Source organism: Rhododendron vialii, chromosome 10a (genome assembly GCF_030253575.1).
Source record: "Rhododendron vialii isolate Sample 1 chromosome 10a, ASM3025357v1".
Classification (NCBI taxonomy): domain Eukaryota; kingdom Viridiplantae; phylum Streptophyta; class Magnoliopsida; order Ericales; family Ericaceae; genus Rhododendron; species Rhododendron vialii.
Window position 1 is genome coordinate 13,683,986 of NC_080566.1, and position 63,483 is coordinate 13,747,468.

General features: G+C 43.0%; 5 protein-coding genes across 7 annotated transcripts; 3 read left to right on the forward strand and 2 right to left on the reverse strand.

Moving 5' to 3' along the window:
• The first annotated feature begins 1,334 nt into the window (after nt 1-1,334).
• LOC131302908 (uncharacterized) lies at nt 1,335-2,621 on the forward strand. The gene has a single exon (XM_058329699.1). The coding sequence runs from the start codon at nt 1,335-1,337 to the stop codon at nt 2,619-2,621; it is 1,287 nt and encodes a 428-aa protein (XP_058185682.1).
• Nucleotides 2,622-16,388: 13,767 nt separating this feature from the next.
• LOC131303877 (protein ASPARTIC PROTEASE IN GUARD CELL 1-like) lies at nt 16,389-25,711 on the reverse strand. The gene is made up of 12 exons (XM_058330938.1): nt 25,262-25,711; nt 24,304-24,424; nt 23,055-23,482; nt 22,792-22,948; nt 21,518-21,600; nt 21,335-21,431; nt 21,124-21,196; nt 20,153-20,335; nt 19,020-19,144; nt 18,764-18,865; nt 18,587-18,684; nt 16,389-16,858 (listed from the first exon to the last, which is right to left on the reverse strand). The coding sequence occupies exons 1-12, from the start codon at nt 25,678-25,680 to the stop codon at nt 16,654-16,656; spliced, it is 2,091 nt and encodes a 696-aa protein (XP_058186921.1). The 5' UTR covers nt 25,681-25,711; the 3' UTR covers nt 16,389-16,653.
• A 21,257-nt stretch (nt 25,712-46,968) lies between these two features.
• Nucleotides 46,969-53,772, reverse strand: LOC131304764 (FRIGIDA-like protein 3). Its single transcript, XM_058332132.1, has 4 exons — nt 53,497-53,772; nt 48,757-49,804; nt 48,370-48,539; nt 46,969-47,680 (listed from the first exon to the last, which is right to left on the reverse strand). The coding sequence occupies exons 2-4, from the start codon at nt 49,778-49,780 to the stop codon at nt 47,150-47,152; spliced, it is 1,725 nt and encodes a 574-aa protein (XP_058188115.1). The 5' UTR covers nt 49,781-49,804; nt 53,497-53,772; the 3' UTR covers nt 46,969-47,149.
• A 1,769-nt stretch (nt 53,773-55,541) lies between these two features.
• On the forward strand, nt 55,542-58,326 carry LOC131302909 (uncharacterized). The gene is made up of 6 exons (XM_058329700.1): nt 55,542-55,719; nt 55,858-56,518; nt 57,029-57,292; nt 57,415-57,502; nt 57,587-57,797; nt 57,947-58,326. Exons 1-6 carry the CDS (start codon nt 55,542-55,544, stop codon nt 58,324-58,326), a joined length of 1,782 nt encoding a protein of 593 aa, XP_058185683.1.
• Nucleotides 58,327-60,561: 2,235 nt separating this feature from the next.
• LOC131304765 (uncharacterized) lies at nt 60,562-62,021 on the forward strand. Of its 3 annotated transcripts, none has more exons than XM_058332134.1 (3): nt 60,562-61,230; nt 61,500-61,670; nt 61,772-62,021. In XM_058332134.1, the coding sequence occupies exons 1-3, from the start codon at nt 61,219-61,221 to the stop codon at nt 61,958-61,960; spliced, it is 372 nt and encodes a 123-aa protein (XP_058188117.1). In that variant the 5' UTR covers nt 60,562-61,218; the 3' UTR covers nt 61,961-62,021. The 3 variants fall into 3 exon arrangements, 2 of the variants coding, with proteins under 2 accessions (XP_058188117.1, XP_058188116.1); XM_058332133.1 differs by having other exon boundaries at nt 60,562-60,742; XR_009192468.1 differs by lacking the exons at nt 61,500-61,670; nt 61,772-62,021 and having other exon boundaries at nt 60,562-60,742; nt 60,843-60,933.
• The last annotated feature ends 1,462 nt before the right edge of the window (nt 62,022-63,483 follow it).

Genomic DNA, 63,483 nt, shown 5'->3' on the forward strand with positions numbered 1-63,483 from the left:
CCCTTCATGAGATCATGGGTAGTTATTGGAAGTTACAAAAGATCATGGGTAAATAGTGCACTGGTCCAGATCTAGGCCAAGTTTCCCGCCTTCACCATGAGCTGCCATGTGTCCCGAGTAGGCCTCAGATGTTGCCACGTGTCCCAAGTAACTACCCATTAACATATTTAGTGGGATCATGGGTGATTATTGGAGGTTTAAAAGAAAAACCCACATGTTTTCTTTTACCATGAGAAGTTACTGAAAGTTAAACAAGAGTAATGGGCCACCATCTTTCCTCTTTTCGTGGGTATCAAAGAGTAGTGGGCCATTTGACCAAGTCAAATGGCCATGTGGCAAGTATTCTCACCAACTTGTTTCCTTTTCTTACGTGGATCAACATGAGCGACTATTTGCAAGACACTAAGCATTTACCCACCTTCCACTTTTTATGGGACTCTTGGGTAATGGCCCATTTAATTAAATTAAATGGCCTACTAACATATTTAGCCCATATCAACATTTGGGCTAGCCGAATTCTTTTATAAATTGGCCCAAAACCTCCAAACTCGAGCCCGAACCAAACTAAAATTAATTGGGCCCAGTCAACATAGGGTTGGCCCATTAATTTTAACCCGATCCATCTTTATTCTTTGGCCCAATTTAATTAAAAGATAATTAAATAACCTTCCAACGCTTGCCCAGGACTGGGTGCCAAAAACGGGTGTAAACAATGCCCCCCAATGCCTTGATCTTGTTCAAGATCTAGGCTTGTAAATTAGGACAAAGTACGGTTTTTGGCATAACCAAACGAGTCCTTATCGCTAGATTTGAAAAATAATCAGGCTTATTTAGCCTAAGAATTTTTCAAAAGTTCAAATGTTTACACTTAAAAAGATAATCAGGCCATATTTAGGCCTAACAACTTTTTAAGTTCCAAAGCACGTCTCTTAATTGGGTTTGAATTCTCCATTTTGAATCTCAACAGTTTCCGAGATAAACAACCCCTTAAGGAGTCCTGTTGATAGCAACAACTATCACCATTTTAGGCCTGAGGGACACGTGCCATCACCCCAGGCCGTGCATTGGTTGCCATGCAGCTTTTCAAACCGTCAGGACTTTTTGCGTCAATCAAGAGTCCAACCCTTGAGTTGCTTCTTCAATCTGGATCAAAGAGATAGAGATAGAAAGGAAAAAACAACGGCATCAATTGTGCCGCCATCCACAAAGCTCCATTCTTTCTTTTCATTCTCTCTCTACATCTTCTCTGCTTCCTCTCCTCTTGCACGAACGAAGTCCAGAAAAAAGCCCTAAACCGTCATTCTTTCACTCAAGTCTTCTGATCTGCACCAGAGATGGCGACCCACAAAGCTAATGCTCCTCCTCCAAATCCCAACAGCCTCGCCATCCAAATTCGCAAGATTATTGACGAAGAGCACATAGCGATTACCAACGACGTCCTGGTCATTGCAAATGTTGATCGAGTTGGGTTGGGGCCTGCGTTTCAATTAGGGTTTCCCTCCCAACTTGCCCCGATGTACCCATTGGCTCAGGAAGTCCTTCCCTTTGAATCTCCATCCCTTGACTGGAATCGTTTCAACTCTGATATTCCCAATCGCCTTTGGCACAGACCTGACGCCAAGTACGTAGAGTGGCTTGATCGAATGCTTGAGGCCAAGGGTGATCTGTGGAAGCAAATAGGGATCCGAGACGCCATTCTGCTCAGTCGATCACTTATTGATATGGACAAAAATCTCTTCCTGGCTGCTTCTCAATTCTGGTTAGTTACCACAAACTCATTCCATTTTAAGGTAGGCCTTATGAGCCCCATTCTTCAGGACTTGGCTTTCCTGACAGGCCTCCATCCCCATGGGACAGAGGCCAATTACTTTCTGTCACAAAAAACTCCTTACTTCGAATATAAAGAACCCTTGTCTCTTGCCCCTTTCATTAACCATTATGCCAAAAAGGGACCTGTTGAGAATAATGAACACGTGGCCTTCCTCTTGTATTGGCTAAACAAGTTTATCTTCTGTGTTTCTGCGAATAGAGTCACCAAGAATTTTATAGACTTGGCTTGTGCCCTAGCTTCTGGGCAGAAGCTGGCACTAGGCCCTTTGGTCTTAGCCCATCTTTACCGTGGTATGAAGGAACTGATAAGCAACAAATTTATCTTTGCCCCTGGACCTCTGTGGGTCATGACCCTATGGTTATGGTCCTATTTTCCTAAACTTGCCCCACCCATGAACAAAAAGTCAGAACACACCTGTTACGGCTTTCATTACACTGATGCTCACGGCCCTAAATACGCCTTCGGGACCTACTTCAAATTCTTCTACCATGAACTCACTGGGATGGGGAAGAACTGGCTGCCCTTTGTTAGGGACACAGTGCCCTGGTGGCTGAAACAAGAAGCCTCAAACTTGGGTGATGACTTTGATGACCACTTCGAGATCTGGAGCAGCTTTCTGATTTCCAGGGACCTCATGTATGGCATGGCCTATACTCCCACCAATTATAAGTGTGGAGTTGAATACTACAATGCAGCTCAATTTGCCAGACAGTTCGGCCTTTGTCGACTCACTCCATTGCCTCCATACCAGTCCTTGAATGAGGACTTCACTGACAGGCTGGTGGTCTAACCAAAGGACCTAGAAAGGGTCAGGAACACTCTCCCTGAGCTCAGGAAAGCCTTTGCCCTTCATCGCTATGTTGAACGCACTGACAAAGGCGCCAAATTTGATAGTTGGTGGGGAGGTTACACAAGAATGCATTTCGTCAAACCCTACCTGGAGGTCTTGGCCACACTTCTGCCGCAACCTGCTGGAGTGCCTGAGCCTGGCATTACCATGCCCTTGCAACAGATCAGTCCTTCTCCATCTTTGAACATAAAGAGAAAAGGTAAGACCCACACCTTCGCCGTTGCAAATTTCTTGAACCCTATCAACATTTGGGCTAATCTCTTCTTCGTCTCCAGGCCCGGAGAGTATCCCCGATGAGACCCCCGCTGATATTGCCCCACAGAAACCCAAAAGGACTAAAATGCTCGCACGCAAGCAGGCGCCAGAGGTAAAACTCCTTTAGCATCTCTTTATTCCTTCTGTTCATTACTTATGCCTTAAATCTTCTCACAGGCCTCTCAGACCACTGTGGCTGGTAGAACAAGGAGTAGTGCCAAAAACAGTTCTCCTGAGTCTGACCTTTTGGAGAAGGTTTGTATTCTTCTTGGCCTTGCCCTTGGCCTCATTGAAACCTTTTGCTAAATCCCCTTCCTTTTGACAGGCCACCTCCAAGATCAAGGAATGGCAAGCTGATTCTGCTCCAACTAGGAAGAGGTTGAGGAAGAAAAAACCTACTCCAATTGACTCTGAAAATACCGTGTCTGCCACAGAAGGCAATCCCATCGTAAGGATGTATTGTGACATGTCCTCTTCAGCATTCATGGCCCCTTACTATCATCTAACCCCTCTTGTTTTTAACCCCAAGGAACTTAATGATTACTTTGAAGAAGAGACAAAGATAGAAGACAAAGGGCTGGGTATGCCTCACCAGGAACCTGAACACGAAGCATCCTCTACGACTCCAGAGAAGCCCAACTCTCCAGCAATCAAACCTATTCCTTTGACTGATCCTCCTGTCGAACCTGATTTGTCATCATAACAAAGGAAGAAGAAGAAGAAGATCTGGACACTCTGTTTCAGTCCACTCAGGACTTGTTGAAAGCGGCCAATTCTGGTACTTCAGGTAGTGGTCTTGGATCAACTTCCCAATCTCAATTTACACCAGATGAAATTGCTGAGGCCAAAACAGCTCTTAGGATGGCCCTTCTACAGAACTTCAAGGCTATTGTCCATCCAGCTCGAGCCTCGAGTATCAAGAAGGCCATGGAGGTGCTGGTGAAGTCCCAGGCCTTGGGTACGGAGGAGACCTCCCTTCAGTATTTCCAGAAAGAATTTCCTACCATGATCAAATCTCATGATTCTTCCACCCACGAGCTTAACAAGGTTAATGCCAAGTTGACGGAATTGGACCTGGTTGATATGGAGCTTACCAAATTCAGTTCTGAATGGAATTAGCTCAAGGAAGATATCAATGTCAATGAAGCAAACATCACTGCCACCTCCGATGAAATTCAAGATCTCAAAACCCAATTGGCACTAGCTAAAGGCCGACTGGAAGACTTTCGGAAGAAATCCAAAATCCTGGCCCAACATCATGAAAAATTGAAGGCTGGATCAAAAAGCCAGAAAATGAAGCTGAATCTCCTGGTTGAAGAAGTCCCAGGCCTTCGTGGGCAGCGGGATACGCTGGAAGCTCGGCTTGCCAACCTTGACACCTCGTGGGCAAACCTCAAAAGCAGTCTTAAAGGCCTTCTGTAGGTCTTAACCTCAAAAACTTTACTTTTGAACTTTGGTTTGTAATAATTAGTTAATCTGCTTCTTGTCTGGCTTGGAACTTTCCTTTAATTCGCCAAGGCAATGGTTTGGTTTTAATGATAGGCGGCCTGAACTTGAGGCCTTTTTGAATTTTGCATAGTAAGTACTACGGCCTACGTTCAGGCCTTGCCATGAAATTTCTTTATGGTTTGGTAGATTGAATTTCTCCAAAGTCTCTCATCTCCCACATAGTAGGATAGTAATGCTTTAGGTACTTTCCATTTGTTAAATGCTTAAATAAACCGCCATTTAGGTCCATAAGAAGATAAACATTACCTCTAAGGACTTGGGCAATCTGGTACGGTCCTTCCCAGGTTGGAGACCACTTGCCATATCTTGGATTCTTTTCCCCTAAGGGGAAGACTGCCTTCCAAACCAAGTCACCCTCAGTAAAGCTCTTTCTCCTTACACGTTTGTCATAAGACCTAGCAACTCTTCTTTTCTGAACCAACATATGATCAAGGGCTGCAAGCCTAACCTCGTCCAAGTCCTCAAGCTCCATCAGCATGGCCTGAGTATAATCTGCAGGAGTGAGGCCATTTTGATATGTTGTCCTTGCTGACTTTACTGCTACCTCCATTGGTAGGACTGGATCATGCCCATATACCAACATATAAGGAGTTATATTGGTGGCTTCCTTCTTTGAGGTTCTGTAAGCCCATAAGGCCTCAGGGAGTAACTCGTGCCAAGCCCTTGGATTATTTTCCACCATTTTCTCTATAATATTGACCAAAGTCCTATTGGTGGACTCGGCTTGGCCGTTTCCTTGTGCGTAATAAGGAGTGGAGTTGGACATGATGATGTTTTGCTGGGCAACAAAGTTGACTACTTGTTCTCCCATAAATATTGTACCCCTATCTGCAACCAAGTGTTCGGGTAGTCCAAACCTATGGATGATTCTTTCCTTGATCACCTTGATTACTTCTTGTTGATCCAAAGACTTTAATGACACTGCTTCTGCCCACTTAGTAAAATAGTCTGTGGCTACCAAGATGTAAGTATGATTTCCTGAAGAGGGCGGATAAATTTTTCCAATTACGTCAAGGGCCCAACCTCTAAATGGCCAAGGTTTGACCACAGCATGATAATCAGCTGCAGGAACACGCTGGATTGGGCCATGAGCTTGGCATGGTTGACATCCTTTAGAAAAACGAATGCAATCCTCTAAAATGGTTGGCCAATAGTATCCATACCTTCTAATTAGCCATCTCATCTTTATTCCAGATTGATGGGCGCCACAGATTCCTTCATGGACTTCACTCATGACCCTCATGGCCTCGGGGTGCCCTAAACACCTTAAAAGTAAATCATCCTCAAAGCTTTTCTTGTATAATTCATCGCCCATGAGGATATAACTCATAGCCCTTCTCCTTACTTTCCTAGAAGTTCTGTGATGAGGCCTCTTTAGGAAGGAAATAATAGGTGTACGCCAATCGTTTTCTGGTTCATCATCTGATTCTTCACCTGTGAAGTCATAAGTAAATACCTCCAGTCCTAAACCTCTCCTTCTAACAGAAGGTAACAACCTTTTTTGGACTGTGATGATCTTGTGGATTGTTTCTGGAGCTAGCTTCAGACTTGTGGAGGCCTGAGCCAAGCTGTTGGCTTCAGTATTCATACTCCTTGCAACGTGTTTGACAGTTACATTATCAAAATCTTGAATTAATTGCACTGCTGCCATATAATAAGGAGCCAAGCCCTCACTCTAGCATTTGAACGTTCCCGCCAAGTGATTGATCACAAGGTTTGAATCCCCAATAATCTTTACTTCTCTGGCCTCTAGATCTCTTAGGATCTCAAGGCCAATAACAACTGCTTCGTATTCAGCTTGGTTATTTGTACATGGGAAATCAAATTGAAAGGACCATTCAGTCCTCAGGCCTTGAGGAGAAATAATAATTACTCCACAGCCTGAGGCTTGCTGAGTCCTTGATCCGTCAAAGAGCAGTGTTCAAAGAGTAAGTGATATCTCGAGGGCGTTAAGATTTAACTCGGACTCATCGCCGATATCCACACACGGATGATCAGCAAGGAAATCCGCTAAGGCCTGGCCCTTTACAGCCTTTTGAGGAACGTATTGAAAACTAAACTCCATTAGAGCTAAAGACCATTTGCCGATTCGGCCTCTCATGATTGGCCGAGAAAGCAAGTATTTAACTAGGTCTGTTTTACTCACAATGTAAACCAAAACAGGAAGCATGTAGTGCCTCAATTTTATTGCTGAAAAGTACAAGGCAAGATAAATCTTTTCAATAGGAGTGTATCTCCTTTCACAAGGAGTCAGCAACCTACTCAAGTAATAAACCGCCTGTTCTTTTCCTTGAGCATTATCTTGAGCCAAGAGGCCTCCAATAGAGCCCTCAGCTGCTGAGATGTAGAGCTTCAACGGCCTGTTCTTGATGGGAGGCATAAGGACTGGAGCCGTTGCTAGATAACCTTTGATCTCATCAAAGGCCTTTTGATGGTTTGCCTCCCAAACAAAAACGTCATGGTCTTTCAGCTTCAAGAGTGGAGAAAAGACCTGAACCCTTCCAGCTAGGTTTGAGATAAACCTCCTCAAAAAGTTAAACGAACCCAAGAGCTTCTGCAACTCCTTCTTGGTGGTAGGAGGCTTTGCTTCCATGATTGCTTTGGCCTTGTTCTTGTCAACCTCAACCCTCTGTTGTGGACCAAGAATCCAAGGAATTTGCCTGCGGAGACTCCGAAGGCACATTTCAAGGGGTTTACTTTCAAATCAAACTATTGCATCCTCAAAAAAGACTTCCTCAAGTGTTCCAAATGTTCATCATAGGACTGAGACTTCACCACGATATCATCAATGTAGATCTCCATGAAATGGCCAATGAAATCATGAAATATGGCGTTCATTGCTCGCTGGAACGAAGCACCAGCATTCTTTAGGCCGAAGGGCATTACGACCCACTCAAAGGTTCCTAGGGCTCCAGGACACCTAAAAGCGGTCTTAGCCGTATCGGCCTCATCGATAAAGATCTGATTGTAACCAGAATGCCCATCCATGAAGGACAAGACCTTGTGAACAGAAGCTCCATCTACCAACTGATCAACGACTGGCATTGGATACTTGTCCTTTGGGGAAGCCAAGTTCAAGTTTCTAAAGTCTACACACACTCTGACCTTGCCATTCTTCTTAAGTACTGGCACAATATTAGAAAGCCAAGTAACATACTTGGCTGTGCGTATGAATCCAGCATTGAAAAGGCGTTCAATTTCATCTTTGACCTGTAAGTAAACCTTATTGGACATCCTCCTTGGCAGTTGTTTGAAAGGTCTGAATTCTGGTTGTATAGGCAACTTGTGCTCCACTAGGTCTCTAGACAGACCTGACAGCTCTCCGTAAGTCCAAGCAAAACAGGACTTGAATTCCCTTAAGAGCTGGATGAACTTTTCCTTCACGTCCTCTGGCAGAAGTTGACTAATATATACAGGTTTGGGATTCTCTGAATCTCCCAAATTAACTTCTTCCAAAGGATTTTGCACGTCAGCCTTTAAATCATCCAACTTGGCTGGGGCTGCTTCAAGGTCTTCCAGGCTGATTTCATCAAGATCTTCAACCAGGTTTTCGTCTTTGTTGATTACTTCGGCCGCACAAGCCGAAAAATCTTCCTCAGACTCTTGACTTCCCATCAGCCTCTTCTCTAGTAAATAGGTTTCAAACTCTGACAATGTGGTTCGAAGAGCCACATGTTTCTTTGCTTCTGAAGGGCTTACTGACATTGAGAAGGGTGTTTGGATGAAGCTATAATCGGCCTACTTGACTCCGTAATCATTGGACCGATTAATTCTTGAAAAAGTGCCTTCACTTCTTCAGTTGACTTCTTGTTATGAATGGGGGCTATTTTGTGGCGGCCATACTTGTCAAGGCCTGCCACCTTCATTGGACCAACCCCTTCATCATATAGGTGGGCCTCGGCATGGTTAGTAAAGGCCTGGAATGGTCTACGGTCAGCCCATATTACCTCTACGTCGTCTTGATTCCAAAAAATAAGACATTGGTGAAGGGTTGAGGGGACCGCTAGACAAGAATAAATCCAATCTCTCCCCAGTAGAACATTGAAGGAAGAGTGTGAATTGACAACAAAGAAAGGTGTTGTTAAGGTCTTGGACCCTATCGTTAAATTCATGATCAAAATACCTTGGCATGCTGTCTCTTTTCCAGTGAAGTCAGTCAAGGTGGCGTTTGCATGAAACCAGGTCTTGATCAGTCTTCCCGAGCCTCTGCATCATGGCCTTAGGAATGAGATTGGCTACTGAACCGTTGTCTACCAGGATACGGTTCACTGGCATCCCATCAAGGCAACCAGCAATGTACAAGGGCTTGATGTGTTTGTTCATTGTAGGACTCGGCCTCTCAAAGATCACGCTAGCCGCACGATCTTCATTCTTCTCTTCGGTCTCGTCCTTCAGCACGATCACTGAAGGCCCATTCAGTCCTATAGAGAAGGACTCATTTAAGATCTCTGCTGTCTGCCCCATCTTTACAACATCTCCCTCCATGGCTGTTGGAGTGTTGTCCTTGGCTTCCAGATCTGCTGGTAAGAACACAACCATGTTGCACTGCATGTTATGCCCCTGTCCAGGCACAAACACCTTAGCCTGTGGATTCAACTTGGATTTGCCCCCCGAGTCTGGTTTTCTAGGTTCAAGGGCTGTCTTCTGGAGCAAAGTAACTTGTCTCGGTGGAGGCTGAATCCTAGCCTCCTTAAGAGTTCTTTCCCGGAGAGGTTGTTTCTTGGGTATCGTTGCCTATTTTGGAGGTGGTTTGGTAACAGCCTCTTTGTACGTCTTCTTGAACGGGATTTGCTTCTGGGGTAAAGTCCTTGGAGGAGGCTCAAAGATAACCTCTTTCATAGTCCTTTCCAAAGGCTTGTATACTCTTTTAGCCTTAGGTTTTTCGACCATAGGCTCTTCCATTAGGATCTCCATCTTCGTCTTCCCCTTTGGATCATCTCCATTCATGAGGTCATCTTTATTCATGGGATCGTCCAGTAGGTCTACTTCTTCCTTAGCCCTTCTTGCTGCCTGCCTGAATCGTTGGCGGCGCCTCTTCTGAGATCTGGACAAAGGTGGAGGTTCAAAGGGAAACTTTGGATGTTCAACCCTATGCCACTCATCTGGAGGAGTGACTGGACGTTTCATAGCCCTTGATTTATCCCTGGAAGGAACAGATATCCTCAAGTTGACGAGCTCATCTTCAATTTCAACTAACCCTGGCTGAATTCGGTTGAACACAGATTCGCGTACAACCCTTCTCCCTTTAGGCCTGCGTGGCTCCTTAGGACTTGGCTCAGCCCTTCCCACAATAATGCTTTTTAGGACTGGCTTGCTAGGACTGGCATGATGTCCACACTCTGTACACACCATGGAACAAGTTGGTTTCTCTAGTTTCTTCACTCCTGACGGTCTGGACCACCAAGAGTTCAGCTTTTCGAACCTTCTAACCCGTTCAATCCTGACATCACCCTCATCATAATAAGGATCCCAATACCTGCCCGGGCTGGACTTATAGACTGCTCTGGAAGGGGCTCCCAAACTTATCTTCTGCCTAGGAACAGTCCTAGGCATGTCCCTCATGTTGACGGAGACCATATTTGTACTCAGCCCTGAAGGAAAGGGATTGCCATCCACCCCCATGGGCTGCTTGTCTTTCTCCGGGAATTTGAACTCTCTCCGCTCAATTTTGTCCTGGTATCATTTCTAAATACTATGCAGTTATTAGTAGTATGACTCCAAGAATTGTGATACTTACAATACTCTTTGCCCGTCAATTCTTCCAGAGTTGGAATCTTGTGACCAAAGGGAAATTTGAGCAGCTTGTCGGCCATTAGTTGATCAAAGATAGCTTCAGCCCTACCCACGTCGAATGTATAGGTCCTGGCTGACTTATTGAAAAAGCTCTGGGCTGACTGCTTTGTGGGCTCCATCTTGATAAAGGCCTTGCAAACGTATGGCTTTTTGTTGATAATTTCAGCCACTGCTACGTCTGGGTCTGCCTCTGCTTCCACTGCAGCAACCTCGTAATTAGGGTAGCGGTAATACGTCCCTTTGGATGCCGTCTTCCTATCCTGCTCTTCCGCCAAGAACTTCTCATAATGCGAAGCCTTAGAAGATAATTCGAACAGGTCTCTGAACTCCGTTCCATAAAACTTCTTCTTCATTTCAAAGCCCAGGCCGTTTAATGCTATACGCACGTATTCGGCCTCAGGAAGGACTATCTTGCATTTGAATCGAGCAGTTTTGAAACGTAAGAGGTAGGACTCCACAGACTCTAGATGGGTTTGACGATAGCATGACAGGTTTGCCAACGTCACTTCTGGTTCTACCCTGTAGAACTGCTGATGGAACATCTCCTCCAACTGTGCCCAAGTCTGCACCGAGTTAGGTGGCAAGTTGATGTACCAAGTGAAGGCTGTCCCAGTAAGAGAATTGGGAAAAAGCCTCAACTTCAGTGCATCAATGGTTCCAGCTTCTCCACATTGAACTTGAAACCTGACAATGTGCTCCACCGTCGACTGCATGCTCTCACCATTGAAGGTCTGAAATTCTAGGACTCTATAACCCTTTGGGAAAGGTGTATTGTCCACCTCCTCGGTATGAGGCTTCCTATACATTGGCCTTCCCAAAGGTCTGAAACCAGGTCCTAACTGCTCCTGGAGTAGGTTCAAGACTTGATCCCTTCCCATGACTAGGTCTGGCTCATGAGGCGGCTGTGAGTGTGCCTCTTGTGCCTGCTGGTTCTGGGCTGGACTTGCCCCCCGAGTATCAGAGCTTTGAGGAGTATGTGTAACTCCTTTGTCCTTTCCAGAGCCCTGGCCTCCTTGCAAAGGCCTTCTGTCTGTCTTGTCAGACTTGTCAAACTTGTTTTGGTCCTCGACCAAAATAAACCTTTGATCGTTATTCGGAGGCGTCGAAGCTCTCCTCCAATCACGACTCCCTTCTCTTTTTGCACCCCGAGTGCAGGGCTATTAGACGAAGTGGCATGATAAAATGTCTGAGGAGGGGGAGGAACCCCCAATAAGCCAGCTTGGTCTTGACCGTTGCCAAAGACACCAAACTGTGGAAAGCCCTGCTGCTGAGGAGCGAGCGGTAGCCTTTCTGTAAGCGTAGCAACCATTTTGTTGACTGCTATGGTCAGAGGTTCCAAGGACTGAGTGAACGATTGCGACATTGACTGCGTAACGTTGTGGGAGATCTCACGTCCTGCCATGAACATATAATTTTTGACACTGTCGGTAGCGTCGCTAAGATCTTGGGCGCTGATCTGAGGACCAGCTTCCTCGAGTAATGGCACGTCGACTGCCACTCCCTCAAGACTCTGTGGTGGATTCGGGATGGGTGGATCCGGTTGTTGCTACGGCTTCCTGACCATGATAAAACCCTTAGACGATTAGGGTCCCACCGGGCGTGCCAAAAATATGTTCGCGCGCGCGAGGTGGCTCAAGGACTGAACGGGCGTGCCAAGACTTGTCGCGTCTAACGTAAAGGGCTGAGCGTCCCTGTTCTGACTTCTAGATCTGAGAGGGCGATAGTGCTGCAAACCTAAGGGCTGGATTGCAGTGAAGGTCCGTGGTTTTGCCTCTTCGTGCGAGGACTTAATAATTTCCTAACCGTGTAGGAAAGAAAGTAACAACGTAGAATTACTTTACTATATCGTAATAATAAAGTAAGGGATGAAGAGAGATATGAATAACTTTATTATGTCTCGTAATAATAAAGTTGGGATACAAGAGAGATAGAAACCTGAATTACTTGGTGAAGTAATTGAGTGAGGGTGAGAAAATAGAGATAGTTGCTTCGCTGGGAAGGCTTTGGTTTTAAGCGTTGAGCTTGATTGGTGTAGGGACCCTTTTTTTTCTTGTCTTCTAGTATTTATAGGCCAAGGGTCTTCGATTTTCTATATGTAAGGGGCTTGTTGTCCTCTTCTCATGGCGCCATGTGTCTTTTGTAACTTTCCCTTCATGAGATCATGGGGTAATGGGTAGTTATTGGAAGTTACAAAAGATCATGGGTAAATAGTGCACTGGTCCAGATCTGGGCCAAGTTTTCCGCCTTCACCATGAGCTGCCATATGTCCCGAGTAGGCCTTAGATGTTGCCATGAGTCCCAAGTAACTACCCATTAACATATTTAGTGGGATCATGGGTGGTTATTGGAGGTTTAAAAGAAAAACCCACATGTTTTCTTTTACCATGAGAAGTTACTGGAAGTTAAACAAGAGTAATGGGCCACCATCTTTCCTCTTTTCGTGGGTATCAAAGAGTAGTGGGCCATTTGACCAAGTCAAATGGCCATGTGGCAAGTATTCTCACCAACTTGTTTCCTTTTCTTCCGTGGATCAACATGAGCGACTATTTGCAAGACACTAAGCATTTACCCACCTTCCACTTTTTATGGGACTCTTGGGTAATGGCCCATTTAATTAAATTAAATGGCCTACTAACATATTTAGCCCATATCAACATTTGGGCCAGCCGAATTCTTTTATAAATTGGCCCAAAACCTCCAAACTCGAGCCCGAACCAAACTAAAATTAATTGGGCCCAGTCAACATAGGGTTGGCCCATTAATTTTAACCCGATCCATCTTTATTCTTTGGCCCAATTTAATTAAAAGATAATTAAATAACCTTCCAACACTTGCCTAGGACTGGGTGCAAAAAACGGGTGTAAACAAATATGTTCTTGTTCTTTCAAAGTTGGTAAATCATTTAGAAAGCAAGTTGTTTTGAGTTTATCAAGGTATCTTGTTTCTTTTTGGTTGTTGAATTTCTCGTGAATCGTTGTGCCATTTAAATACTTCAAAGGAGAAATCCTCTTCATTGAGGTAATTAAATCGACAACACAATCGCCTGATTAAGTTTGACTTTAAAGAAGTTAAATCTGAAAAGGATAATTACAAGCCTTTTCTGACACGTTCACACACAATTATAATTCCAAAGTAGTCAAAAATCTCAGCCAAACAGGAATAACAACGGGTAGGGTTTGAATTGGGGTGCTCCTTCCATACCCGATCCCCAAGCTTCATGCTCATCTCCCTACTCATACCCATATCTAATTGGGGATACTTAAAAGTCACTGAAATTGCCTATAAAAAAAAAAAAAAACAGTCACTGAACCCATACCCATTTGGATAACGGGTATTACCTAACATCCAATTACATATCGAAGAAATAGACAAATATACCGATAAAATTTCTAAAACAAATAAGAGATACAAAAGTAATTAAGTAATACATATCGAAACACCCAAACTCTAAACGTAAAGCTGGAATTAAGGGTCATCATTTATCCCGAAGGCCCGCAATCCACTTGAAGCCCGACCGCCCGACCCGGCGGGCTATTGCTTGGCCCGAGCCCATCCAACGGGCAAGCTAGCCCAGCCCGAAGTTTTTGTGGGCCAGGCTTGGGCCTATGAATTTTTACTCAGCACGCCCGCTCGCTGCAAGCCCGAAAATCTCCTTGTTTTTTGGAAAATATAATTTATTGCTTTCAAGTTGTCTATCCATTTGGGGACCAAGAAACCAACTTTGGGGAGTTTTAAAATAAAGAATCGTTGTAAGGTCCATTATAGGGTTTTATAACATGCCCAGTCCACCTCATATTTTCAAAACACTTCTAGTCCAGCCCATTCTTTTTGTTAAAACATCAAGCCGAGCTTCAATTTTTGACTGGACAAAATTGCCCTTTCTTTTAAGTTTAAACGTTATCCCTGCAACTACTACATCACAACCACTACCAATCGAATCTCTCTCCTCCTCCACCATGGCCACCATAACTCTCCTCCTCCTCTTCCTCCTCTTTCTCCTCCCCCCTCCCCACCGACCCATCCTCAATGGCACCGTAACGCACCTCCTTATCACCGCTCACCACCACCTTGCACCACCGATCATCGAGCCCACTACCTCTTCACAACCGAAACCACCTCCACCGTAACTCAACACCACCACCTCCTCACCACCACCCATAGACCTCATCAGCACCGCCGAGCACCATCGGGTCACCACTGTCGTGCTCACCATCATTATAGCTGAGCTCCACTGAGAATTTAGACTGCAAAGTGTAGAGCTCCCATTTTCCGATCGAATTTCGATGATTCAAGCTGCTTAATGTGATCAGAACGTGATTTTAAGGGTTCCCGCGAGAAATCAGCAAGAAAAAAAAAATTGGGAAGGGCTTCATCCGAGTAGTTTTCATTAAACGGTTAAAAAAAAAACTGCTTGGATGGAGCCTTTTTCGGTCATTTTGTTTGCCGATTTCTCGCGAGTACCCCTAAATTCACGTTCTAAACATATTGAGTGGCTCAAATCATCGAAATTCGATCGGGAAAGGGGACGTCTACACTTTAACACTGTGTGGACGCCCTTATAGGAAGGCTCGTGTGTGTATTTTTATTTTTATTTTTTAGATAAGTTGGTGATGCCATATTTGCCACAGTTACTAAACCAACACCACGATTTAGGTTGGAGCAACCTGCGAAACATGCATTAGGAAGGCAGGGTAACCAAAGCTATGGCATAATGTTCTCTTCAAGCACTCTTGGAGGTCAAGGGCCATCCTTAACACCTAGAACTCAAGGGTTCAACCTCTACATATGCCATGTTTTGGTTTTCTTCTATGTCCTTAGTACACTTTCTTTGTGCCTTTTATGGCTGGAATGTTTTAAACTATTGTGATTATGGTGAACCATGTCTGGGTGTAAGCGGTTGATGGCTCATTTTGTAATTATGAAAATGCTATGACATATAATGGAATGTGAAAAAAATTGCAAAGAAATTGGAAAGTCATTATTATATTTTTCCACATTCTTTATATTCCCTACTCACGTCAAATTCATAAGGTTATAATGTGTCTTCATTGTGGGACTTACGGCGCATACGAATAGCTTCAACAAGTACAATAATTACTACGGTTTTGCAGTTCCTTTCCTTAGCATCACATTGCTAATTTTGACCTCAACCCTTGGTTATGCATCTTTTGCTCCTCAAGCGTTCTTGCCAGCTCCTCATTACTCGTTCTTAAGTTATCATACAGTGTTTCAAAAGTCTTAGTTCTTCTTCATAACAACTTTCCCAATTTAATGTCTCTTTTACATGTTAGGGGATCAATCCAAGGAAAAACGTGTACCCATTTTATCCCATTAAGAATGCCTTAAAAGAAGACTAACTACGATCAAAAGTGGGCATGAAACTCACCTTAGTTCAAGCATCCAAAGAATCTCCTTCTATAGGATGTGTTTTAAGGTGATGAAGTGACAAGCCACGATAGTTGAAGAGGGCAAAATATAAATAGTTGTAAAAGAGAAGTAAAAGTGACAGGCTATGGTAGTTGAAGGGGGAAAATACATAAATAATTGCAAAAGATAAGTTAAAGTGAACCCGAAATTTTCCCAACGTACAGCCCGGCCCGCCTGCCACTTGAGCCGAGCTTCGAAAATCATAATCGCGAATGAGAAGATTTTCCATACAGTTTAAATTAGATACTTTCACCAAAAAGTCGGAATCGAGATCAACTTATGTAATGGTTGCTCACGTGGTCTTATACCGCAAAATTAGACATACCACAATTCTATTTGATGATTCAAGCCGTCCATTTTAAAGGTCACAATTTGCATATCGTCAGTGCAAAAATTTAGGTTGATCGGACATCGGAATCCAATTGAAAGAATCGTATATGTTACATGAGAAATAGATGGCTAGAGGCTGACCATTCATCTCTCTAGACAAATATAAATTGACCAAGACTTTGCCGATATGTGATCAACTTGATTTTTAACACGAATGATGAACAAATAAAGGCCTATAACATGCCACATTAGTTTGTAAAATAATTTGTCCGTCGCAGTATGTTTTCCTGTGAATCCTCGAACAGGAATACAGCACTAAGAGCATTTCACATCTGCTAGCTGTGACTAGATTTGATCGAACATTGAGAATGATCGAACCACAAACAAGAACCATTCGCAAATTTTGACTTATTGGTGAGACCTTTGATTCAATGCCTGTCTTACAATTTCCAAAGTAGTTCTGTACCCCACAAAAGAAAAATGTGAACAATTTCCCTTTTATAGTTGTAGCCCAGCTAATGTAACATCAAATAAAGCCATGAAAAGGTTTGTTTGCACGTATGGATCCCGTTGACAAAATTTTGAAGCTGCTCTTGCAGAAATCAGTCATCGTGACTTGTCAAAGAGTTGAATGCTTCACCATACTATGCACAATTCATCAGGCCATGGCAACTTCGGTTCGTAGCGGCTGGAGTTCTTGCTCGGCAATAACAGAATCAACAGGATTATCAACAGGCTTGTATGAAACAAGTGTTTGGTCTCTTTGTTTCCAAATAATCCATAAACCGGAAGCAGACAATCCAAGAACTAGGGTAATAACAATTGCTACAACCACAACCATGTAAGGCTGGTGCCACCAAGTCCTGCAGCAGTTCAGAAAGGCCAATATGGGGAAAAAAAATCGTAAGACATGCATCATAAGATGTTTGTGCCATCACCAAATCTCCCCGAATAATATTTGCAAATATACACAACACAGGCATATGTGATGGAACATGGAAGGAGCTAATAGACACCAGATAGACTGTTTTAATAGAATGGGTAAATATCGCTGAGATTGCCTTAATAACAATGAACCTCCTATGGTTTCTATGAGCAGTTCACTGACACCACCAATCGACAATTGTCAGTCCAAAGTCCAAACACGTGATGGAATGAGGCAACAGTATCTCTTATATCTAAAAATTCACCCTTTGTTATAATAAAAAAAAAAGTAATTAAAAAATATGAACTCGCTTATTTTGAATCAAAATGGTTTGGTTAAAGCTACTGCGTGTGATTTGCTCAATCCACGGCCCACCTCGATACACCTGTGTCACAACAGCTTCTCTTTTTTTCTTTTGAGTGTTGGAGTGGCAGGCAACTGAGTCTTAAGACACGCCTTCGCGGCTTTATTTCAAATTAGGATGTTACACGAGTGGCTTCTTTCGAGAAAGTAGCGGAGAAGACAGAAGCTACAGGAAGATCCAACAGCAAGCACCCCACCCCATACAACTAGTTGGGTAGACATTGAGATCGGGTTGTTAATGCCTGGCTTAATTCTCCCAAAAAGGAAGAGCAGCAAGCCGAGCTGCCTTAGCTGCTAGAACAAGGAAGGCAACTGCCTCGCTTCCTGTAACTGAATTAGTTAATTCTATGAGCAACTTGCCTAGAGCCGAACAGCTAGAACAAAAGTGTCGTATAGAGAATTTGTGTGTGTTTTTAGGCATACACCATAGGTTGGTAATGCAATCGATAGAAAATTCGATAACTCACGACGAACACAACCCTATCATATTATTGCAATAGTTCTCTTCCAGGTGTGGTAACCGATAGCATAGTTGTTAAAATCGAACGATTCGCGTTCGTATCGTATGATTCGATATGATTCGGTGGGTAATCCATACGAATAGGCTGCCTGTATCAGAAATAGATGCGAATCGGTGAATCGTTCGTCGATTAATGTAAAATTTCCTGAATTCATTTTCGACTCTTTTTTTGCTTTGTAGTTATTAGAAAAGGGTTCAAACAATTCTTTTAAGGTATTCAGAATTGTTCTATGCCAATCTTTCGTCTATGTTTCTCACTTTCTCCTTGTATGGATAGAATTATAGGTAATAAGAAAGATTTTTTACGAAAGTGGATGGAAAATGATAAATATAAATGGAATGCAACCACCCTATAGACCTTATAAGGTTTTGTTTTGTACTTTTTAACTCTCCACATTATTATCTAATCATCATCCAGAAGAAGCTTATTTTGATTTAGATCTAAATATTTCACTCTAGTATATATTTTTGTTACCCTAATCAAAAATCAAATGTTTCCATGCATTGTAGAAATCATGACCGAATCGTAGCCATTCACGATTCGGAAAAGGACCATTTTGATTCTGGATTGGATTCACGATTTGACAACCTTGACTGATAGTAACAAGTGCCCCGGACAAAAAAAGAAAACCCACCACCCCCACACACTCACAGAGAGAGAGAGAGAGAGAGAGAGAGAGAGAGAGAGAGAGAGAGAGAGAGAGAGAGAGAGAGAGAGAGAGAACCATATATAAAAGCATAAGGAGAAAATATAGAGAGAACAAGATTTAAACAAGAGCTTACTGCTTCGGTGGAGGCTCAATATTCCATCCAACCAATTGATAACTCCCAAAGTCATCAGGAAGCCGGACACGATGTTCAGATAATCGTGCAATAATACTCTGCCAATTAGCATAGTTACTAAGCTGATGGTACTGGTTATTGAACAGAAAACCATACAATTCTAAAATGCAAACTCACCATTGCGGTGGCATTTGTAAAGTACTCGCCAGATCCTGCTGGCAGGATGGCCCATTGTATAAGCGAATCATTTCCTTTAGCAGTAAAATCCAACAACTTGATCTGAAACCATTCAGATAATAGACACCCAGAGTGAGGATGAAACTTAATGACTCTGATATTGAGTGACAAGCTAGATATCAACAATTAGATTGCAGCAATATCAGATCAAATCTGCAATATTAAGCTGATATAAAATGGTCCCAGATAAAGCTACCTGTGAATCATCGACATCTAACTGCTGGGAAACAACGTGAGCAAGGTCTGTAATGCGAGGCTTAAGATATCCATACTGGACACTCAACAACATGTAAAATGTTATGAGTCCAATTTGAAGTTCGCCTGCACATCGAAGATCCCATTACAATAAATCTCACTCCGTTAAAAAGGGAAATCACGGTATAAAAAATGTTGACAAAGTTGTGCTTGATGTCCTTTGAAATCCAAGACGCAGATTGAGCTCAGTTGGGATAAAACTAGCAAATCATGCGCATTGAATGGTCAAAAACTTCTAATATGTACAAGAGTCTACAAGCCTCCACATGTTGATAAGTCAGCAAATAGTCTAATCAATGTTGTGAAAGTGTAAATTCAGGTGCTTAGCAAAAAAAAAAAGTGTAAATTCGGGCTATCAAAGAACATATGTGATTTGTCTCTTTTAGCTGCGTAAAATAGTTTTAGATTGCAATAAACTTATTTTCCATCCAAAGCACCTGCTTAAAGCATGAAACAACCACCATGCAAATAAAAAGAAAGATGATATGCAAGGTGAATGCATATGTGGAGCAAGTTCAAAATATTTTGAGTAACTGCATTTCAAGGGCGACTTTTACTCGAGTTAGGGAGCCTATGATATCAAGTAGTCTTTATTTTAACTTGAATATTTTGAGTAAATAGTTTCATAAATATACTCCAAATTGACTATTGGTTGCCTAGAATTACTATGTTCCCTGATTTAAGTGGGTTTTTATTTTTGAACTGAGATTTAAGTTGGTTCAGTTTTCCTATTTTAACGTGGTTTTTGTTATAAAAGAATCAGGTTTAGTTCCTAATTTTATACAGCCTTGCTACGTTTTGTATTGTAGCTACTATATAATAGGGTTGAGCCTGATGGCCACATGCATGCAATTTCTTTATTTATTTTGTTCATAAATCTAATGAAAAAGAGTTTTCTTATTTGTATTGTTTCGGTGATTGCTCTTGCTGCATATATTTCTCCCTCTACACGGCTATGCTCTTCCTTATATCAGAAGAGCTCCCTTTCAATTTAAGCACAACAAAGGTTAGACAATCCTGAAATTAAATAGAATGAATATGACAAGGTTAGTAAAAACTACCAGCTAATCATACCCGGACTAATATGCGGCGGCTGTGCAGGAGCCATTGTAGGTGATCCATCTGAGTTTGTTCTATCAGGAGGTGGAGGAGCAATGGCCTGAAGCCTTTCCCATAACTCAGAACAATTTGTTTTCCAGAAACCGACTTTTTTACGCTCTCGGTCATACATCACAAGAGTATTGCGGACAATGATTCCTATAAAAAATTATATTTATTAACAAAATCATATTAGTTCCTGATTATAGTGGATGCCCTACACCTTGTTGCACAACAAAGATTAAACTTCAAGGCCCATATGACGAATTTTGTCGCATGTTTTTGAGGGTGGGTTTTGACTCAAGATTGGTGTCCTCGGGAGGCTGCGTTAAGTAAACAGTCTGTGTTTTGTTGAGAAAGCCCATAGAGATTAGTAGCACGAAGAAGAAGCGGTAGCGGGAGTGAGGGTTAGGGAGCAAGAGTGAAGAGAAGAGTGTAGGGTAGAGCAGACAATGCCTGAAGGAGCATTTATATACTCTTTAAATGGAAATAAACATATTAGCAGAACTTTTTATTTTGAATAATTATTATAAAGAGGTTATAAAGTGACACTGAATAAATATTGCATACTTTGTTTTCTACTTTTGCAAAAATCAAAAACAGATTAACAGATTCGGAATACCATACCAACTGGAGTTAATAATTCTTGAGGTTGAGGTTACTCGCCCATTTTATCTCAATTTTTATCCAAATTCCTTGACTAACAACAAAACTACGACGAAACGGATTGACACAATGGAACACTGGTATTGACGGGTTGCACCCTAGGAGAGGATATTTCCTTAAGATACTCTTAAAGGCTTCGCTGTAGCACTATGTTAGAACCATGCTACTAAAAACATACCAACTCTAACAGAGAGAGAGAGCTCAAAACAAAAGGTCAAATACAAAAATTTTAGCATAAGGACATACGTGAAAATTTTAAAAGGATTTGGCATAGAAGATACCTCCTAACAAGGTAGTTGGATCCTTTCCATTCTGGAAGATCCCCAAGCAATAGGCACCATGAACCTTTGAGTGCTTTATACCGACGTGAAATGAGGTAAAAGCGAAGAGAGAATAGTCAGTTCATACATATCAAATAAAAAGTTGCAAGGAAGACGGAAGCCCACTAAACTTGTTTCAGCAAGGCAAGCTTTAAGTAGTATATCTGCTTACCCGAAACAAGTAGTTCTCAGGAGACAGTGGCAGCTTGTGTCCATTGCCAAATACCATGTCAACCACTGGAAATGTGTTAGACAGTTGCGAGACATCACTGAAGTAAACATCAAAATTAAGCATCATTTGGCAGACAAAGAATAGTTATCAAAGTGCCAAACTAACAAACAATATAGGCACAACCTTCCAGCACCAACGAAGCAAATATCATTGTAATTTGGGTCAGGACCGGGAATCTGTTTGAGAGAATGGAGTTCTGCCATAATCTGCATACAAATACACCAAACAATCAAACACAATAAACAAAAAGTAAATGGACCAGGTGGTACTAAAATATAAGTAAAACAAGTGAAGTTACCAAGGCGCACAAAGACCCCTGTTAGCCCCTCATGAATAGTTACCTAATACTTACCATTTGTTATCTCTTATTTTCTCGAACTGGCATCCGTATTGTCTTGATCCACAAAACTCGATTTCAACAATTCAATAAGCAAGGACTTTTCTACAATTTTTGCACTTAAAACTTAAGTGAAAAATGGGAAGCAAACTGTGGCCTTCATACTAAGATTATACTTGATACTGATATGAACTTTTTGTAGGACACGCTGACATAAAACTAAGGCTGCTAACACCTGTTTGCTAAATACGAGTATTTTGCATTAGAATAATAATTTACCACCATTCTTGAGAAATATGTAAATCAAAAACTAACAAACGATAGCCTAGGCATTTGCATATTCATGTTTCTAGATGAAATGACAACTGTGTATCCAATTGCATCATATCCCAGTTCCATGTCCCCTTCTATGCTTCATAGCATTATAATTAGCTGAGTCTGACAAAGATAAATACCCGTACCAGATACCCATAACCAAATCCATGAAACATAGGTAGAGACTAAGAGCTAGGAAAACCGTTAGGTTTGATGCCTCCTAAGGAGCTCAAACGATCCATGAACTTCATGAGGGATACCTCTGTTCTTATGTCGTTAGAGTTGGAGCGTTTGTCAAGGTGGCAAGGCCCACTCTCCCCACTCTCCCTCAAGGTCTTGCATTTCGGCCGGCATACATACCTACATACGTCAAAGTATAACTACATATAGATCCACGGATGAGTATAAAATATAATAACACATACTCCACACAATACATTCTCCAGATGTGTACTCTACTCGTACCACCCCGTACCTGAGGACCTAACTTATCTGATTGCCTCTACTGTCTAAGACAACAGTTCTCAATTATATAGCATCATAGACCCCAAAGATAAAAACTGAGTCGGTCCAAAATACACTTGACAGGCTCTTTAATTCACCCCCACCTGCCCCACAAACAAATATCAGAGACTCAAAAGGAGTTCCAGAAGAGATTCAACCCGGAAGTATTTGCTGTAAACCAAATAATAAGGATCATTCAATCATAACAAATAAAAAAGCTGTGAAAAAGAGCGTATCTTACAGCAGACTTAAATGCTACAAATGCTTCTTCTGGCAGGTAAGCATATGTAGTACCACTATCCAGAACAGTTCCATGTTTGCCATCAAAAACCCTTGGATTTAAAGGCAACTTCTTCCCAGCAACATTTATCTCCTTCAGCCGAATATTATAATATGGACTGTTGCCATCCCGAGACTAGAGTAAATGTGTTAGATGCATCAAGTGTATATTTTCTGAAAAACAACTGAGTTTGGTATCCATAAGAAGAATTTCCTTAAATATACCTGCGTCCAGGATCCGAAAGGGTGAACACCATGTCAGAAGGGGCAGCAATTCCACCAAGAACCATTGCACCACCCCCGACATCCATTCCACCGTAACACAAGGAAAAAGAATTACTAATTACACCTCTGTTAACAAGTTGATCCACAACACTTAGATCTCCACGTCCCAAACCCATTATGCCATCAGCATTCTGAGTGTAAAGGTCGCCAGTTTCCGCATTTTCACAACCAAAAACAGCACGCTGGGGTGTAAGTTCACTTTCATTTCCAAACGACAAGATGTCCTCGCCAAGCACACCACTGCTAGAACTCATTTCAGCATACTGTCTCTCATAAACACATTGCACCCTGTCAGTGTCACAATTGCAATCAATGTTGCACTTCACGGGTTGGTAGCTGCTGGACAATTCTGGTTGGAACTTTGGATCCTGGTGAACACACAATAGGATTCAATCTTGAGAAAACAAGAGTTAGAAAAGAAAAATCCACACAATATGCATAAGGTGTGTTTGAGGGTATAATAATATATGAAACCAAAAAGCTTGTAATTACACTTTGGCAGAAAATAAGTTCTGGAAAGGAAGTGGATGACACCAAAATTAATAGCAAGTTGATTATAGTCAATCCATAATGCAAAGTTCATTGTTCATAGTTCAAACCAAATAAAACCAAGTAGTACCAAATAACTAGCCAATTACAAAGTTCAATGCTCAAAGTTCAGAACCAAATAAAACTAAGTATACAAAATTACAAGCCAATTACTCCTCCTCCTCTTCTCCATATCCCTCCCAAACCCCTTGTAGTATATTACCACAAGAACTTAGCCCTTTGCACCCCCCCTTTCTTCCATTCCTGCCTCTCCTGATTGTGAGAGATTGTTTCTTGTGCGGCCAAGGCTTTTGGGCCACCAGGGTTTTGTATTTTTGTTTCTACTCTAGGTCTTCTAATTTGTATAGCTTCTTCATGAGAAGTTTAGCCACTTGGTTATGTCTCTGTGTTTCCTTATTGGGAAGTGTTTGAGCTTTGTTGTACATTCCCCCAAGACCGTTCCAATTACACAAACCAACACCACATATCCACAAACTTTCAAACAGAGCAACTATTTAGCCCCTACAATTTCGAAATCCTAATGGCATGCACTTTTCAATTGCCTATGGAGACAATGAGAATCTTTACCAACAAGACATGCAAATCGATATTTAATCCTAGGCTCAAATTGATTAAAACAGCCAGAGATCAGATGATTCACCTGATGCCTACCACACTGCTCACAAGAAGAGCATGGAACGTAAGTAACGGTACTCCCCGTATCAACTATAAGAGCGAATTTCTGCGGAGGAGTTCCGATCCAAAGCCTGGTCGTATAGTAACTGCAACAAACCAATTTATTCAGCTCACACAAAACTTTCAACTACACAAATTTTGCTCTGAATGCGTACTGATATTAACTACCGGTGAATTCAAGGGCCTACTCTTACTAAACTTGGCTTTGGTATTTTTTTCCAGTATTATTTGTTTTTCGTAACTTTTTATTTAGCTCACAATATTTGGATTAATCAATCATCTTGACCAGAGTAATCTGAAAAGTATAAATACATGGACCATAGAATTAAAAAAAAAAATATCATAAAAGGATGAGACAATCTTCAGTGAATTTTTTTTTTTTTTGGTCGTAATTTTGTACTTTTAAGATGCAGGCAGATGAATGGTCAATCCAAAAACTTTCAGCTACACAAATTCAGCTCCGAATGCGTACTGAGATTCACTACCGGTGAATTCTAGGGCATGCTCTTACTAATTTTTTGCTCTGGTATTTTTTTTCAGTATTATTTACTTTTTATAATCTTTTACTGAGCTCATAATTTTTGGATTTAATCATTCGTTTCAACGAGAGTGATAAGAAAAGTATAAAACTGTGGACGAGACAATCTTCAGTAAACTTTCTTTCTTATTTGGGTTGTAATTTTGTAATTTTCAGACGCAAGCAGAAGAATGGTCAATTAAAAAACTTTAACCTGAATCTAATAAAATGCTACTGACACAGTATTATTTACTCCATTGATACAAGTGAGGTGGGCTCCTGAGTAAAGAATGAGGCGCCACTAGACTTTCCTATCTAATCAAGATTCAGAAAAGATGAAATTAATACCAAAACAAGAATTTAGGAAGAACGGGGCCTAAGTATTCCCGAATTATATATATAGTACCCGTTGAGGAGGAGATCATCGTGGAGGCGCATGTGGGCGATGGGGCGGAGAGACGTGGAGCCTTGGAGTTGGCGGCGTGACTTGTATACGACGGAGGAGTTGGGAGGAGAGGTGGGGGGAGAGAGGAAGAGGGGGAGGAACATGACGTGGCGGTTGTCGGCGCCGCCGTGGGGCGGTGGGAGTACGAGGGCGTTGGCTTGGATGAGTCCAGATAGGTACGGAGAGGAGGAGGAGGAAACGGACCGGTTTAGCACGGTGAGGAATAGGATCAGGACGACGGTGAGAAGTGACGGCGGCGTTGCCATTTGGGAATCGGGAGTGGAGAGAGAGAGAGAGAGAGAGAGAGAGAGAGACTCTGGACCTATAGGAGGAGGGAAAGTCAGCGGGGGGACGAAGGGAGGAGAAGACTCTCCAACCATTCTCTGGCGCCCCCAGAAAGAAACTGTAACATCACTGATGGGAACTTTCAGTTGTCCAGAGGGAAATTAATTTTTTTTTGTGTTTTTTGTGTTTTTCTTTTTCTGGAAGACATTTTTTTAGTGTTTAGTTAGTTTGTTAAGTTTTTTTGTGTTTTTTTTTTCATTTTCTGGAAGACATTTTTTTAGTGTTTAGTTTGTTAAGAGCATTGGCACAGTTATTAAATTTGGCACAATTTATTGCTATTTTTAAAAAATGGTAAAAAGAAATGGCAACTATCTGCCCACAACTATGAACTCAAAATTTTCTCAAATGTGGCAAATGCTAAGAGAAAATATATGGCAAAGTTGATATTTTTTATTGAAAGAGGGAAAAAAATAAGAATGACAAAATGACTTACATATGTGTAGCATCTTTGCCAAATTTTTTTGGCAAAATGACACTATTCATTGCTTAGAAATGAGAATGGCAAGGATAAAATGACAAAAACACTGGTGCAGATGCTCTAAAAAAGTTATAAAATTGATAATTCGTTAATTTTCTCGTTATAGAATAATTTTCTGCAAAATTGATTCTCTATACACACAAAAAAAAAAAAGAGGCAAAAGATTAATTTCCTGGCAAATTTATTAATAACTTGTTAACTGAGCACACAACGAAAATGATTTTTAGTTTTCTTTATTTCAGTTTTTCGGAGAATGCAATTCACTCTAACATTCGCGATTACTAAACTGAAAATTATTCGTAAAATAACCAAAAATCTGCAGTTGTACAGGTCCTACCCAAATACACTTTACAAGCACTTATATACTCGCGTTATTTTTCATTCTACGGGAAAACCTATATTTATTGTTATGAATTGACAAATTGGAGTGTGAGTGACTTAACTTAAATTAGTTTTAAAAAAAAACAATAAAACTAAAGCCAAAAAAAAAACAAATAAAAAAGTCCGAATTTTATTTCCCAATACACAATAAAAGCCCAATCCCCCAATTTTTAAAAAATCTCCCCCCCTAATCTGTATGCTTGTAAACTTATAAGTCCGAAACTTATTTCGATACTTTTTACTTTTTGTTTAGCTTTTCATCTTAATTTTTGGGGCTAATCGTTTGTCTCGACAAGACGAATCGAAAAAGTATAAAAATATGGACTGATGTTGAAAATTTCAAATAAGACAGCAGTTTAGACAAATAAGATAGTTGTTTGATACTTTTTTTTCATCTTTAGTGAACTTTTTTTTGCTTTCGGTCATAATTTTTATACTTTTTAGGCTCGGATTTGGAGAGAGAAAGAGGAGGGTTGAGAGGAGAGAGAATGCTTCAATCTAAGCTGTCCAAAAGTGCATCGGACGGCTTGGGAGTGTCAAGCGGGCACCACGTGGGATATACCAACTCGGCACTGAAAAATTTCTCCCTACATCCTCCCCCTCCATTATTCGTAGAAAAATATAAAAAGAATCCTAATAATTTAAGATCGGAGAATCAAAATCTCGCCCAGCACGTTTGTATATAGTATTGAGATAGATAGATATAGATAGATAATGTTCAAATTGTAGTTGGGAGCGGATGCGTGCCGTTTATTATATATATATATATATATATATATATATATATATATCCATGCTGGTTGACAAATTGACAAAATAATAGTTTAATATACGCAAACTCGATATCGAAGCTGGATAACTAACTAATTTCATCGTTATGAAAATGCGCCAGGATCCGCAAAGGGTGGTTGCTTTAATTACATTGGATCAACAAAACGTGAAGTCCAGGTGTATTAATGATTCTCTGTTCTCACGAAAATGTTACAGTACTAGTAGGTTTTGAGATTATATTTCCACAACTCATAGGGTATACAATTTGTCAATTTGAAAATTTTCTTTGTTGAGTTTTATGCTTGTGGTATGGGGAATCTTAAGGCTTGTTTTTTTTCAATCGATAAAAGTTATCATTTTACATCGAATATGAAGTACAAAATACAAACTCAGAACACTACACCAATTGTGAAAGTCAACAAGACAACTAATTTTAACAACTCAACAAATAAAAGAAATAAGTCTATTATAGGGTAGAGAAACAAAGGAAAAGCAAGCCCCCTAAGGAAAGAACACTCACACGCAGGTGAGGAAACTCGAACTCTTGACTTCCTAATGAGATGCAAGAGTTCCGGTCAACTGAGCTAGCCCAGTTGATTATCTTAAGGCTTGTTTGTTTGGAGAATAATGGAGGGGATAAAGGAGAAAAGTGTTAGTTGGTGGCAGAAGGAAGGGGGAGAAGGGAGGAGGGGGAGAGCTTATCCCCTTCAAGGATGTTAGAGCATCTCCAATGGCAGATGTCAAACATGACGTGGACAGTGCAACGGTAACTTTTGGCATCAATTCACCTTCCAATTCAGATGCCTTCTATTATGCCAAATCCTACATGGCATTTGACATAGATGAAGGGGGGAGGAAGCATGCTAACTTTGATTACCTACCTCTTGCTTGCCAAATTTCAAAAATGACTGTTTGGATTTTGACATTAAGGGTTAGAGATGAATAACTTGATGTCAAATAAATAGAATTTGGCATAAGGATTGGAAATGAAGGTTTTGATGTCAAATTGGAGAAGCCAAAATGCCACATTAGCCTTCAAAAAAAAATTGGCATCCCCAATTTGAAGTCAATGGTTGGAGATGCTCTTAGTTAACAATACTTCCCTCTTTTTTGAAGGGCAAAAAAGAAATTTTATTAATTTTTAAACGGGTGGGGAAAAAGACCGCCATCAAATCATTTTGTATTCTCGATGAAATGATTAAAAAAGAGCAACCAAGTAACTTATCACATTATCCACTCTTATTCACCTACTCTCAAGTCTTATCCACCCATATCAACTATTATATAAACCAATTATTGGGGAATCTCCTCCTAAAATAATTCCTTTATAATATATTCATCCGAATCACCTTTTATTGACCCTACTTCATTATTTACCTAAAATCTTATTTGTCCGACAAATGAGTCGTTAAAAGAAAAGGCTTCAACCGTCGAGAAGTACATGAGATGTTGGCTATGCTGCCCCAGGGCACGAGCGGACACCAGGGTAACAGGGTGTTCGGCCCCTGTACATGTCATTGGAATTAGATCATTCAGTTTCTTGAATGAAATTTCTATACATATGTGTGCGAAAAATTCCTTAAGTTCTAAATTATCAACCATTTTGTGTTCACGTGTATAAAATTAAATGACTTTTACATATATAGTTATATACATATAATTGAGTCTCTACATATATATACAAGTAGAAATATGTACGTATGAAATACACTTTTTGTTATCAATGTAAAAATATATGTGATCCGGGCTACCACAAGGTTAAAAAAATCCTGTTATCAATGTAAATTGGGTACCATATTTGGTGCAAACTAGATTTCGAAATTGAGTGGAGCACAACCACCGTAACAATAAATCGAACAAGCTATAAGCAATCCTCTGTTTTTTGTCCAGAGCAAATGAAACAAGAGGAGAATATTAACTCCTTTGCACGACAAAATTGTAGATACAATGGTTATTTGTAACGTTTTTTTATTTTTATTTTTATTTATAAAAGGTAGGATCTAGTATATAGAACCCATTTCATGTAAGAGGACGATGCAAATAATTGTTGTATTATTTTTTCCCCCTCCGAACCTCCACCATAAATCCCTCTCTTTACCAATTGCAAATTCAATCCCCTAATGCTACGAATTGTAGAAAACTACAAGTGGCATCAAACAAGGCCCAATGAAGTATGCATTGGCAGTTGGGGTGTCAAAGGAGAGGGTTTGGGTCAGCTTAGACGAGTTGTAAGTGATTGGGTCTTTTCATGGGTGACTAACTTATTTGCAACCTAATTAGCTAAATATTTCTTATTCGTACCTAATCCGACCTATTTATTTAGAGTGAAATTCTATTCGCCCAATAATTTAGTTATATATTCATATTTAGATACAATTACTAATCAACAAAAGAAGAGAGTCATTTTTATGCTGGAAATATACCTAATAACTCGTTGAAAATTTCCCCCGAAGAAGAGTTACATTGTCTCCTAATCCGTCCTCCATGATTAGAAGAGACGAGGGGCTTCAGTGTATCCGGTTGGAATGCCACAAACTACCATGTCCCTCAGTGTTTCTTTTTTAAAATTGTACACAACTAGTTTAACTGTCATATTCATCTAGTATTCTTTCTCCGTTACCATCTTTTACAATTTGACGTGTTTGTAGGTTCATAGGTAGCGGTAGGTAGCTGACGTGTGAATGTATGTGAGCTGGAGAGGTGCGATTGGTTGATGATTAGTAAAGAGAAGAGAGGAGTGATCTAGAGAGATGAAGGAAGAAGCAGGAGGACAAAAGAGACAAAGGCAGTGTGCCCCTCTTTTCTTTTTCCGTGTGAGGTATAGGCAAGTTTCCCTAGACGGATTAGGTGACGTCAATCTAGAAAGAATATTCTCCCTCCTCAAAATCAGTGCTCACCATTTTCTCTCTCTAGAAAAACCTGTCTTTGTCTAGTCAGAAGGAATGTCGTGGTATTTATAGGCATCTGGGCCTGGGTCAGGTCCAGAGTAATCAAATAAAGTCTTGACACGTGTCCCTTCCGTACCTCTAGGTTGCGGGGGGTGACGTCACCCTTTGCGAACAGGTCCACGGGTGCGTCCCCCTCGCGACAGTCCTCCTTCCTTAGCCACCAAACAATTAGGCCCCCCTCAATTCCCGTTGAAGCAGAATCGCGATCCTACCACGGTTGTGTCTCGACGAGGTCTCCCTAGTCTTGCCTTATGACCAGAGTAGGCCCCCATTCACTAGTAAAGCCATCTGGGGTCTTGCGACCCAAACAATCCTCTTTACGATGGCTCTCGCGGGCTTCTCTGCCTCCGTAGGCGCTACTCGTCCCGCGGGGGCCACCGCCCCTGCCGCGTGGCATCCTCTTTCCGTTTGGGGCCTACTGTCTATGCCGCATGGCGTTTCTCTACGCACGGGGCTCTGGCCATGTGTCCTCGAGTAATTGGCTGGTCAAACCTTTCTCTTGGGTCAATGGTCGCGATTTTGACCAACCCTACAGTGATCTTAATACAAATTCATCTTCTGCTAACAGACACAACACATGCAGTATATCCATCCCATGATTAACGAGCGTAAATTTGGTTCACAACTCTCTTACTCCATACTTCTTAATCATCCAAACTTCAATTCCATTGTCAAGACTAGCAACCAAACAGAGACAACAACCCTAAAGAACATCCGTCTTAAGAGTCTAAAATTTGTAATTGTCAAACCGAGCAGGGAACTGCACTTCCTTGAAAATCTCATCCGAAAAATCAAAAGCAAAGCAAGCTTGGAAATTACTTAGTAACTGTGGTGGCCTCGGTTGTTGTGTCGGTAACAGGTCGAGGCTTATCGAATCTATGCCTTGTGAGTTTCGGTTAGTAAGTTGGTGAATGGCAACGGACTTGACCTTGTGCTCGGTTTAATGCTCGGTGCATTGCTTGGAAGCGTGCTTCGGCTTCAAAACTCTCGGGAGTGCTCTGGGTGTGGTGGTTATACCAGCTTGGTCCCCCTTAACCACGTGCCAACAACAATCATTTGGATCAGGCCATGTGCTCCATAGCCGTTTTCCTCCCGCGTCAGGTATGACGTCACCCGAGGCGGTTACCCGAGCGTACGCCCCACGCGTTGGTTTGAAGGCCAAGGAATCTTAGGTCTATAAATACGAAGGGATGCTCATTGAGAGAGGTATGCTTTTTGCCCTAACTCTAGAACTAATTTCCACCCCTGAGATCTGACTTGATCATCGGAGGGTCACTGGGCTAACTCAGCCCTAGTGACTTGCTGCAAGTTACGTCGCAGGAGCAGCGGAGCTGAGGAAGAAGAACCCTAGCCTGGATCCCGGCCTAGGTCCCATAAAACCTGAACCCCCACAATTGGCGACTCTGCTGGGGACTTAGCCACCCTTTCGGCATCCACTTCCCCCTTTCTGCTCCGTTCAGCGTTCCTGAATCGAACATGGTTGAGATTGACAACGCGCATCACGGTGGTACTGCCCACGGACTCGGTTCCCTCATGGACCACAGCCTGGCTTCCGGCGGAGCAACCGCCCTAGGAAAGACCCATGTATCCGTCGGAGTTGGCGCCGGAGCGTCAGTTCCAGACGCAGGCCCATCCTCCGAGCTCCATTCCTACATCCGCCATCTTGAGCGGAAAATCGACGATCTTACAACGGTGATGGAGCGCGACAGACACGTCCGAGACGAATTGGCGGAGATCAAACACCTCCTCCAAATCTCCCCGTCTCATTCCTCCGAGAGTCGCGACGGAAGGAAGGGCCGTCACACCCCCCCTCGCAGTCGTGAAGTCGGTCACTTGCTGGAGCACAGATCCCGCCCCTCAGTCAAGGATCGTCTCGAGCCACCAAGAGCGGCGTACGCTCGAGCCGCAAAAGACACGTCACACAGGGATCGTTCCCGCTCTCCTATGCAGCTTCGAAGGAGACCATCGGCCTTTGAGAGGCTCGGTGCTGGGAGCGTCTCTGCCTTCTCCACCCACTCGGTCCGAGTGGGCAAGACAGGCCCGGAATTTACCCCTAGCCTCACAAGGGCAACCAGGGGAGATGACGGCCTTGCGGAGTTCCAGACCAGGGGATACCGCGAGCGCCTGAAGGTCCCCGGAGCCAGAAGTCCCATCGTCTCGCACCCCGGCGGGGCACACAGCAGGAGCCCAGTCACTGAGCGCCTCGAGCCTTCCGCTTGGGACAACTACCGCCATCACCGCCAAGAACGCTCTCCCAGGAAATCGGTTAGTGTTGCTCCAAAGAGAAAGGAATATGAACGATTGGACAAACTTGTCCCCAAGAAGCGTAGCGACTGAGCGTCCAGACGGCCTCGACCGTTCGATCCGACCTCATCGCGACGCGCGACTTACACGACTCACGACCTCCCCTTTCACAAGAGAGATCGACTCGGTTACCCCCTCCACCCCCCCCCCCCCCCCACCAAGGGATTAACCCAACCCAAGTTTGCCAAATACGACGGCAAGACCAAGGCATACACTCATTTGGTTCAGTACAAGCTCGTCATGTCTTTGTTTCTTCGGAACGAACCCTCGGGCGATGCCTTATTGTGCAAAGTGTTTCCTGCAAGCCTCGGTAACCTGGGCCTCACCTGGTTCAATCAACTCCCGGCTCGGTCAATTTCCTCGTTCGATTCCCTCTGTGATGCCTTCATGGCCCGGTTCGTAACTAGCAATAAGCACGAGAAGGAGATCGACTCCCTCCTGGCCCTCCGCAAGAGAAACGATGAAATGCTCTGGCAGTACGCCGGACGTTACTGGGAACTATCCAATGAGATAGAAGGTTGCGATGGCGTCATCTCAGTCCGAGGATTCAAGCTCGGTCTCACCTCCCAGGACGAGCAAGTTTATGACGACCTCGCTCGCCATAAGCCAAACTCTATGAAGGACCTTATGACTCGTATTGAGGGTTGGTGTCAGCTCATCGAGTCCAAGGCGGAGAGAGGCATCGGGAAGCCTACGAGTTTGAAGACATTAAACACCTCGATATTCACACCGGTTCCCGCACCTATCCCAACACCAAAGAAACACGTCAACACCATCAAGCAGTCGCAGAGGAGGGGGCCGAAGCCAAGTGATTTCAACGCCGAGAAAATCGTCTACACCATTCCTATCTACCGGATCATCGATCAAGTGAAGGATCAGACTTTCTTTTCCTTCCCAAATCAAAAGCTAGGAACCGAAAATGGGAAAATCAAGAATCCCATCATCCAATGCAGTTACCACAACGAGCAGGGTCACTTCACCACAGCATGCAAGCCTTTCAAGGCCTACTTGGAGCAGCTTGTTGCGGGTGGCCACCTCGGCAACTTCATCGATCACGAGAAGACAACAGCTCGGGCACAACGTACCGAAACCAACACGGAGGAAGAGGTCCAGACGATCCACGTCATTCACGGTCCTCTAAACTCTGAGGCCGCTCGCATCATCCGGGACGAGCTGAACGCGACCTCCTCCTCCAAGCAGGTCATGTTGGTCGGTCCCGAACCGAAACGCCCCAGAACCGATGACGGCTCCAAATGGACGATAACATTCACCGAAAAGGATCTCGACCGCGTCCAGCTTCCCCACAATGACGCCCTCGTAGTCACGCTACGTATCGGAACTTTCAACGTCCGTCGCGTCCTCGTGGACCAGGGCAGCTCGGCCGAAGTCATGTACTACTCTCTGTTCAAGGATCTGAAGATTCCCGACATCGACCTCCGTCCCTCCGAAGTTCCTCTTATCAGCTTCAACGGAGCACCGGTCTGGCCCATTGGCATGGTCACTCTTCCAGTCCGAGCCGGCTCGATGACTCTTGAAATGGAATTTGTGGTAGTCGACGTCCCTAGCCCTTACAACGCAATTGTCGGGCGCACCTGGCTACATAAGCTTAAGGCAATTGCCTCCACCTATCACCAGGTGGTCCGTTTCATCGGTACTCATGGGCACCAGGAAGACTTGTACGGAGATCAAACTGCGGTAAAAAAGTGCTACGTCGCCGCCGTCCGAAGTAGTAACAGACCTCCCGGGTTAATCTCATTGAAGTCCCCGAGGCCCCAGTTTTGGAGGACGTCGGTCGACCCGCTGACGACAAGACCATAGAAGACGTGGCCACCATCCCAATAACCGAAGACGGTTCCCGCTTCTTCCTTGTCAGTTCCTCACTTAGTGATACCGATCGGAATGAGACGGTAGCCTTTCTCAACCGGAACATCGAAGTGTTCGCTTGGACCCCATATGAGATGCCCGGGGTCGACCCCTCTTTCATTTGCCACGAACTCAACATCGACCGAGCCAAACGCCTGGTCGTACAAAAGGCACGACGGTCCTCTCCTGTTCATTCCGAGGCCGTTATTGAAGAAGACAACCGACTCCTGAACGCAGGGGAAATTAGAGAAGTCCAGTACCCCAAGTGGCTAGCCAACACTGTCGTAGTCAAGAAAAAGAATGGCAAATGGCGGGTCTATGTCGATTACTCAAACCTCAACGATGCCTGCCTAAAGAACTTCTTTCTCCTTCCTTGTATTGACCAGCTCGTCGATGCCACCTCCGGACACGAGTGACTCAGCTTCTTGGATGCCTACCGGGGCTATCACCAGATTGCCATGAGCGAAGGCGATGTCGAGAACACGGCCTTCATCACCCCCCACGGCATCTTCGGGTACCTTGTTATGCCCTTCGGTTTAAAGAATGCCGGGGCCACTTTTCAGCGAATGATAACCAAGATGTTCGAGCGGTTACTAGGCGACACTATGCTGGCTTAAATCGATGACATGGTAGTCAAAAGCATGCGCGCCAGTGATCATCTAACTCACCTTGCCAAAGTCTTCGAGATACTGAAGAAACACAAGCTCCGCCTCAATTCCAAAAAGTGTGTCTTCGGTGTCAGCTCCGACAAATATTTTGGCCACCTCGTCTCCCGACGCGGTATTGAAGCCGATCCTTCCCAGATTCTCGCTATTGATCAACTCTCGGCTCCCCACAACAAGCGCGATGTTCAGCGTTTGACTGGCATGGCTGCAGCCCTGAATCAGTTTATAAGCCGTTCTTCAGACAAATGCCAGCCATTCTTCGCACTATTAAAGGGCAGCCGATGGAGCTTCAATTGGACAGAAGATTGTGACCGAGCCCTCCAACGACTAAAGGAGTATCTTTCCAAGGCTCCACTCCTTGTCACCCCTCGGGACCAGGAAGACTTGTTCCTCTACCTAGCTGTCTCTCCGCACGCTATAAGCTCGGTTGTAACGCCCCTGAATTTTGGTCAATAAAAATTTCGTTAAATAGAATTTTATTTCTACTTTTTATATTCCTTCTATATTTCCGATATTTCGTGATAATTAGATTTTCGTCCCTAAATTTTAACCATTGACTAAAGTAGTTTCCCGAGCACATAGAACTAGATTCTAAACCGATTAGTTAGAAACCAACTACCTAGTTCCTTGGATCCTTTACCCATTGGGTAATAACCGTTGGGGAAGTTAGTGACCCTTGGATAATAGAGTCTTTTGACCAATAAAGTACCGATGTGACTAGGGAATCTTGTACCTTGTTTCCTAGAAGCCAACCTTGTCACTTCAAACTTTCTCATCAAACTTACTTTATTCTTTATCCATTGGTCCATAATGTTAGGGTAACTTTTGTCCATTGGTTAATAACCTTTTCATTATTATATTTTGTTTAAAGTACGTATAGGACATGTAGTCTTTTAAGAAATCTTATTTTAAGTATAAAAGTACTTGTACTTCTTTTATCCTTTGGTCATTAACCGCAAGGGGAATTATTACCCATTGGGTAATAGCCTTAATCTTCCAACAAGGTACAAGTTTTTATTTAAATAATCAAGATTTGGATTTCCATGTACTTTTATGCATTAAAATATTGGGGTATGTCTAAACCCTAGATTTTCTAGTACTTTGTTACTTTATTTAATACTAGTACTTATTTGTTATTTTAATGGGAAGATGATCTCCTTAGATTCATAGTACCTTAGTTATATATAAATATATGTACTTGGTTGAATATTTATATTGCTAAGAACACATGTGCTAATTCTATTGTTTTAAAAGAAAATCTTAGCCTTTAAGTTTCCTTGACTCAATTACCAAAGTACATATTATTCTATGTTTATTTGTACATAAGCATAAGTGTGTGTGTGTGTGTGTGTACTTTTGCAAGGGAGAGAGAGAGAGAGAGAGGAGAGGGCTGAGAGAGCCAAGAGAGAAAGAGAGGGGAGAGAGAGAGAGTTGGCCGAGAGAGAGAGAGAGAGAGGATGAAGGGAAAGAAGAAAGATTTGGGTTGTACCATGCCTTAACCACCATGATCTTCTTCATCCTTCCAATCTTTGACAAATCTAACCTCCATTGTCCTACTTGTACAATTATCAATTGTTTAACACCAAATCTTGTACAAACTCTCCTTTCCATCCACCAAATCTTCCAAAATCCCATCCAAGGTACACAATCTAACCATGCAAGCCTAGGTAGCCCCTTGACCTAACCCATCAAGCTTGACATTTGAAAGATTGAGGTATGGAGAGAGAGGGGGGGGGGGGGGGCGGCCTTAGGGAGAGAGAGAGGGAGCTCAAGTTTTGGCTATAAATAGAGCCATTCTCATGCCATTCAACTCACACCTTTCCATTCTTCAACTTTTCTCTCTAGAAATCCTTTGTTCTTTCTTTGTTCTTCTTGTTCTTGAGTTTTTTTTTTTGTGTTCTTCAAGAAACTCATCCAAAGTCGCCACTCGACCACCCTTCGATCCATAAAGTAGACTAGTGTTAGTCAAGAAGAAGTTTCGAGAGAAACTATTCTCTTTCGAAGCTCCCGAATGCATACCGTAGGAAGTTATTCCGTCCGACCGCTGATCACCGTCCGTAAGCCGTTACTGCCGCCTAGAAGAATGGTAAGGAAATCCTTACTTACTTACTTACTCAAGTATAACGTTGTAGTTTTGAATTTCTAAGAAATAACGGTTTTCGAAAGTTAAACGTTACCATGTGAATCGAAGTATTCGTATTTTGATATTTCAAGGAGTATGAGTTTGTATACATGAATCGATTGTATTACTTGTGGTATATTATAGAATTGGATGATCTTGTTAGAATGTTTCATGCTTACTTTTGTCCTACCGCGGAGTCTTTGCATGGAATCGAGACACGAGAACCAAGAAAGTAGAAACATGGCACCTAGGGTGTGGTTAATGAAAGGAAATGTATTCCGAGGAAGGAAATATTTTTGAAACTACATTATGACCGGTTTTGGTGCATAATGTGAGTTGTGTGTGTGTGTGCCAATGGGAACCTGGCGCGGCGGAACCATTGTGTGGATATTCGGGAGACCGGCTCGGCGGAACCGAGGTTGGGTGTGTAGCTTGGTAATCCGCGGTACGGAGCCAATGCAATTGTGTGCCAATGGGAACCTGGTGCAGCGGAACCATTGTGAGGATACTCGGGAACCTGGAATGGCAGAACCGAGGTTGGGTGTGTTAAACAAATGATTTTGAAAAGATGGATTGGTAAGTGAAAATGTTGACACGGTCTACGATGAGTTGCGTAGGAGAAACTCGGAGAATCTTGGACACCAACGATAGTTGATTAATGAATATGGATGTGTCATTGTTAGCTGTGTATACATGTATCATGTGGAAATTGATGATTGTATAACCTGTTGTTTGTAAGTTATGGGTTAGCGGGTATGGGATTGTTCTGCTGAGCTTTTGTAGCTCATGGTGTTACCTTTGGTGACCCTGACATATTATATCGGTGGTGACGCTGGTATAATATGTCAGACCTTGTAGATGTTCAAGACGAACAGTTCACCATGGAAGCTTTTGGAGCAGAGGAGCTTGCCAGAATGGAAGAGCAAGCGGAGCAGTAGTTAGGAACCCTAGCTATCTCCCTTGTTGAGTAAATGTACCCTTTACTTATGATGAATTTATGATGTAATAATGAGCCAGACTCTCTTTATTATGTAATAAATGCCTCATTAACGTACCCAAAATTTAGGGTGTTACATCGGTGCTCATCCGCCAGGAGGGTCGGGAGCACCAGCCAATCTACTACTCCACCAAAACTATGACTCCCATCGAGACACGTTACCTCCCCCTGGAAAAGCTCATGCTCGCCCTCGTCTCAGCCTCCCAAAAACTTGCCCCGTACTTCCAGTCGCATTGCATCATCGTCTTAACCGAGTATCCCCTCAAATCTCTTCTCCGGAAGGCCGACCTCTCCAACCGAATCTCTCAGTGGGCTGTCGAACTGGCAAACTTTGAGACCCACTTCCAACCTCGGACAGCGATCAAAGCTCAAGTCCTCGCCGACTTCATCACCGAGCTTACTCCAACCGACGCTCTCACTTCGATCCCATCCCCACGCCCCGAAGCGGCCCTTCAGATAAATCCAAGCTCTGCTTGGAAGCTTTTCCACGACGATATCTGGAAAATGTACATCGATGGCGCCTCCAACAGCCGAGGCGCAGGAGCTGGGATCGTACTCCTCTCCCCCTCTGGCGTCTTGCACGAAAGCTCCCTTTCTATCACTTTCCCAACCTCCAACAAGGAGGCCAAGTACGAAGCATTGATCTCCGGGCTCAAGACCGCCCAAGCACTGGGCATCGAGGAACTTGTGGTCTATAGCGACTCCCAACTTATAGTCAACAAGCTGTCGGAAGAGTACGAAGCCCAGGACGATCGAATGCGGACCTACCTTAGTTCTGCCGTCCAGCTCATCAAAACTTTTAAGGCTATCCACGTCGAGCATATCGCCCGAAAGCAGAATGCCCACGCCGATGCACTCGCAGGGCTCGCCTCGGCTTGCTCCTCCCCGGAACATCGATCTATCTCCTTCAGCGCCATTGATAAGCCTAGTTTTGAGCTTGACATATTAAGCCACGAGGTCCTCAACATAGACCTCGGCCCAAGTTGGATGGATGAAATCATTGGTTACCTGCGTGATGACACCCTGCCTACTGACAAGAAAGATGCTCACCGACTCCGAAACAAAGCCGCTCTTTTCTGGCTCAATCCCAACGGCAAGCTTTACCGAAGATCATTTACCGGACCATACTTATTGGTTGCACACCCACATCAAGTCCCGAGCATCATCGAAGAGCTTCATGCCGGCGACAGCGGTTGTCACTCCGGTGGACGGTCCCTCGCCCACCGAGCCATCTCCCAAGGGTATTGGTGGCCGACAATGAAGAAGGATTCTGAAGAATTCGTCAAGCGTTGCAAGAGGTGTCAGATGTTTGCTCCCATTATCCATCAACCGGCGCGGGACCTTAGCCCTCTCACCAGCCTTTGGCCCTTCTTCCAATGGGGCATGGATATCGTTGGTAAGCTCCCAATCGCTCCGGGTGGATTCAAATTTCTCTTAACTGCAACCGACTATTTCTCGAAATGGGTCGAGGGGAGCCCCTGGTCACCATTGAAGAAACAGACGTCATCCGCTTCGTGTGGCGAAACATCATCTCCCGCTTCGGTGTACCGTTCGCCATAATTACAGACAATGGAAAGCAGTTTACAGGGCAGAAGTATCGGGCCCTGCTATACGAATATGGTATCAAATGGGACACGTCTACCCCGGCCTACCCCCAAGGCAATGGACAAGCCGAAGCTGCCAACAAGGCAATTTCGTCTGGACTCAAGCGCCGACTCAAATCTCGCAGGGGCAAATGGGCCGAAGAGTTACCCAGAGTGCTCTGGGGCTATCGCACCACACCTCGGCGATCCACCGGTCGCACTCCCTTCTCCTTGGCATTCGGCATGGAAGCCGTCATCCCCATCCAAGTCGGACTTCCTACCATCTGTACTGAAAACTTTGACGAATCGGTCAACAACGACAACATTGCTGCAGACCTCGACCTGGCCGAAGAGGAACGTGAAAATGCAATGATAAAGCTCGCATCATACCAGCAAGAAGTTACAAAGGGTTATAACCGAAGCGTCCGTCTTCGGTCATTTAAGCCTGATGACCTTGTCTGGAAAAAGGTTGTGGAGAAATCAAAGAAGCGGAAACTCATGCCCAATTGGGAGACCGAGTCATCAAGCACCTCGGGTCAGGAAATTACAAGTTGGAGAAATTAGACGGTTCCCCCATCGCTAAAACATGGAACGCAAACAACCTGAAGAAGTTCTATGGATAGCACTTGGCTACCAAGGCCCATTTCGCTCTTTTAATTGTATTTCCTTTCCTTTAAGTTTTAAGGGCAACTTGCTTATGTAATGGCAACACCCCAACAAGTATGAATGAGTATTTTGTTTTCTTAGCACCAACTGTGTTCTTGTTTTCGCTGTTTAAATTACTTACACTCGGTTCGTCCTTACCCGGATCGTTTTACGCCGACTTCAGGGATATTGTTCTCTCGTGGGTACACCCTTGGACAACATTCCCACTAAGTCACCAAGGCCTTTTCGGTCGCTTGGACTTCTGGTCACTCGCCTTAAGGATACTCGGCTTTCCCCCAAGCCCCTCATATCGACCCACCAAAGTCTCTCACTACTCAGACTTGTTGCGTCCCGAACCTATGGCCGAAGCCATACCCCTTCGCGACTCCAACCCAAGTCCCCAAGTAGTACTACCGCCTCACGAACCTACGCCTCACTCCAATTATTTTCATTAGCAACGCCGGCAGGACGCCTTAGTCCGACACAGGGGCATGGAAAGCTTAAAATCACTCCTCACTTGCTTCGGACTAGGTCACCCGGTTCTCCTGGATTTTGCTTCAGATCGTGCTTCAGACTACTGTTCGGTATAAACTTCTTCCAGAAACACAACCGAAGCAGGGGCATCGATACACCCTAGCAACAGTCCAGCAAATATAACGATTCAGAAAAGGAAAACATTCATTCATAGCAAAGTGAATAAAGTCAAAATCCTACCAAGGATCTGGCTTAGGTCAACCGTTCGGCGCCAATCCTACTCAACTATTACAACTTTGGAACGACAAGACTCCAAATGTCCGGAGCTGTCCAATCAAAAATTACAAAATCAAAAGACATGAAATCTCAAAAATAAGGGGAAAGAAAGACACTATCCTAAGCACGAGCGTTGGGGTCGAGCTGGTCCTCGGGCGCGGGAGCGTTTGGATCGGTTGGGTTCCCGGGTTTTGGTCCTCGGACGCGGGCGCCACCACCTCCTCCTCTTCCTCAGGCAGGATAAGCTCCTCAAGAGGGGCCTCGGGAAGTACTCGGAGCTCGGAGTCTCCAGGGAGGTTGAGCCTTCTTACCATGGCTTCATGGCCATACCGAAGGCCGTCCAAGAAACGGTCCCGATGCAGCTCGGCCTCGATTTCCCAAACCTGTTTCTTATATTCTACTCCGGCTGCGTCCCAACCTTCATCGTAGCCTCGTTTCCTCGCGAAGTCAACCTCTGTGGCCCGGGTGACTCTCAAGGTGGCGGCATCCTCCTCGGCCTTGGCGGCCCTGCCCTCTGCTTGCACCCTCTCCCTGTTGCACCTTTGGAAGTCCGCCAGGTAGAGCTCGCAAGTCTCCCGAGCCAGCTTCAGGTCTTCCTCCTTCCGGGCTAACTCCCGACTCAGCTTCTCGGTCTCGTTCTCCTGCGCCTTGCACCGGTCATTGATAGCCAATGCCCGAGCGCCCACCTGCAAATAAAGAACAAAAGAGATTCACCAAGTGCAAATATTCAAATCGAAAAGAACGGGGCGCAAACCATTAACTTACAGTGAAGAGGGCCTGAGCTATCTCGGTCGTGATGTCCTCGGTCAAACCCGTGACAGCCCGGGCATCCCTCGGAAGAATGCTCCCCCGGAGCATTCCGAAGGCTACCCCGAGGTTCTTGACACTGTCCACATGGTGGATCTGGCGATCGGCGAAGTGGCGGAACTCCGGAGCCCAGGGGAGTTCCCTCGGATTGACCCAGGAACCTTCCTCCACTCCACCGGTCTCCCCTCCGGGCTCCCCCTGTTCCTCGATCAGGATTGTCTCTTGATCTCTTCCCCCTTCTCTGTCTCTCCCCTCATGACGAACCCTCTTTTCCGGGGGCTCCTGTGGTGAAACAGGAGTCGCCCTTGAAGTTCCGGCACCTGGCGTACCGGGGACTGTTCCCCTGCCCCGGCCCCCTGGCCTCTGGCGCCTGAGATTCAGCACTTCACGAGTCCCGGGACCTGCCATCTCCTCGCTAAGCCCGGTTCTCTCGAGCGTATCTCGGTCAATTTCCTCGTGAAGGGTGCCCCGAGGCCCGGAGTTACTTTCCTCGGTCTTGGTCGCAGCCTCTCCGCTCCCCCTCTCCCCTCGCCCTCATCCTCTCCCTTTGCCTTGTCCTCGCCCTGCCCTCAGGACCCCCTGTTGCCTCGGTTTCTTCTTTAAAAAACTTGTGTAAGTTGAGACGTACCCAAGCAGCTCTGGCGCGTACCGACTGGTGATGGGAATGGCATACGCCGCTGTGATCCGGGCCCGGATAGCTCTTTCCCGAAGCTCTTGAACGATGCCCTCAGCTACAAGGCAATACCAAAACAAGGGATCGGTATAGGTATGCAGGGCATAACAAAAACATGCAAAGCATCTACCGAAGGGTAATTTCTACCAACCAGGAGCTCCGGTCCCGTACTGCACTCTGGTAATGGTATCCGCATTCTCCCCGGGCCCGAACATAAAATTCCCGGTTACCGAGACGTAAATGTTCGCCCACTCCTCGAAATCGGGGAGACGGTCAACAAGGAACGTGTCATATCCCGTCCTGCAAGAGAGGTAGTACGGGTTGCTCTCTCAATTGACTCTCACGAGGTATACGCCGAAGAGTTCCTCGACCCCAAAGGTCAAGTTGAACTGCCGCCTTAGCTCGATGACGCTGGTGATAATTCGGTAAGAGTTTACCGTGAGCTGGGAGGAGGTAAGAGAGAGGGTCCGAAGTACCCGTCGGACGAATTGATGAAGAGGGAATCTAATCCTTCCCTCAGTGATTGCCATCAAGGGAAAAATCAATTCCCCTGGTTGGTGAGGAAGGGTCTTGGGGTTGTTGTTAGGAAGCAACCGAACCTCTACATCCGGAGGGATGCTGTAAATCCTTTTGAACTTGGCATAGGCAGCCGGGGTCCTGTTGAAGTATTGATTCAGATAAGGACACAGCCTCATCGGCCTCCTTCGTCCCCGAACCTCCTCGGGGGCGTCGGCGAATGGCCCCGGCCTGTGGTCCGAAGTGCTGGGGGCCTCTGTCATACTCGGGTCAAAGGTGGTTATCCTCTGCGGGACTCTCAAAGGATCGAAGGGCTCGATGAAGTCAATCGGAATTCTGTAGAAGGCTCGGGAGCGGATCTCCTCAAAGATTTCCTCGAGACTGGCGGAAGAAGTCGAGCTACTGAAACTGTCCGAGGAGAGTTCAATGACCATTCGCTCCTACCTAGCAAGGAAAAGAATGTGTAAAAACCCGTTAGCTATGTGCTCAGGGAAAATCAGGGACAAAGATGATCATCTCTCCTCGGAACTCGTTCTCTTCGCCTCTCACCAGGACCTTCTTCCTGGGTTAGGGCCCTAGAGGTTTGGAGCTATTCCTATAGTCTCGGGTTGAACATAGGCCTCGGGAAGAATATGGACCTCGGGCGAAACAAGAACGGTGCTGGAAATTCCCCGCGCCGCCGCGGACCAGAGGCGGTGGGAAGTGGTCCGATTGTAATGCACGTTTAAAATGGCGAGAAACTTCTAAAAAATGATTAAGACATGAAGTTTCAGGTGAGAAGATCAACATACCACAATCTCGCGATGAAATCTGTGGCTAAAGTGCTTGAAACCTCGATTGAAAGCTGGAAGCGGACGGCGGCGGCGGTTCGCCTTCAGGAGCGGAGGAAAAGTAACCACCCCACCACTGTCTCTCCTATTTATAATGGGAGAGGTGGAGGGCTGCGCAGGAAGCGAAGCGTCGTGCATCGAGCCGTCAAATCTTCGACGCGTGTCATCATCGGACGGCTAGTATTAGGGGCTCTGCACCGAGGTCAGGCGCCGGATATTCAAACCATTGGCATAGCGACGCGTGTCACCGAAGCGACGTTTCGTACCAATCAACTGACATGGCACGTGCCGAGGCAGCTTTTCTCCTCTGAGACCTCGGCAGCTGTTGACACGTGGTTCTCGCCGCTGGGGCAGGTTGGACGGAATCTACCGAGGCAAATGTACTCTTCGGTAGCCCTTTGGAAAAGAGATCAAGGCATGATGTCTCGTGTAGTGAGGTCAAGACCCTGAAGCAGGGATGCAAGGCTCCAGGGGCTTGAGGAGCTGTTGTGGTGGCCTCGGTTGTTGTGTTGGTAACAGGCCGAGGCTTATCGAATCTATGCCTTGTGAGTTTCGGTTAGTAAGTTGGTGAATGGCAACGGACTTGACCTTGTGCTCGGTTTAACGCTCGGTGCATTGCTTGGAAGCGTGCTTCGGCTTCAAAACTCTCGGGAGTGCTCTAGGTGTGGTGGTTATACCAGCTTGGCCCCCCTTAACCACGTGCCAACAGCAATCATTTGGATCAGGCCATGTGCTCCATAGCCGTCTTCCTCCCGCGTCAGGTATGACGTCACCCGAGGCGGTTACCCGAGCGTACGCCCCACGCGTTGGTTTGAAGGCCAAGGAATCCTAGGTCTATAAATACGAAGGGATGCTCATTGAGAGAGGTATGCTTTTTGCCCTAACTCTAGACCTAATTTCCACTCCTGAGATCTGACTTGATCATCGGAGGGTCACTGGGCTAACTCAGCCCTAGTGACTTGCTGCAGGTTACGTCGCAGGAGCAGCAGAGCTGAGGAAGAAGAACCCCAGCCTGGATCCCGGCCTAGGTCCATAAAACCTGAACCCCCACAGTAACCCACACTCGCTGTTAGCGAGAGTTCTTTTGAGTAAATATCGCCGTGGAAAAAGTGTGTTGGAGGGGAGAGTGCTTGCGGAGTATTCTTGGGGTTGGCGTAGTATTATGTGGGGATTGGATTTGTTGAAACAGAGAATGCCCCCACGGTTGGGGGATGGAGAGACTATTACGGTGTTTGACCATCATTGGATTCCGGGATGTGATAATACTTATAGAAGAATGGGTTGCCCGGTCAGTATTAATAATTTCAAGTTGAAAGATCTGGTGGATTGGGAGCATATGGAGTGGAAAAAGTTGTTGGATGTTTTATTCCCTGAGGAAGTGGTATCCAAAATTATGGCTATCCACATCCCTAGGATTAAGGGGATTGATAATGTGTATTGGTTGGGATCTAAGGATGGGAAGTTCTCAGTCAGAAGCGCTTACTCCGGCGGTGTCTTGTAAGGGGAGGAAATTTTGGTGGGAAGGAGGGGGATGTTATTTGGAAGAAGTTGCGGGGTTTGAATCTTCCACCTAAATTTGCCTTGTTTATTTGGAAGGTTATTCATAGGATTTTGCCTGTAAGGGAGGTCTTAGTTAGGAGAGGTATGGCGGAGGATGTGTTGTGTCCTGTGTGTGGGTTGGGTAGGGAATCGCTTGAGCACTTATTTCTTGACTGCGATGCGGCTAAACGGGGTTTGCAGGGCGTCCAGTTTGGGTTTAGTTTTTCTGGGGGTGTGCCATTGTTGGTTGAGGAATGGCTTACTCGATGGTGGTTGGATGTGCCTGATAAGGAGAGTCTGGTTGTGTCCATTATTATTATGTGGGTTATTTGGTGCTATCGTAAAAATTTTGTGTTTCGTGGCAGCCAAGATGCAATCGAGCTGAAGTTGGGGGAGGTTCATCGGACTTTGGCCATGCACAAAATGATTACGGGTGGTAGTGGCGTCGTGGATTTTGGAGGTGGGAGTGCGGGTAAAGGAGGAAGTAAGGAGGGCAGTAAGGTGGTTTGTAAGGGATGTGCGGGTGGATGAGGGTGAGGTGAGGAAGTTGGTGGTGGCGTGGTGCGCAGAGAGTAGTACTGGGTTTGTGCGGTGCGTTGAAGGTTTTTGCAAGCTTGATCGGCCCTTATGGTGGAAGCTTTGGCAATCTTTCATGCTCTGATCTGGGCTCATGAGAGGAGATGGAACTCAGTGGAGATATGCACTGATTGTCTGCCGCTGGTTAGAGGACTTCGTTGGAAAGAAGAAGCTCATGTTTTAGTTAGGCTAGTTCTAATGGATATTTTTGAAGCTTGCTTGTAATTTTTCTTATGTTGGCCGTTGGGGTTCTCAAAGTTCCCAGAACTGAGGTTAGAGCTGCTCATGCCTTAGAAAAAAATTCTTACTCCCGGAGACGACCGAAAGTGGATTTGGGCAGTTTCCTACACTATCTAATGAAAGAATTCAACAAGAACCAAGTCGCAATTGTTGTGATCAGAAACTGTTAAAAACTGACGGAAAATCAAACTTTTTTGCAGTCGTATTTGCATCCAACGGAGTAGAGAGCGTCAGAGTCGGAAAAGAAAATTGTCGTGGGTAGACTTTTCTAATTAGAATTTAATGTGGGTTCCTGATTTTGGTTCGGTCGAGATGGATTTGGACAAAATAAGGAGAAGAGATTAGGAAATTCCAAGAGGGAGAGTCACTTAAATTGGCAAAGAAATTTGACAGGTAGTCGTAAGAGAATGTGAGCGACAATTTCAGGTACTCTTCCGATCCTCGCCGACGCTGTCGTCCCCTCTCCTTCTGGAACCTTTCTCTGCCTAGGCGCCAACTAGTCAGCTACCTCTTCTAGGCATTAGACCACTGCACCTCGGCAAGAACTAGTCGACTTAAGCGGCTGACTTTTAGGACACTGATCAAATTAAAATCCCACAAGGTTAAGAAATTTAATAGTATCAGAAACGCAGCCATAATGGGAAATATCCATCTAATTAGTTTCCATGTTAAAATACTTCTAATTAGTCATTGCAGACACCTTTAAAAAAACAGAAAATGAGAGAACAAAAGTTACACATGATTGCACCAGGAAGAATTATCCAATAATCTGGTCTCCTACCGAGCAAATTCCCTAGGGTTGCAATTACTGATGAACTACATATACTGTTGGTGCGAAGGCTGCACTCCACTACCTGCATAACTACCATAGCTAGATGGAGCAGCAGCATACGTAGATGAAGCAACTCTTTGATCATCTTGGGGATAGTAGTATGGTCTCTGATCATAAGCTTGCTGAGCATAAGGAGACTGGCTTGGATTTTCATAATCATAGGCAGTCGGGACAGCAGGTGGATACCTCTCCGTTATCCCTGGATATAAAGTAGCTCTCTCACCATAAATGGGTGGAACCTGTCTACCACCACCACCGGCAGCGGCAGCAGGAGGAGCACCGGAACGACCACCGCCAGGTGCACGAGACCCAAACCTTCCTCCATTTGCTCGTGGCTTCTTGTACTGCTGTGGTTTAACAGATTCAACGGGCCTCCTCTTGTCAGGTCTTAAGTTCTCTAGCTGGGCAACTCTTTTCTGAAGTGGATCAAGCGGGTATTCAGCCTCCAGATTGTAATCTCTAACGCAACAAATAACAGCTTTAAGGGCAGCAAGTTCTTGAGCATTTGCCTCGTTCTGCAAGAAAGTGGGAGCAAGTTAGGGTGGGAATTTTCTATATGAATTGAACTAGACACCAAGTTAGCGGGTATCGATCGTCTAATTTTGGACACAAACAACATGAAAATTACATGACCAGGTAACATGTTGGGGTTCGGTCAAAACCCTTTTCAAACTGAAATGGACACAAGTAACCTGCATAATAAAGGTTAAAATACAATTCGTACGGTTATTTCAACTTAGGAGTTGGGACGACCAGTGAAGCCATATGTAACCCATCCAACTGACTACATATATGTGGAAATAAATATAAGGAACAGTTTTGTTGTTCCATTTCACATGTGATGTTACTAGGATTACATTTCCATACTATTTTGGAGACAACTTAGTAAACAAACAAAAACTACATAACATAACTCAGTTCTTTTAAACTTTAGAAAAACGACTTGAGATTAAGCATTTTATATGGCAAGTATTAGCTTGATAAAATTCAACTCGAGGTAGGAAAGAAACTTTTAACGCCTTTACTCCCTTCAGTACTCATCAATAGAGGAGAAAATATTTGATATGACAAGTTAACGCTACACGAATCAGACACAAATCCATTATGACACGACACAAACATGGCATGATTCGCACCATAAGAGAAAGTAATATCTAAACAGAAGTGCCAAGGAAGAAGTAACTAGGGCCAAGAAACTACCAACCATTGCACCAGTACCACCGCCACCAGGTTTTCCTTGTGAGTTCCTCCTCAAATCCTTCAAATAGGTTTTTAGGAGGGGCACAAGAGGGAAGCTCTCAGTAAGCTTGAAGGCATGGGCAAAATGTACAGCATCAATTTGCCTCCCACTTTGCACTAATTCTTCAACAAAACCTGGGGAAGAAAACATGTACATGAATAGATTTGAAAACAATTGAGAGGTGTATACCACAAGTAGCCTTTTGCTACCATTTGACATGTGCACCCTATGTTCTCCAAATAAACTGACAAAACTACCAAACCTAAGCGGATCAGTTGAATGGGCACAATACGGAAAAGATGGTCGAGTCGCGGGACCCAATCAGGGTCAGTCAATTAAAAGGAAACCAACCTGGCATCTGGTCTGTTAAACCAAGAGAACGGCAGAGCTCAGGGCCCCGCCTCTGGTGAGCAACTGCAAGAAGAACAAGCTTGCAGAGTTCTTCTTCGTCAAACTCTGACGCAATCCTAAAAGTCGCAAGGAGCTGCAGGAATGCTTCAGCTTCCAATGAATTTCCATTGGCAGCAGCCAACTTAGGCTTCCACTCATCAGCAATGGCCTTGGCTTGCTGCTTAATTTCAGGGCTTAAAACGTTGTCATCAGCCCTTGTCAATAAGGTGGCCATGGCTTCCGTTAACATAATACAGGACTGACGCATGCCCTGAAGGGCATCATCGTCATTTTTATCCCCTTCTTGGGTAGGAGGGTAGAACCCCTCGAGTGAAGCCAGAACTAAATTGCCCGGTTCGGTAGCACTTTCCAGCGCAACGGAAAGTTCCGCGCGGAGGGTTTTTATGTCATTTTTATTCTCCAATGTGTAACTCAGAAGCCCTTTCGCATCCATTTGCTCGCAAAATTGCGTCAGCTCTGGACGAGGCTCAACCACCTCGTCACCTTCAGCATTTTCACCTGCTTTAATTGGGGAATACTCCTCTGGTGCATCTATGAGGAGTGTATTAGTATCGTCGAGAGAGCTACTTACCTTGGTTTCTTTGTAGTCCCCATCAATTGCCTCTGAAAGTTGTGGCTGGTACTTTGCTAGTGCCTCTGCAATTGCAGCAACAGCAGCATCCTTCAACTCCTGAATTCGATCCAACAAATCTTGCTCTTTAGCCACGACAACAGACTCTCTCTCTGCCAGAAATGCATTAGTACCAGATTCTTTTTCTTTCAACTCCTTCTCTTTAAGTTCTAGTTCTTCAAACTTTTTCTTAATCGTTGTCTCAAGGTGCCGGAAGTATTCTTCAATTTCCGACCACTGAACATTGTCCTCAGAGACAGCATTGTGAGCTTCTAGTTCAAGGAATGCCTTACCAAGCTGTTCTATGAGAGGAGCTATGGTTTCGATCCCCACAACTTGATCCTTGTCAGCCATGGCAATCGGAATTGTTGGAAAGAACTGCACAAGAGATTCTACGAGCATCATTACGCACAAACATTTGACAAGATACCAAGCCAAGTATCTTGGCAGCATGATCGTGAAAATGTTAACAGATTATGAAACAACCACTATATGGTAAATTATGTTAATGGGAAATCAAAATATCCATTGGATGTTATCAAATGAAACCAGCCAGCCTCTACATTCAAAGCCACCCAAGCTTTGAAACTACATTTTTAACTAGTCGATTCACATCGTAAAATACTTTCATGAACGTATTTGGGCATTTCCCTATGCAACCCGCTGACCTAACAGACTAACAGTGTGAGTACTTCTGCACTCTGCAGTAAAGCCAACGGGAAGATCAGTCCCATGGTTCAGTCAAGGCTGCTTCCCATCGACAAAAACAAGTGGAAAAAATAAGGTCTAGAAGTCCTAATTACTAAAACCATCATATACAATTCTTGAAAAATATGCAAGCAAGAACAGAAAAAGCCCAAACAAATCGGACTAAAATCAAGTTCCACCAAACGACAGCATAAGTTGAATCAGATAGAGTTGATTCCTTTTTGTTTTCTTTCCCCCCTTTTTTACTGAAAAGAAAAGGAGATGATAGAAGAGGAATTAACAAATAATCCAACATCACCTGGTAGGTGTAACTATTAAGGCAATGTCCTTTTTTCTTTGGCTTTTTGCAAGTCCAGAAATTAAAAAATGATGATAGAAGAGGAATAATAAACATCACTTGGTAGGTGTAACTATTAAGGCAACGCCCTTTTTTCTTTTGATAAGTATTAAGTACTATTTAGCCAATGTCATAAAAAGTACGTACACAGAAATACACTGACACGGCAATTTTATAACAGAGCAAACCAAAACATGACAGAGACACGAAAAAGGGATGGATAATATTTCATGTTCATGTAATTATCATTTCCTCCAAATACTAGGAAATCATTTGTCTCATTATCCAGGGATCCAAGTCATTTTCTTCAAGTACGCAAAGTGTGTCCGTAACACTAGAAACATATGTCCTGCTTGGACACATATCAAGGAGCATCCAAAGAGCATGTGTGCAATACAAACAAGTCACCTTCATGAAGTGTTAGTGCTTCTTAGGCATCGCCAAAACATCCACAACCCGTGCCACGGTGCCACCAAAACATATTACCACAAAACCAACCCTATTCTCAAGGTGCCTCACTACCACTAATGTATTGCTCATCAGTCATCACCAAACAAAGTCACAGGGTAAAATTTTCTCCGCTACATTTGATTGACAGCCACATTTGATTGACAGCCACGGCCTCCAAAACAGTTACAACCATATTCCACCCCATCACTACTATTGTCCCCAATTGATTGAGACCTAAGGCTCAGTTTGGTTTGGTTTATCACTACTACTGTCACCAACAAACATGCAGAATTCCAGCACCATAATGGCTTCCAAAAAATGTTCCCAAAAAGTAAAAATACAAGAAAATCACTAGACTTCTCAATTTTCAAGTACAACAATAAAGCCAAGACAATTGACAGAGAAGAATCTTGTTCTTTTCCTCCAACAATTACCATAGAAATACTACTTTTACATGAAGCATGTTTCGAGGTAGAACCAAAATGTAATCATAAGCATGCATGGTAAAAACAAATAAAGCCTTCTAATATACTTCAGTTGTTCCACATATTTTTCTGTTAGTTAACAGGCATCAGCAACTGCAGATTTATGTCAAATTGTTATTTTCAACTTCCTCAAACTAGTCTTGACTCCAAAACTATGATTGATATACCACCTTGGTACTAGCAGTTCTCCACCTTTCAAGGATATATCATATATGTAAAATTTTCCCAAAAGTCATAACAATACTAAGCAAATCAAACAACTTCGCCCAAGTACAGTTTTTAGCACAAGCATAAGCCCCAATTAATGTAAAATCATAGACTGCACCAATGATCACAGCAAATATGCACGTACTATGGACAGCTAGCACCCAATCACTGAGGTCTTCATATTTTGTTTTCCTTCTTTGATACGTGGACATTTTCCTTGACCTTACTAGCCCAAAAATTGCAAAGAAACACAACATTCAGGTCAATGCTCATCACATCACTATGAGGTGTTGGAACAACATAGGTAACAAAGTTCCAATATAAGATGCCCAAGTTCGGGAAGAAGAGAAGGCCAGTGTCCTTCCATGGGTGGATTAAATTTACTATTACACAATGGAACAAAAAGGATTCAGCATTTCGGCACTGAAATTTGGCATTGGTTTGGCATGTGTATCGAGGTATTGGGATGCATATAGGTATCTACATGCGGCAATACATGCGGCAATATACCAGCCGATATCAGATAGTGTACGCTGATACATAAGTTAAGCAGGTGTCAAAATTGGCCAAAATCCTGTTATGCAGTGGCCAACACAAGAACAGCTGATATTTAGAATCTTGGGAGAGTCGAGCTATGTCCTGTATGATAGTTTCTTCAGAGAACCACGTGTAAGCAAAGAATCTCTATTCAATTTTGGTCAGCTTGGAGCCACCCTGCGAGGGTGAGCCAAACAAACGCCATGATCAAACCTCTAAACCACGTTACCTCTGGGGTTCCCAAACGAAGATATTAGTCCTTGATCCTAATCTAGATAATGATGCTTTAGGCAAAATGTAATGTGGAGATTTCTGCCATGGTGTTGGGAAGTTGAGCCAAGTATTGTACAATTTGGTGGGCTTGGCCCAAGAGTGGGCGCTCCAAAGACAAGCAGCTAGCTGTAATGCATAGACGTTTGAATGCGCGCAAGAGAGGGCGAGCCAACCTGGCTGGGAATCGGTGTCCGAGTAGGGAGCTGCACTAGACTCTAGAGCAGTAGCTACTTTATAGAAATCCATATGCAAAATATATTGAGGACCACATAGCTCAAACCAACAAGAGTGTATGTAGTTCTATCAATAGACAACACATGTATCAATATATATACACTATCCGAAAAAGCCAACACTCATTTGGAATGGACTCTTTTCGAGGCTGGCTCGCACTTTAAGAAACCTGCAATGAGGCTAACACGTAACCCCATGTATTTTTGTTAGTTTCATACTGTTTTTGTTAGACTTTTCGGTATGAAAACGTCAAAACAACCCAAGACCAACAACTGCCCCAATAAGTGCCACACTTCCCTAAACATTTTACCACTGCTTCATCACTCATCAACTCCTTAAGAAAGTCTTGGACAAATCATTTCCATTCACACACCCAGATTCCTCTCCATTTTCCCGAAAAGATTAAAAAAATACACGGCAATTTCGTGGCTGCTAGAAGGAGCTTTGATGCCCTGACAATTTTCCCTGATTCAGTCTTGCCTATCTTCGGGGGCCTATATATGTAAGGGATTACATATGTTTTAGATTTGCTTCTCTTTTTATTTTTCCAAGCACCATGCACTATTGGGTACTTTAAACCATAGAGATTTTGCTCACCCATAGCGTTCGCGCCCGCCTCTAGTTCACTGATATTATGAAGCATGAACGGGAAGTGGTATGGCTTCAAACAAGTAATTCTCGGTTCTAATATCGATTTAAGAGTGCAAATCCCCAAAAATGTTTTGTGTTTTCTAACTACAAACCTAGTACAAATCAAACAAGGAATCTACGAGCACAAAATGCCAATGGTCCATACCAAGACCTACAAAAACAGACGAGAACTAGAAATGTATCCGTACCTCGGAAACTGGAAAATCCTTCGGAGAGATGTTGAGCGTTGAAGAGGTAGAGTTAAACCCTAGTTTCGATTCACAGTGACAAATTCTTCTCCGTCGTGAAGGGCTATTTGTATATGATGTATGATAAGGTTGTCGAATTCTTGTGGTCTTACTTGGGGAGAGGAGGAACCCTAACCGTGGGTGTTGTGGATCCCCTCCTCTGAAATAAAGAAGCTGGGTAAAAAGATAGGGTAAATCACACACACCGCCTGGATTCTGTTAATATTATACACTTGGTCCATTATTTTAAGAAGTTTCACTGCCACCACCAAATAGCTAACTCATTTGTTAGAGCATTTCCAGCAGCCTCAAGCAAATTCTAGGCAAAATGCTTAGGAAAAGTGCGAATTTCTACTTTGACTAGCCACAAATTAAATACCAACTCTAACAGCCTAAGCAAAGTGCCTATTTCAAACAGAAAGTCTACACACATACAATCTGTGCACAGATTTCGTTGTGGGGCCCACCACGTGTCTCACAAAAATCATCCGAGTCGTTCATTAAATATAGAACATTTTTTCAAGGGTCCCCGTAAAAAATAATTTCAATATGATACCTATAGGTACTCGATCCAATCATATAACTTTTCATTATCTATTTAATGAACGGCTCGAATGATTTGTGTGGAATCCGTGATGGGCCCCACAACGAAATCTGTGCACAGATTTGCTGTGTGTAGCACAGTTCCTATTCAAATCACAAACTCCTTTTCAAAACGCAAAAGAAAATAAAATAATTTACAACACTCTCGACCACCTGTTGATGCACCTAAGGGTAAGCAGCAAATCGGTACAACACAGTTAACAAATCACCCACAAACCCTCAAATCAATATAACGAAGGGTTAGCACCATCCTACACAGTGCCGGCTTATACTTTTGGAGACATGAGGTGAGTCGTTTGAACGAGACCCCCATATATTTTTTATACAAAGAGTTTCATTAAAAAAATCATTACAAAATATATATATATACTAGTGTTAGCCCGTACCTACGGCACTACACATCCCGGTTAGAAGGGGATAGTAGTTGTGTGATTTAGGTAAAAACCATGGACACTTAACCGGAAAGTGAGAGGATGCATTGGATCAAATGAATCTAAGTCGTTCCAACAACTTGTCTCAACACCCTTCTGTTTTATAATAGAAATAGTTATCCCAAAAAAATACAACTATTACTATATCTCAAAATTCATCATTTGAAAATTAGGCCAATTTTTTTTTTTTTTTGCTAATATCTCAAAATTAGGCAAAGTTTCGCTTAACTTTTAGCACTTTTTGGAGGTTTTGTTCTTAGTCAAAAAAAAAAAAAGTGATCGTTAGTTGTGCGTCAAACTTTTGTGAATTATTAATTAGTCTCGACGAGAAGAATTGAAAAAGTAATTACTTTTGGAAATATCCTTTTTTGTTGAAAAGTGGATATTTTTCAAATTATTTGGGTAAAAGTGAAAAAAATTTACTTTTTTAATTCCTCTCGTCGAGACGAATCAATAATCCATAAAAGTTTGGTGAAAAACTAACAAACATGATTTTTTTTAATAAGGACAAAACCTTCAAAAAGTATTTTTAAATTAGTGGAACTCCACATAAGTCTTCTCGCACTTTTTGCTGTAAATATACTAATTAAGTCTACATAGTCAGCTTTTTCACCAACTCCTTCTCGATAAATAATATAGCCAATTGAGTCTATTTTGTGGCCCATAAATTCCAATTGGGTCTACATAGTCAGCTTCTTCACCAACTCCTTCTCGAAAAGGGCAATTTTACCATATGACCAAAAATTTGATATTTGCCAAATTTGATATAATTTTGGCATTGTGGGTGTGGCACCCAATTTGCAATTTCTTGTGCCATTTTTGAGATATGGCAAGGAATATTGCGAAAAATGGGCTAGCGGTATGGATGCTCTTATTTTAAGACTAGAAATCCTTCGAGGCAGGGTATTGCAGTACTTACCATTGATTCTGAGACTACAAAGGCTATACTGTTATGAGAAAATAGCTCCTAATATGAGATGGCACAAAGACAAACATGTAGATGATGACGAATTGCATCATTTGGCTGAAGCTGAGGAATGGAAGAACCTCGATGAACAATTTCCCGATTTTGCTGCCAATTCGCGAAATATGAGGCTCGGGATGGCTACTAATGATTTCAATCCCTTTGGACACATGAGTCAATCATATAGTATATAGCCTGTAATCATGGTGCCTTACAATCTCCCGTTGTGGAAGTGCATGAAAGAGCCCTTTTGCTTCATGTCACTGCTTGTTTCGAGTCCATCGTCCAATGGAAAAGATATTGATGTTTAATTGCGTCTGTTAGTTGATGAGTTGAAGGAGTTATGGACGAATGTTGTGCAAACTTATGATGCCTCTACTGGAAAAAATTTTACAATGCGTGCATGTATTTTTTGGACCATCCACGACTTCCCTGCATATGGCATGATGTCTGGGTGGTCTACGAAGGGTTATTTGGCTTGTCCCATTTGCAACGAGAATAACTCATCAGTTAGTTTGAGGAGTAAGATTGAATATTTGGGTGCTCGTCGCTGGCTACCTGAGAACCACATTTGGCGAAGGAACAAGCTCTTTAACAGTAAATTTAAGGATAGGACTAGACCTTTGGAGTTGTCGGGCCAAGAAATATTAGAACAAATTAACTCAGGGACATACGAGCCATTTGGAAAACATCCAAGTGAGAGCAAGAAAAGAAAAAGGGATAAGTTTGAGAAAAATTTGAATTGGGGGAAGAAAAGCATTTTGTTTGGGCTCCCTTACTTTGAGTTTCTCAATCTTCGATGGAATCTCGATGTCATGCACATAGGGAAGAACATATGTGAAAATTTGTTGGGGACATTTTTGGGCATAAATGGAAAGAACAAGGATATGGAAAAGGCACGAAAGGATTTGGAGGCTCAGAAATTACACAAGGAGTTGCACCTAAAGAGGCATGCAAATGGGTCATTTGAAAAGCCCCTGGCCATGTACACATGATCAGCGAAAGAGAGAGGAGACTTTTGCAATTTCTTAAAATCAATCAAGTACCCAGATGGATATGCAGCGAACATCTCTAAATGTGTGAACACTCGTGGTGGCAAGCTAATCGGGGCTCAAAAGTCATGATTTCATGTCCTTTTGCAAAGACTTCTCCCAATTGGTATGCTTGGCTATATGAACAAGGAAATTGGAACCGCGTTGTTTGAGTTCAGTAACTTCTACTAACAGTTGTGCTAAAAAATAGTGAGGAAAAGCGATTTGGATAAACTTCAGGAGAACATTATACTTGTACTTTGCAAGCTTGAAAAGATTTTTCCTCCCACTTTCTTTGACGTAATGGTACACTTGGCTATTCACCTGCCCCGCGAGGTTAAACTAGGAGGGCCAGTGCATTACCGATGGATGTACCCCATTGAAATGTATGTATAACTATTGTACTAATTGTGTCATTTACTTATAATCCTATTCATAACCTAATAGCGTGGTATTTTTTATAGACTACTGAGAGTTTTGAAAAAACTTGTGGGTAATAAAGCTCATCCCAAAGGTTCAATTGTGGAGGCTTACGTTTCTAAAGAATGTACAACCTTTTGTTCTATGTATCTCGATGTAATTGAGACAGTGTTTAATCGCCAAGAACGGAATGACGATGGTGGTGAGCTTGAACCGGGGTTAAGGGCTTTCACTCAGCAAATCCGTCCCTTCAGTATAATCCCGAGAGCACCTGATGTACCTGTCAACCAACGTCACATGGCTCATTGGTTTGTCTTGAACAATAGCCCTGAAGTATAACCATATATGGAGTACGTATTTACTTCATTATTTTTCTTTTCTATATTTGGTTGGAGTTTTATCATCATTCATAATCCTCTACATTAATTAGGATACACAAGAATTTGTTGGGAAATGGCAATACACTTGACATTGCGAAGAGACAATGCAAAAAGTTTCCTCAATGGTTCAAAGGGCATGTAAGACATAGAAAATTGAATTTTCTCACGCGTCACATTAAGCTATGTTTATTTAAAGTAGCATAATAATAATTTTTAATGTAGGTGAATGAACTGCGGAAGCAAAGGTCTCCAGAAGCAACTAATGAGTTATGGTCATTGGCCAACAAACTCGACCCAATGATAAACACATATTCAGGGTGCATTTTTAATGGCGTCCATTTCCATTCTATTGAATGGGACAACCAACATACAAGTCAGAATAGTGGGGTGGTAGTGGAAGGGGAGCACGAAGGCCAGACAATAAACTATTACGGTTTCTTAACCAAAGTATGGGAAATGGCCTATTTATTCGGTCATCGAGTTGTTTTGTTCTAGTGCGAATGGTACAATTCTAGTTGTAGTAGATTTTTTCGGGTTGATGCACATTGCTCAAGCATTGATGTAAGAAGTCAATGGTATAAGGATATGACCCATTCGGTTTTCCAAGTCAAGTCGAACTAGAATTCTACATTGTAGATACCAAGTTGGGTGAGCATTGGAAAGTAGTAGAACGAATTCAACGTCGAGGAATCTGGAATGTCCCAGAGATGGATAGTTTTGAAACTAGCGGGTCTCCTAATGAAGTTTTTCAGCAAGAAATAACTACCGAGGTTCCAACAATTGTTGTTGAAGATCCTCCCATCGTATCCTCTTTGCAGATAAATGATATTGAACCTGCAATTATTAGTGAGGAAGAAGATCATAGCGACGAGGATGAAGAAGACTTAATGGGTGATCTAGACGATGAAGAAGATGAAGAAAATTATAGTGATTCTGGTGATGATTTTGACATAGAAGCTTAATGTACCAAGAAATTTGGTGGTCCCTACTTCTAACTAGGATTAACTGCTGAAATTAGTTTTAGCAATTGTATTTCTTTTTCTGATCTAGTGTTATCTACATGTATGCTTACATATGGGTGACAAAGGTTCAGTGTAATAGACTTCTTCTTGAGCAATATGGTTACAAATTATTTGTCACATGCTACAAGTCTCATAATTTGCACTTTGTTTGTCCTACATATCTCTCATTATAATTCACTTCTTTTATATGCTTGTATGTAAATGGAGTGTTTCAAAATTTGTCAGATTGCATCATGCCTCATGGATCAAAAAGAGTAGTGCATCCTCCAACTCGACTGGCACAATGCGTAACACTGCTGCAGTACGAGTTGAAACAGCAGCTACAACACTCGCTTCAGAGATCCTAGCATCTACTCCTTTGACTGTTGTCTCTCCTTCTACCCGTGCCAGTGCTACAAGTAAATGCACCTCTCTCTCTATATATATATACAGGACGGTTCCGGGGACACTTAAAAAAACTCTTAACCCCCCCTAGTTTCCGATTGAATTTTGATGATCCGGGCCGCTCAATGTAATTAGAACGTGATTTTAAGGGTGCCCACGAGAAATCAACAAAAAAAAAGACCGGGAAGGGCTTCATCCGAACAGTTTTTTATTGAACTTTATTGAACGGTCCAATAAAAAACTGCTCAAATCAAGCCCTTCCCGGTTAGTTTTTTTGCCAGTTTCTCCCGGGCACCCTTAAAATCACGTTCTGAACACATTGAGCGGCTCGGATCATCAAAATTTGATTGGGAACTATGAGATTAAGATTTGGAAGGTTTTTTTAAGTGTCTCCAGAACCGCCCCTATATCTCACTACATGCCTTTTGCATGAAATTAGTGATCCGCAAGTTACTTCTATTGGGGAAATAGAATTAAGATTAAAATGGAATTAAGTAAGTTGAATCAGCATGTCAACTTTTGTTTCCTTTTTGGTTTACAAAACTCTTTAGGAATCGCTTCAATCTCTATGGAAGGAGTGACTGATTGAATTGTTCCAACCTTGTTATCCTTATTAATCCCATAAAGTGTTTTGTTATAAAGGACTAAACTCAAACTCGATTCATAACCATTGCTCTGTGACAAGTTTTTGGGTATTTGTGACATAAGAGAGAAGGATGCATGAGGGGGGAGTGGGGCCTTAGATAGCTTAATGATAATTTGATGGCCAAATTTTGAATTTAAAATCTGAGCATGGATGTTATTTACCTCCATTGGTGTGACTGTTCCCCTTCCCAAAGAGGAGCATGCATGCTCAGCTAACCTCGAGTCCCGAAAAGGAGTTCTAACTTTATTGTTCCCAGAGAGAGCGATTAACTGCATGCAATCATTATTCTCCCCACAATTAGTTCCAGCCAAATCATTGATACAAGGCTTAATACTGGCACAATCATTTAGGATACAATCCAAGCCACTTAAGCTAGTCGATGGCTTTTAACTCCATGGCCTTGTGAAAAGCGTGTAGAGTTCCAATGGAATATCTTACAAACAATATCTTCTTACCTTTTGAATATCGTAACTCAAGTTTGCTACATAAGATATTACATATTCCTAGTTAAGACAAGGATGTCCATTGGTCCTCACTCAACCTACCAATTTTGATCTAGTTCCACATAGCAATACAGTTGTGTCACGTGCACACCTATACAATAAGGCATAAATATGACTACAATTTATTACTCCTACTTGATAACTCGTACCATTCAGTGCAATTCCTATGTGCATGTATGGCCTTTGATCCACCATTATAATCAGCCACAACAGGCTTGCCATTAAGGTAGTGAACCATGATATCTGAGGCCTGTAGTTTTTGCAGGTTACAAGAATTAAATTGATGACACTAAAATCACCTATAGACTAATACATTCGTACAAGGCCAAAGAAGATGGGAAGAGATAACAAGTAAAAGAGAAACTATGCATAATACCTCAGTGTCTTCAATAGAATGGCAGAATGCACATTGGGTTTTATTAGTAACAGTCTCGGACCTAACAATAGCTTCATCCATAGACCTAGCAATGAATTTGTCTATGCCAAAAACATTTCAAACATGTTGCTCCTACTTTTGTGTAGTATGTGGTAGTTTGGATACAAATTATTTACTCTTATTTTGCAGGTGCACCTTCAGTAAAGCGGCGGCGTGTGTGAGGGCCAACATGTGGAAAAAGAATTAGAAGGATAATTACTGAGAATAAAGGGGAGAGGCCCAACTTATGTGACACCGAAAATGAGAGCGTTTTGCAGAAACAATGCAAACAAGGTGGCGAGTGAACTAGGCACACAAATTAGGTGGATCTGTCCTATTCAAGGATTTTACCCCTCGTGGAAAAGTGTTGATTCGACGTTGAAAGATGCCATCTTACAAGCTATCTGGGTAAGAATGTCTAATTTGAATGGTTACCGGCATAACACCCTCATAACATAAAGACTGCAGATTACATTCTGTTAGTGAATTCTCTAATATATGTTTGTAGGACAAAATTAAAGTCACCGAAAATCAAGTTAAGTCCATTGAGTTAGTTGAGGAAGTTTTTCATGAAAGGCAAATCTACTCTTCAAAGATTGAAAATGGAGAATGGACGATTTCTATGCAAAGACATTGCGCGATGGCAAAGATGCATATCATCATCCTTTTCAAGAGATGCCCATAGTTGACTGGAAGTACATGATCGATCATGTATTCAAGGATCCAAAACGAAAGGTTAATTGAATACTTATTGGAGTTACATTTTCAACCTTTACTTAATATCTAACAAATGATTTTTTCAGCCTTGCAAAGACGCTGGCAAATTAAATAAAGAGGCTGTACCTTATGGTCATAGTACGGGCTCTCGATCCTTTGCTACTGCAATGACTATTGCGGTGAGACATTTTGCGCAACTAATTATGCACTGACACATTGAAGTCTTGGTTTTGCTAGTTTAAGAATCCATTAACATTGCATTACATAGTTTTGTCTTCTTTTAATAACCAATAGCATGTCAGCTTCCTTTCTTTCTTTTTTTTGGCTGACGATACTTAATTTTGTTCATAGTGCTGCTATTGATGATGGGTTGTGCCTATTCTGTTATGATTTCTGTCGGTGCTATTTGCTAGATTGTTAATATGCTATGGTTATTTGAATATGCTAGGCTGATCGTTCTGGTAGAATTGGTAATGAGGGAAATGATGATGATGGAAACGATAATGAGGGAAACGGAAATGAGGGAAGAAAGAAGCTTGAATTTTGTGATTTGTACCAGGCATCACATAGATTGAGAGAAACAGACGAACGGATCGATCCAATATGCCAAGAGAAACATGTATGCATTTAATGTTGAATCCTTTACTTTTTTTGGTCTGCTTTTTAATTTGTCCATTCCTTATGTCTTTGTTGTGTGTTTTCTTTTTTCCAAAATGATAGGCAATGATGGTGGTAATGCATGACACTGCAGCTCTGTTTGGCACTCCACTACCAGGTGAAGAAATTTCAAGGAAGTGCCTTGGGGAGTCGAAGACAAAGAACTATATAAGAGGATTCGGGAATGGGCCAAAGCCATCTACATATCTTTCCAAATCCAAGTCACAGTTAGCATGCCAGGACCAGCTGTAAAAACTTCAAAGTGAGTTGGATTTAATTCGTGAAGAGCAAAGAAAGAAGAGGGAAGAAGATAAGACACAGAGGGAGGAAGAGCAAAACCAACACGAGGAGGAACAAAGCTGACGTGAGGAGGAGAAGAGGTGGTGGGAGGAGGAGAAGACACGAAGTGAGGAAGAGCAAAAGCAATGCAAGGAGGAACAACGATGATGAGAAAAGGAACAAGAGGAGGAGAAGAGGCGGTGGGAGGAGGCACAAAGGCGACACGTTGAGGAGCGATCTGTACTTCTAAAAGAGATGGATGTAAAGCTTTATGATGAGCCAATTGCAGAATGGTGGACGACGCTGCATGGGAGCAGGGTGATGGTGGCTTAAATATATGGTACGTAGTTTAAGAATATCACTTTTAGAATTGACTTTGATGCTAAGTAGGAAATTTGGAATTGCAATCAGTAAGTAGTGTTTTTAAGGAGTGATGTTGCAGTGGTTGGGGAATTTTTAAGTGTTGGATATTAATATCCATTAAGTAGTGTTTTCGAGGTTCTATCAGTTGGACAAAGCCTTTGAGGTTCTCGATGGAACATGGTAAGGATTAGTTTGTCGTATAAGGCATTTGAATGCTAAAATCATAGATGAATGAGTTTTTTTTTTGTTTAAAAGTTTCTAATAGAGAAATTTATGGTGTTTTTACTGTTGAATTAGAAGGCCAGAGGAAACAATTATAATATAAGGAATTACTCATTTTCAATTGAAAGGTTTTTGGATGTTTGATCATGCTAGTTAAGCTCATTGAGTCTGACAGTAACATGTGATAGTAATGCCTCAGATATGGATGAGAGAAAAAGGGTTTCCCCACTAACGGGTCAAGCAAAATTATCGAACCATAAATGTATCAAACATCTATAGGTTGCCACATTTTTAAATTTCTACCAGGACTAAATCAAGGGTACTAGATTTCAAATGTTTGACTACTAATGGCCAGCTTAGGAAGCATGTTCGTGCTCTCAGAATTACACTTACCTTTGCACTTGTAGTGTGTGTTTATAGCTCTGTTGTAGTGTGTTTTTCTTGATATGCCAAAACCACAGATTTTGGCACCTGACAAATCTGTGTTCCTTGGCAAATTAAAGGATATCTCCCCTGTTGAGGCTAAACTCAATAGAGGAGGTGGATGCAGTCCTTTACTCCTTTGGCTTAGCCGAGATCACACCTATCAGTTACATGCTTTGCCAATGCATTTTTGGATATGGCTATACATAGTGCCTGTGAGATAAAGAATCAACAAAATACTTACAGTTGCTCTCGACTTGAATCTGTAGTCCATTTTGTAAACCTTAATATGGATTAATACGATATGGATTCTGCATTTGTGTATACTGTTTGGAGGTTGGTTTGGTGAATGAGTCGACTTACCACTGCACTTTGGAACTAGCATTTTGGGGTTGGCATGTCTGCATTATGGATTCTCCATTTTACATTATAGATTCTGCTTTGCTAGAGTTGTAGTATGATGTCTCAATATAACCACTGATCACACC

Excerpts from the sequence above, each read along its gene's own strand:
- LOC131303877 (XM_058330938.1), bottom strand. The coding sequence starts at position 25,680 with ATGGTTGGAGAGTCTTCTCCTCCCTTCGTCCCCCCGCTGACTTTCCCT. Across the intron at positions 23,483-24,303 it reads AGCAGTGTGGTAGGCATCAG|GATCCAAAGTTCCAACCAGA; the intron begins GTGAATCATCTG and ends TGTGTTCACCAG. Across the intron at positions 18,685-18,763 it reads TTACAAATGCCACCGCAATG|AGTATTATTGCACGATTATC; the intron begins GTGAGTTTGCAT and ends GCTAATTGGCAG.
- LOC131302909 (XM_058329700.1), top strand. The coding sequence starts at position 55,542 with ATGAGATGGCACAAAGACAAACATGTAGATGATGACGAATTGCATCAT. Across the intron at positions 56,519-57,028 it reads TTTGAAAAGCCCCTGGCCAT|ACTACTGAGAGTTTTGAAAA; the intron begins GTACACATGATC and ends TATTTTTTATAG. Across the intron at positions 57,503-57,586 it reads CTCAATGGTTCAAAGGGCAT|GTGAATGAACTGCGGAAGCA; the intron begins GTAAGACATAGA and ends TTTTTAATGTAG.
- LOC131302908 (XM_058329699.1), top strand. The coding sequence starts at position 1,335 with ATGGCGACCCACAAAGCTAATGCTCCTCCTCCAAATCCCAACAGCCTC.
- LOC131304765 (XM_058332133.1), top strand. The coding sequence starts at position 60,596 with ATGAGAGCGTTTTGCAGAAACAATGCAAACAAGGTGGCGAGTGAACTA. Across the intron at positions 60,743-61,499 it reads CCATCTTACAAGCTATCTGG|GCTGATCGTTCTGGTAGAAT; the intron begins GTAAGAATGTCT and ends TGAATATGCTAG. Across the intron at positions 61,671-61,771 it reads CAATATGCCAAGAGAAACAT|GCAATGATGGTGGTAATGCA; the intron begins GTATGCATTTAA and ends CCAAAATGATAG.
- LOC131304764 (XM_058332132.1), bottom strand. The coding sequence starts at position 49,780 with ATGGCTGACAAGGATCAAGTTGTGGGGATCGAAACCATAGCTCCTCTC. Across the intron at positions 48,540-48,756 it reads TTTAACAGACCAGATGCCAG|GTTTTGTTGAAGAATTAGTG; the intron begins GTTGGTTTCCTT and ends TTTCTTCCCCAG. Across the intron at positions 47,681-48,369 it reads GCGGTGGTACTGGTGCAATG|AACGAGGCAAATGCTCAAGA; the intron begins GTTGGTAGTTTC and ends ACTTTCTTGCAG.